This window comes from Nomascus leucogenys, unplaced genomic scaffold (assembly GCF_006542625.1).
Source record: "Nomascus leucogenys isolate Asia unplaced genomic scaffold, Asia_NLE_v1 Super-Scaffold_285, whole genome shotgun sequence".
Lineage (NCBI taxonomy): Eukaryota > Metazoa > Chordata > Mammalia > Primates > Hylobatidae > Nomascus > Nomascus leucogenys.
Genome location: NW_022095770.1, coordinates 2,186,651 through 2,257,500, shown reverse-complemented (window position 1 = coordinate 2,257,500; position 70,850 = coordinate 2,186,651). Strand labels below are relative to the sequence as shown.

At 40.0% G+C, this 70,850-nt stretch overlaps 10 protein-coding genes across 10 annotated transcripts; all 10 read right to left on the bottom strand.

Annotated features, from left to right (window-relative positions):
* Positions 1-2,054: 2,054 nt before the first annotated feature.
* LOC100591383 (keratin-associated protein 3-3) lies at positions 2,055-2,765 on the bottom strand. Its single transcript, XM_003278284.2, has one exon. The coding sequence runs from the start codon at positions 2,724-2,726 to the stop codon at positions 2,418-2,420; it is 309 nt and encodes a 102-aa protein (XP_003278332.1). The 5' UTR covers positions 2,727-2,765; the 3' UTR covers positions 2,055-2,417.
* Positions 2,766-12,014: 9,249 nt separating this feature from the next.
* Positions 12,015-12,619, bottom strand: LOC100591713 (keratin-associated protein 3-1). The gene has a single exon (XM_003278285.2). It carries the CDS (start codon positions 12,566-12,568, stop codon positions 12,272-12,274), a length of 297 nt encoding a protein of 98 aa, XP_003278333.1. The 5' UTR covers positions 12,569-12,619; the 3' UTR covers positions 12,015-12,271.
* Positions 12,620-29,854: 17,235 nt separating this feature from the next.
* LOC100592392 (keratin-associated protein 1-3-like) lies at positions 29,855-30,349 on the bottom strand. The gene has a single exon (XM_003278287.4). It carries the CDS (start codon positions 30,347-30,349, stop codon positions 29,855-29,857), a length of 495 nt encoding a protein of 164 aa, XP_003278335.2.
* Positions 30,350-33,044: 2,695 nt separating this feature from the next.
* Positions 33,045-33,483, bottom strand: LOC100605172 (keratin-associated protein 1-4). Its single transcript, XM_003278316.3, has one exon. It carries the CDS (start codon positions 33,437-33,439, stop codon positions 33,074-33,076), a length of 366 nt encoding a protein of 121 aa, XP_003278364.1. The 5' UTR covers positions 33,440-33,483; the 3' UTR covers positions 33,045-33,073.
* A 3,779-nt stretch (positions 33,484-37,262) lies between these two features.
* On the bottom strand, positions 37,263-38,246 carry LOC100592050 (keratin-associated protein 1-3). The gene has a single exon (XM_003278286.3). The coding sequence runs from the start codon at positions 38,222-38,224 to the stop codon at positions 37,691-37,693; it is 534 nt and encodes a 177-aa protein (XP_003278334.2). The 5' UTR covers positions 38,225-38,246; the 3' UTR covers positions 37,263-37,690.
* Positions 38,247-44,331: 6,085 nt separating this feature from the next.
* Positions 44,332-44,910, bottom strand: LOC115833603 (keratin-associated protein 1-3-like). Its single transcript, XM_030808218.1, has one exon. The coding sequence runs from the start codon at positions 44,908-44,910 to the stop codon at positions 44,332-44,334; it is 579 nt and encodes a 192-aa protein (XP_030664078.1).
* Positions 44,911-50,315: 5,405 nt separating this feature from the next.
* Positions 50,316-50,731, bottom strand: LOC100592727 (keratin-associated protein 2-1-like). The gene has a single exon (XM_003278288.3). It carries the CDS (start codon positions 50,701-50,703, stop codon positions 50,317-50,319), a length of 387 nt encoding a protein of 128 aa, XP_003278336.1. The 5' UTR covers positions 50,704-50,731; the 3' UTR covers position 50,316.
* A 5,883-nt stretch (positions 50,732-56,614) lies between these two features.
* Positions 56,615-57,001, bottom strand: LOC100579472 (keratin-associated protein 2-1-like). The gene has a single exon (XM_003279403.3). The coding sequence runs from the start codon at positions 56,999-57,001 to the stop codon at positions 56,615-56,617; it is 387 nt and encodes a 128-aa protein (XP_003279451.1).
* A 4,043-nt stretch (positions 57,002-61,044) lies between these two features.
* On the bottom strand, positions 61,045-61,901 carry LOC100579809 (keratin-associated protein 2-1-like). Its single transcript, XM_003279404.2, has one exon. The coding sequence runs from the start codon at positions 61,841-61,843 to the stop codon at positions 61,457-61,459; it is 387 nt and encodes a 128-aa protein (XP_003279452.1). The 5' UTR covers positions 61,844-61,901; the 3' UTR covers positions 61,045-61,456.
* A 5,398-nt stretch (positions 61,902-67,299) lies between these two features.
* LOC100593063 (keratin-associated protein 2-1) lies at positions 67,300-67,727 on the bottom strand. The gene has a single exon (XM_004091389.2). The coding sequence runs from the start codon at positions 67,686-67,688 to the stop codon at positions 67,302-67,304; it is 387 nt and encodes a 128-aa protein (XP_004091437.1). The 5' UTR covers positions 67,689-67,727; the 3' UTR covers positions 67,300-67,301.
* Between the last annotated feature and the right edge of the window lie 3,123 nt (positions 67,728-70,850).

Here is a 70,850-nt window from a genome sequence, read left to right as displayed (position 1 = left end):
GCATTTTATTTTTAAAAACAAAGGGTATCTTTTTTCTTTACACGAACGTAGGAAAAACATGGTGGTTCTTGATGAGATGGTAGATTTTCGGGGTGCTAAAAACCTAGACACACACACACACGCACATGCACACGCACACATCCAAGAAGTCCAGTTTTAATTATATCTTTCTATAGTCAATGGAGGGATCTGGGACAGTGAAGACATAAATCAAAGATTAGTAATGAAAAGAGACAGAAGCAAAACACGATTATATTGGTCTCTTGCTTGAAATCTTTCATTGCTTCAAAGTTTCAGTCCAAACCCCTTTGCTTTGGGGAGCCCCTTGTGTCTGGGTCTTTGTATTTCTGTCTTCTCTGCCTCACCCTCTTCAATGCATTGTTCATCCAGTCATTCCCATCTACCTCCTGTGGCTTAAAAACACCAACCTCTCCACTGCCTCCATGATTTATTAAGCTGCTGTTCTGTCTGGAACAGCTGTTCCCTACCTCTCCTGCTGCCTATTCATCTTTTAAAGCTTAGAGTGGATAGCTCAGAGGCTTTCCATAACTATTTCGCACCTTTGACACTAAATCACCAAATCTGGGTTTTAGTCATTCTTTCTGTATGCTTGCATGCCATGCTGCTCACCTCCCAGTCACAGCAGAATCCCTCAGCATTGCAATTATTTTGATTATAACTTGTCTTTCTCCTTCGCCAGATTTGAGAGAGACTTGAGGGCACTTGAGACTTGAGGTAATAGCATTTCTTTTATCTTTCTACTCCTGGCATTAATATGATGGCTGACACAGGGCAAACACTCAGGAAATATGGACAAATGAATGAGTGAATGGACTAAATCTCTTGTTGACAGTATCCTCTGTTGTGTCCCATAGACTCTATGGCTGCTAAGTTCTGTTCATTTAAGGTTGAGCTGTAAAAAGCCTATAGAATCCCGTGAGAAATTTCTCTCTGAAGAGACTAACAGGTACATTGAGGACATTTTAAAACAAGCTTGTTAAAAAGCATTTGCTTCTCCCCTTCGTTGTCCTACTCTTTTTCTTGCATGTATTCTTGTGCTTTTGTTTCAATGCATTTTCAGATTTTGACTTGTATCTTTATATATATATATTGTGTATAGATATACACACACATATATTTATATGTGTTACATAAATGTATTGGATGTATTATATATATAATATATGTACTTGTTCTTTCTAGGCTTGGAAAAGAAAAATCTTCATGAGATAAAATTAAGTTGGTTGATAAAATTAAGTAATGAGTTAAAGCATATTTAATCAGAGTTTTAGCTCTCAACCCGAGACACCTGTAAAGTATTGGCATTCTATTGATTACTGTGGTAGAACATCTGTGCTGAGTATGGTGGCAAATAGAGGTATGTTCCTGGTGCCTTGTTACTAGAGTTGACCACTTTGATTTCTCTCTAAGAGAAAATGAAGTTGAAATAGGTACACCTCCAAAATACCCAGATTTTAGAATTGAATACTTGCCAATTTTAATCTATGAACCAATGTACTCTTTTTCCATTATAATCCAATGTAGATTTTATTAAAGAATCTTACATGTTTTATTTCTCTTGCATATTTTGGGTTTATTTCATAACTGCTCATTAAGCTTCTGGCTTCATTAGTATTGAAGGTTCTATGATGTGCTAGGAAAAATTGGGCTTTAGAGTCAGACATACAAGAGGCTGAATTCTGATTTTCTAAGTAATTAACTTTATGACTTTGAGAATGTTGAATAACTCTTAAAACTTCATTTTTTTCTTATCCGTTAGTGCTGTTTTAAGGACTAAATGAATGATTTACTAGTGAGGAGTAGATAAATAAATGTTGGTTCACGCCAAAATTGCATTTGTCTGAGGAAGAAGAGAGAAGAGAAGGCAAACATAAAAGAGAACCTGTTAAAAGTTAGCAAGGCATGTTAGTAGTAGCAAGAATGTTAGTCATTCTGCCAATAGAGTCCTTTTTAAAAAATTAAAATAATCATCCTATTTTTACCTTTTTAAAATGGAAGAAATATACTCAAAACTAACAAAAAAATGACACATCTTGCCAGAGAAATATAGTTTATTGGAAAACCCACCAAGAAATTTTCTTCTATGAAAATACCCAGTACAAGAAACAAGAGCCAGGAAGCAATATGATCAAGAACATGTAATCTGAGGTCTTAAAGATTGAAACAGTATTTTGCTAATAAAACACATTCACCTGCCCACAGGAACCAAATGGTTATTCAGCTAAATAAGGATAAAAAATACTTTTCTTTTTTCCCCCATTAAAACCAAAGGTAAGTTCTTCATATCTGGGTCAACTGGTCTACCTTAACATCTGGTAAACTACTGAGGCAAGTGAATACTGAAGAGACAGCTTCTGGATTCTTCGTTGTCGGGCACTGAGCAAAGTAGCCATCCATCAGCAGCCTCTTGGGAGGCAGGGCTCACAGCAGGGCTGAGTGAAGGTGGTGAGGTTGAGGGTCTCCAGACCTGGAGTTGGCTGGCAGGAGTTGAGCAGGAAGCAGGTGGGCACGCAGGGCTGAGGAATGTAGCAGGGTGGGGGACAGTTGTCACAGCAGGTGGGCTCCAGTAACCAAACTGTGTGTGGGCAGGTGCTGGGCAGGCAGACTCCACAGCGGCAGGATTTGTCGAAGGAGCAGATGGTGGTGGCGGGCCCGGTGGGGACACTGCAGCCGCGAGAGGCACAGCAATCCATGGCAATGGGCATCTGGTTAGCTTTCAGTTTCTTAGACAGATGAGGATTCTGAGGTACAAATGTCTCCTCTCTTGTTAGGGCTCTTATATACCCTCCCAAGTGGGCATTGGTCCAACCGGGAGGCTTCTTGTTTTGTTTATGGCACCCTTTTTCACTGAGATTCTCTAATTAGTTTGGCATTTACATGTCCACTAAGAGCTCCCGCTCTTATTAAGTTAATCATATTTTTGACTCATTGACTTGTCATTTTTGTCACAAGATCATCACATTTTGTCTTCACAGGTTTCTGGCATGCCAAACCTTACATGACTTTTATGGGTAATCAATCCAAGTGACAATTCAGCTGTAATTTTGGAGGCCAAACTCTTTTGGTTTTTCCCTCTTAATTTAAAACACTATGGATAATGTGATTTCTAATGACTAATTTCAGAATGAGTAACTCAAATGATGAGCTGGACCATTTTCAACTCAATAAAGTCAACAAGAATATGGCTATTTACAGATGAATGTTTCATGTGACTACAGGCATCACGGACATGGTTGCATTATTTAGTGATATTATAATTCAGGTTCTATTGAGCAAGCAAAGTGGTAGAATGGTACAGGATGAAACTCCTTTTTATTATTTTTAAAAAATCAATAGTGAATTTCTCAAGGTTGTATTATTCTATGGATTTTTTTTTCTAAAATAGTCTCTATTCTCAAAGTTATGCCAATCTTGTGGTGAATCAAAGTATAAATCCATTGGAAGGAAGGATCCACACAGTGGCCATTCTTTGTTGAATATACCATTAAAAGAAAACCACCTCAGCCTTGATTCATTTTCATGTAAATGGTGTACGTACTTTAAAATAAGATGAAATAGGAATTAAAAGGAGAAACCACAAGAGTCACAGAACAATCATGGATTTTGGCAGGGAATCTGACCCAATGCAATTTAGAACTATGGCATTCATAAAAATCACTTTTTCACTGACTTACTCCCTACTTTGCATGTTTATTTGTTTTCACACCTTGGATCTTGAACTAGATTGAAATTCCTTTGAGGTATGCCTTGAACAACATTATTTACTTAAGTCAGCCAGAGATTGAACTAGATAATCTCAAATGTGTAATATTCTAGATTCCAACATCTTCCTACACCTGTCCATGATCAGCACAAATCCTTTCAGATAATATTGTATAATTTAAATTACATACTCGTTATTTGGCAATTTGCTGACTAAACAAAAAGCAAAGATTCTGGGTAGGTTGTTTCTGAGGGGACATTACCAAAAACCAGTATGGTCTATTTAAAAGAGAAGAAAGCTGGCTAAAATCAGTGGAAAATATCAAATGTCATTGGTAGGTGAGCCTTATATGTTATATGTTAAAACAACCAGTTTATCTCTTTTTTAACAACAAAAATATGTGGTACATATACGCCATAGAATACTATGCAGCCATAAAAAATAAGGAGATCCTATCCTTTGAAGAAACATGGGTGGAGCTGGAGGCTATCATCTTTAGTAACTAATGCAGAAACAGAAAACCAAATACTGCATGTTCTCACTTATAAGTGGTAGCTAAATAATGAGAACACATGGACACATAGAGGGGAATAACAGACACTGGAAGCTATCAGAGGGTGGAAGGTGGGAGGAGGGACAGGATCAGGAAAAATAACTGGTAGGTACTAGGCTTAATACTTGGGTGATGAGATAATCTGTACAACAAACCCCCATGACACCAGCTTACCTATGTAACAAACCTGCACAGGTACCCCTGAACTTAAAAGTTAAAAACAAAAAACCAGAAAACAGCTTTCAAATCATTTTTATTAGCAGGAATTTACAACAAATGCCAAGGGTGTTGAACATCATACTGTTACTAGATGGTGCCATGCAGTTCCAGGCTTTTGGTGTCCCAAACAAAGAATTGGATGAGACACACACAGCAAAACAAAGAAACAAAAGTGTATTAAGCGCAGTATTACACTCTAAGAGGGGGACAGCGAACCGACCTCTATGAGATGAGATCAGTCTCCAGCTTGGTGCAGTTTGTGTCTTTTTGTGTGTGTGTGTGTGTCCCTTCCCAAGGCTGCCTAATCTCTAGCCAGTGTCTGCCTCTTTGATTGACAGGTGTGTTGCTTAGTTACTTTGGCCCCTGTGTGCTTGCCCACCACCTCCAGCCCATAATTTTAAGTACATACATGATATGCAGTCCATATGCATAAGCCTGAATGAGCTGATTTTCATACAAGGTCATGTTAAGGATACGTTTCCTCTTTAATGCGCATGCTTATCCATGAAGAGTTGCCCCTTACTGGTTTGGTCCTTATCTTGCTGGCCATGGGGGCCTTGCTTTCTTCTCTATCTTACTTTTTGTTTTGGCTGGAGTGCAGTGGCATTCTCTGCTCACTGCAGCCTCCACTTTCTGGGTTCAAGTGATTCTCCTACCTCAGACTCCCAAGTAGCAGTTGGGATTACAGGTGCCCGCCACCACACCCAGCTAAATTTTGTATTTTTTGTAGAGAGGGGTGTTTCTCCATGTTGGCCAGGCTGGTCTTGAGCTCCTGATCTCAAGTGATCCACCTGCTTCGGCCTCCCAAAATGCCAGGATTACAGGATGAGCCACCGCGCCTGGTCTAACTTCTGCTTCTTATCTTGCTTCTTGCTTACCTGCCCCTTCACCTTGCTTCTGGTCTCTGCTTTTATTCACTCCACCCTTTATCCAAGTTTTAATTCCCTTTGCTATTCTCCTGCCTCAATACCTACACTTTACCACTGAAGAACAGAGAAGCAAATTCAAGTGGCCATCCCAGTATATTATGAAATTCAAAGTTAATGAACTAGTATTGAAATCGTCAAGGAAATGTTTAATGTTTACTTACTCTTGACTTACCAGTCTCTCTCATCTAGAAGCCAGTGGCTTGGCAAGTAGAATATATGAAGAAGACCCTCTCCCATTCTCTGTGTTCTCTCTGACTTCTCTTTTAAAATTGATCTTGAAATATTACATAGATTCAGGAGATCTACTGTACAACATGGTGACTATAGTGAATAACCATACACTACATTTTTGAAAAACACTGAGAGAATGGATTAAGTGTTCTCATCACAAAAATGATAACTATGTGAGTCACGCATACATTAATCATATAGCACATTACATAAAGTGAAGGCGGGAGTCTCCTCGGTACTTTACGCTCTGTGACCTCGTTCATACTGTTTCTTTTTTATTTTTTTTATTATACTTTAGGTTTTAGGGTACATGTGCACAATGCGCAGGTTTGTTACATATGTATCCATGTGCCATGTTGATTTCCTGCGCCCATTAACTCGTTCATACTGTTTCTTTAGCTTAAAGTGACCTTTCCCAATTCTCTACTTTCCAAATCCTGTTGATCCCTCAAGATTCAGCCAAACATCCCCTTCATAAAGAAACTCTAGGTGATTCTTCTAGATGTTTGCATCCTTTTCTCTGCTCTCACAAAATGGGCTGCCTATTCTTCCCTTTCAACTTCATTTCTTTCTGCTATATTTTGTAGTTTGTCACTTAAATTTGTTTTCCTCACTCCAATGCAAGGTTCTTGGAAGTGGTAATTGTATGTTAGTTTTATTTGTCTTTTTCAAGCACCTAACAATGCCTGAAATAGGGTAGGCATTTGATAAATATTTGTTGAATTGGATTACATTTCAGATTAGAATTTAAAAGGTATTTATTTTTATAACGGCCTTTTATAACAGTAACACTTTATATAAACAGAGTGATTCATTTTTTTGTGTGAATTGCTTTACAGTTGTCAAAACATTTTTTTTTTTTGAGATGGAGTTTCCCTCTTGTTTCCCAGACTGGAGTGCAATGGCACGATCTTGGCTCACAGCAACCTCCGCCTCCCAGGTTCAAGCCATTCTCCTGCCTCAGCCTCTGGAATAGATGGGATTACATTCATGTGCTACCATGCCCGGCTAATTTTGTATTTTTAGTAGAGACGGGCTTTCACCATGTTGGTCAGGCTGGTCTCGAACTCCGGACCTCAGGTGATTTGCCCGCCTCAGCCTCCCAAAGTGCTGGGATTAGAGGCGTGAGCCACCATGCCTGGCCAACATTTTTAAATTCAAAGATTTACCTAAATGAGACGGTGAAAAAAATAGGGCTTGGCTCAATCTTTGAGGTCCTTTCTGTGAGCATGTTGATCTCAAATTGCTAGCTTCACTGCCTCTTTAAGGACACGTGTGAGTTTATTTAGAGGCAGGGAAAAAATAAAAATCAAAGGTAGATGCTGACCTTGGCATTTAAAACGATTCTAAGCTTAGAGCCTAATGCATTTCACTATCCTCACAGTTTTCTTCAGGTATCTACGTATGCCTATGAGGCCTCTTTTTGGCTATGAAATTTATGTTGATGTCATCAGAAAGTGTAATTCTACTGGATGTATTTAGAGGTTCATGATGCATGTGTCAAGAGTCATTGGGTAATTATAGCATTAAATGTTGAGACAGTATGTGGTTTGGGGAGTAGTGGTGTTTATTTAGTTTTGAAGTAAGGAGATCCATGGTAGCATTTTTTTCCCCATTTCTCATTTGAAATCATTGTTCAAAACAGGAAAAGAAAAATTCTGTAAAACTGAAGGCACAGTGCTATATTTTCTTCCAAATGGCCTAATTAAAGGCCATTTGCTGAGCAGCCCTTAATGACTACTGAAGGTCCTTAGGGTAATGTGGGCAAGCTCTTTGGCTAGCAGCAAGGTGGTTCACACTCTGGATGCAGGTGGTGACAGACAGCCCACTCAGGGTTGGAGCTGGGTGGCATTTGTTCAGCAGCCAACAGGATGGCACATAGCAGTCAGGCACACAGCAGGGCAGGGGGCAGGTTCACAGCAGGTGGGCTGAAGGAGGCTGATCTCATGAGGACAGGTGCTGGGCAGGCAGACTTCACATTGACAGCTTATGTCAGAGGGGCAGATAGTGGTGGCCAGGCTAGTGGGGACGCTGCAGCATCCTTGGAGATAGGAATCACAGCAAGACATGGTGACAGTGGACCAGGAAAATGTTTTGTTGCAAAGGAAGGCTTTCTTCTACAAGATTGTCCTCTATGGGTCTTTTATATCCACCTATCTCAGGGAACACGGCTTCTGTCCATCAGAATGTTGGACGGAACATCCTTGTTGCTGTTTACCTAATTCTGTAAAAATAACTCACTAACTTCTTATGTATCAGACACGGGATGAGATCTCCTTCAGTTTTATTTAGTTGTGTTGCTGCATTCAAACTTGTTTCCTGTTGTAGTTTCAAAATGGCGTCAGTGTAGTTTTCCACTTACTCACATGTGGACACATCCATATTGTATTAGTCTGTTCTCACGCTGCTATAGGGACATACCCGAGATTGGGTAATTTATAAAGGAAAGAAGTTTAATGGACTCACAGTAGACCCACCTCGGCCTCCCAAAGTGCTGGGATTACAGGCATGAGACGCTGTGCCTGGCCTCAATAACAATTTGAAGGAAAAATGAAATACCTTGTTTTTTTATTATATTATCAAGGATAAACAATTATTAATGTTAAGGGCAGTTGTTTTACCTTGATTATTGATGCTGAAATTGAACTGAAAATGTGTTTGAGTTGCCAGACATTCTGCATTTCAATTCAAAGTGAATTAATGATCCAGCCAATATTTCTTCTCTGCTGACTCTGCTAATCAGTAAAGTCTGACTTTTTAAAAAAGGTTTGTTCTTACCTTAGAAACATGGATACCTTTTTTAATACTCATTGTATACACTCATTTTATTTTAGACTATAATCACCACAGAGAAAGCAGAGCTGCTGTGTACAACAAAAGATACAACTGACAGGGATAGTAGAGAATATATTGCCAAGTGTCATATACTTTCTCCTGAATAAAGAGAGCCACCTATAATCCCATTTCTCTTTGACATATTGCTGTCTGTGGGGAAGGTGAGTGCTTTGGTGTCGTGGAAAGAAAAGGGACTTGGGACTTAGTCCAGGGTTTAAGTCCTTCTGTCTCACTTATGATTTATGTAACTTTTGCAAGTAATTTAGTCTTTCTCAGCCTGAGTTTCTGCACCTGTTAGTGGCCTTTCTTCACCTGTTAGTTATGTAGGGCAGGGGAACCCCAAAGTGGGGCTTAGCCTGCAAGGGTTCTTGGCTTTGCCTAGGGAAGAATTCAAGGGCAAGCCAGAGGTAGAAAACAGCTTTACTGAAGCAGCAGTGTTACAGCTCCGTGACTGCTCCTGCAGAACAGGGCTACCTCTGTAGGCAGAGAGTAGCAGCTCAGGGCAGTTTTACATATTTCTACCTACTTTTAATTAGATGTAGATTAAAGAGTGGTTTGTGCAGAAATTTCTAAGGAAGGAGTAGTAAGTTTTAGGTCATTGGGTCATTGCCATGGAAAGGGGTGGTAACTCAGGTGTTGCCATGGCAACGGTAAATTGACATGGCATGCTGGTGGGCATGTCTGATTGGAAAGATGTTTCTGTCTCCATCCTGTTTTAGCTAGCCCTCAATTTGGTCAGTATCTGAGCCCCACCTCTGGAGTAGAGTCCCACCTTCTACCTCATTAGTATGCCCAGTAGATATTCACTTAATGTGAGCTATTCCTAATGAAAGCAGTAAAAGTAATGAGGTAGAATGGGCTTGGTTAGTTGCATGCGGTACTTGTTACTTAGAATGCTTCTGGATGATCTAGAATCATAGAATGTTAAAACGAAAAGCAACCTTAGAGATGGCCTGATCAACCAACCCATTTTACTGCTTTAACACCCGAGACCCCAATAACTTAATTGACTTGCTTAGGGCCACAGAGGCAGCTCAAGGCAGAGCCAGGACTAAAACAGCCAGTTATAAATCCAGCTGGGGATTTATAACTAGGCCAGGGCCCATGAATGCTAAAGACCATGGTAGTAGTAATAGGAACTTCGAGTTATGTTAGGTATTAAAAACGAACTCTAAATTTTTATCCCTTACTAGTATGTATGAAAACATGAAAGTTCTTTGTTTTTGACTAGAAAAAAGGTAACTTGGCATGGTAACAAAGGTTATTCTATAATAATCCTAAACATTTCATTGATATTTATACATGTATTTATGAACACAAATGAAGGAATTAATAAACATTTTTAAGAAAGCCATTTGGGAAAAATACATATTTCAAGAAATAAAAAGATGCCCAACCTAAGTATCCATCATCCAATGAGTGGATAGGGAAACTGTGGTATATATACACCATGGAATACTACTCAGCTGTTAAAGGGAATGAAACAATGTCTTTTGCAGCAACTTGGATGGAGTTGGAGGCCATTATTCTGAGTGAAATGGAGTGGGAAATCACAGGAATGGAAAATAAAAAACCACGTTTTCACTTGTAAGTGGGAGCTAAACTAAGTATGCAGATGCATATGGAGTGATATAATGGACTTTAGAGACTCAAAAGGTGGAGGGTGGGAGGGAGGCCAAGGATAAAACACTACATATTAGCTACCATGTATACTCCTCGGGTACGGGTGCACTAAAATCTCAGAATTCACCACCACTATGTAATTCATCCATGTAACCAAAAACCACTTGTACCCCAAAAGCTACTGAAATAAATAAATAAATAAATAAATATTTTTAAAAGATGCCTTTTGCTGAGAAAGTTGGGAACTGCCATATGGCAGTAATGGTGAGAGTCTCTCATGTGTAACAGGTTGATGCTGTGGACACGGTGGTTTCTACACTTCAGGGCATCTGGTCCTCACAATAATCCTGAGACAAAAGCAAGGCAGAGAGTAATAACAAGCTGACTGAGCCTGTAGGAAACCAAGCTATAGATAGGAAACCACTTTAATAACAGGGAAATTCAGACTGAGAGGGAAGCAATTGGCCCAAAGGCCAAAAGCAAATCCAAAAGTACATATATATATATATATATGTACACACACATATATATGTATACATATATACGCACATATATATGTATATATATACACACACATATATACATATATGCACATATATATACACACATATATAGACATATATATACACACATATATATATCATGATACCTTTATTTTCTGCAAAGACCTAATTTCACTTAGATTTTTCTAAGATAAATAAGGACATGAATTAGTGGTTATCATAGAAGTTTTGTTCTAATAGAAACTGTGTGTTTTTTCTCTCAGAACTGTGTGACTATTTCTGGTGTGTAGAAAATACTACACTGTGGTCTGATATTTTAAGTATGTTTCAATGTCATGATATTATATGTTACTTAGACTAGCAAACTTCTGATCATAGTCATGACTAATGTAAACCAAGTAAGCTCCATTTGAGGGATCAATGAATACTCGATAAATGCTAATATTAATTCAAAATGGATTGTTTTGGAAGACAGCATATATGAAGAAATGGATATATATACTTCTCAAAATTGCTTTGCATTTTGAGCTCAGAATTTCAGATGACTGTGAGGACTAGGATAATCAAATTATTTATACACACCAGCACAGTGATCAGTTCATTTAGTCAATTAAGGAAGAAAGAAAAATCAATGTCAGAATCAATGGAAACTGACATTGATTTTTCTTTCTTCCTTAATTAAGAAAATGTGGCATATATACATCATGGAATACTATGCAGCCATAAAAAATGATGAGTTCATGTCCTTTGTAGGGACATGGATGAAGCTGGAAACCATCATTCGCAGTAAACTATCGCAAGGACAAAAAACAAACACCGCATGTTCTCACTCATAGGTGGGAACTGAACAATGAGAACTCATGGACACAGGAAGGGGAACATCACACTCCGGGGACTGTTGTGGGGTGGGGGGAGGGGGAGGGACAGCATTAGGAGATATACCTAATGCTAAATGATGAGTTAATGGGTGCAGCAAAACAACATGGCACATGGATACATATGTAACAAACCTGCACATTGTGCACATGTACCCTAAAACCTAAAGTATAATAATAATAATAATAAAAAGAATCAATGGAACCTAAAATCAAGTATTTTTAAAACATTCTGTTAATCTCTAGACTCTAGCATAGTGCTTGCACAGTGGATGTCTTCCAATAATATCTATTAAATGAAGATCTGTTAAATAAAAAGATTCTATAAAACGAACTACCACATTTTTTACTTTTTAACCTATCACAAATAACCAGTATTTATTTTTTCGATAAATTCCACTATGAGAGCTCTTATTCTGTTGGGGTAAATCTTGGATAGTGTGATAACCTGCCGTCCAGGTTTAGGTAGGCATTCCACTTTCCCTAATGGGAAACATGAAAATAAATCATCACAAGGTCATATTTGCTAAGCCAGAATAAAGTTTATTAACAAATAGTCAAAACGGTTATTTCTCAAAGAGTGATGAAATAGCCTAAAAGACAGAAAGGAGGTCTCCAACTGTACCCAAAGGAGCAAAGAATTAAGAAGATTCATCAAGACTTGGCCCCGGGGATTGGGATGGCCCTAGCCTTGATGTAGGCAGTAGTGAGTGCTGAAGCCCAGATGGTGTGGAGGACACTGGGCAGCCACCTCACGGAACCTGTGCAGACTCGGCTTGTTAACAGCAGGGCTCACAGGGACTCTCACAGCCAGGCTGAACATAAGTAGTCAGGTTGATCCCACTCAGTCCAGGAATCTGGTAACAGTTGTTGAGCAGCCAGCAAGTTGGCACATAGGTATCAGGCTTGCAGCAGGGTGGGGGGCAGGTGTCACAGCAGATGGGCTGAAGGAGGCTGATCTCATGTGGGCAGGTGCTGGGTAGGCAGACTCCGCAGCGGCAGCTTTTGTCAAAGGAGCAGAAGGTGGTGGCAGGGCCGGTGGGGACGCTGCAGGAGCGGAGAGCACAGCAATCCATGGCAATGGGAGGTGGGTTTCTGTTGAGTTGAGAGAAGAAGTCTGTTGGTGTCTCGATGCTCCTCTCTTCTGCCCTGGCTCTTATATACCCATCTCCCTGGGTGTCAGCCTATTACCGACGGTTTTTTCCCCATGTTTCAGTTTATAGCTATCTCCATAAAAACCGTCTAATTACTTAAGTGTTTATTACCTAAGATACACTGCTCACCTCATAAAAGAGATTTAGGTTGTTTTGTTGTTAAATTAGGACTCTTCACATTGCCAGTGTGTCACTACACAGAAAGCTTCATTCCAGTCTTCAAAGGTACCAGGCCATTATCTTCTAATCATTATACCCTCACTAATAATGGCTTGGTATGCCAGGCATCTGCAAACCTTTCCCACTTCTTTTGTTTACTTTTCAGATGAAGAGGACAAGTAAGCTTTTTGTTTGCTGTTCTACCAGTGACCAAAGGTTCTATGTGATCCTTTAGGCCCTCGGGCTGAAAAAGTGATAGAACATTTTAGATTTATTATTTGTAGCTCCAATAAACTGAATGAAGATTAATGGTTAGAACCTATAGAGAAATAGATTTTGGTTTTGTGTAAAGAGGCATTTTCTAACAGAGCTGTAACAAATCATTTGTTCTGCATTCTTTTCAAATATGCTCTGAACAATAACTTGGTAAGAACATGCAGATGGGAATGAAGACCTGCATGGGTGACAAAGATGGGCATCCTTTAAGCTCCATCCAACTGTGTTATAAATGGAGATTATTTATAACCAAAAAGCTAGTTGTATTGGGCCATTCAGAAGGTAAATGGTGCAGTATTTCCCAGACTGAGTTCCATGAACACTGGTTCCAAGGGACTTGAAACAAAGTAAATTTGGGAAATGCTGAGTTCTTCATTGTTGGGTCTCTCAGAGCCTTTAATGTGCTAAAATGCTCTATGACTTTTCAATACAGAGATATAGCGTATATTTGTCTCCAAACTTACTTGATCATGGACTGCTTTTTGTTTGTTTTCAGAGATTAGCTTTATAGGTCAGTGCTTTATGAAACATACTTGGGGAGATTTAGCAACATCTTACAGCAAGCTTGTTCAACCTGTGGCCCAGAATGGCATTGAATGCAGCACAACATAAATTGATAAACTTTCTTAAAACATTATGAGATATTTTTGTGATTTTTTTTTTCTTTTTTTGCTCATCAGCTGTCATTAGTGTTAGTGTATTTTATGTGTGGCCCAAGACAATTCTTCTTCTTTCAATGTGGCCCAGGGAAGCCAAAACATTGAACAACCCTGTCTTACTTCCAGGCTCTGTGGTCCAGAATAGAGACATTTCCAAGTTTCATCTAAACCACTAAAACTCTAAAAATAAAGTTTTAAAAGTAGATAAAGGTAGAAAATTTGATATGACGATTTAGAATTACTTTAGAATATGAAAAATACTAAACTGGTAAAACCTTTAGAAATAGCTTGCTTAGAAAGGCTTAAAAGCATGTACATATTTTCTTGACCCATTTTTTCAGATAAGATAGCTCAAGTTCTAAAGTAGAAAATTGCACAATGCAGAGGAATCAGAAGACAAAAGAGATGCAAATCAACAAGATGTTGGATTAAAAAATGCTTAGCGTGAAACTGCTTTCATTTTAGCCATTTTCTTGTTGGAATGATTTTGCAGTTTTGGATTCCTATGCTAGAATTTACATCTCTGTTAGATATTTACATATCAAAATTAGAATTTGCATATAAAATGCTCAGTGGTTGAACACCTGTTGTATGTTGGGCATCATGCAAAAAGTCGCAATAGGCTCCTGCCCTTACAGGGGTCATGGAGAAGAAGACAGACACAGAGAAGTAAACCAGCAAACGATAACAAACGATTGTACATTTAGATTTTCCAGGTTATGATATGAGAGTTTAAAGGTAGAAGCCGTAGACTTTTCCTGGAAAACTTAGGAAGCCCTTCACAAAAAGAGAACATTTGTTTGGATCTTGAAGGGTGAAAAGGAGGTTAGCAGATAGAAATAAATAGGAAGGATATTTCAGCCATTGAAATAAAATGCCACAGGGCCCCCATGGTTTGACAAAAAGCGTTGCCTGGTTGAAGCATGGGTTCTGAATCTGTTGGAATGAAGATGGAAAGGTGGGTTAGTGCCACAGTATGAAGAATTTGTACTGTGTTTAGTGTCCTACACTTAGGATTTTGAACTTTATCTTGTAGGCAATGGGCATTATGTAAAGGTTGCTGAACAGGTGTGTGACATGACTAGATTTTGGAAAGATCCTGTAGTTTTTGAGGGGAGGCTCATCATGGTTATCATTGCCACTTACTAAGTATTAGGTAATGTGCTGAGTGCTTTGCATGCATTATCTCATACAGTTCTTACAACAAGCTTATGATGAGAGTTTACCTTTAAACTCTCATATCATAATGATATTATCCTTGCCCTTTGACAGACGAGGAACCTGAGGCATAGAGAGGCTAAGTAGCTAGTGAGTGAGTAGCTGGCATTTGAAGCCAAGCAGTATGGCTTCAGACTCCATGGTCTTAATCACTGTGCCAGATTCCCTCTTGCTTTAGTGGTATTGTCTGACTACACTGCAGAAGACCCTCAAGATTTGTTGAGTGTAAGATTTGTAGGAAGGATGAGGCCAGGTCATTGAAGGTCTTGGGACCACAAGGGGAGTTGAGTTTAGAGCTATTTTCTTAGTCAAAAGACTATGCTGTAGAAAGGAGGTAATTTGAAGACAAGGACAATAATTAGGAAACTATTTGGGTGTTCTAGGGGAGTGAGGAGTGTCTTAGAAGATATCATAGTTTTGTGGGAATAGAGAAGAGGGACTTACCGGAGATTTCTTATCACATCATTCAGTTTTTAGGGACCACCATCTGGGTGGTACGTCAGTTTCCACAATAAAATTAATATTTTTGTTTTTAAGGTAATGGGAACACTAATCCTCTGCTAACACTTTGCATGTATTGGGTGTATACCGTGTGTCAGGCACGGTGCTAAGTATTATGGTGCATCTTCTTCCTTACATCTTACGACCCTTTAAGATCACTATTGGGTGCACTATTACTGTAGCCATTTCCCAGATGATGAAACCAAGAGTAAGGATGTTAAGTAATGATTCTAATGTCACACTGCTAGTGAATGATGGCTTACCTAATAGCAATAGTTTGCACAAAATCAATATTTTTGTGGAATTAAATTGTATATAATTATAGATTATGCTCATGTACTTTTTTAATTTATTAATGCCCTCAACAAAATGTCTAAGACTATGTTAGGTGCTAAGTGTAGAGCAATAAACAGGTCAGATAAGGTCCTTGTTGTCAAGTGGGAGAGACAGACAATAAGAAAACTAACAAATGAATAAATAAGAACTCCAGAGAAGTGCCAGGGAGTGTACTACCTTAGTTAGAGTGGTCAGAGTAGCTGGACTATAGTGAAGAGAAGGAGTGTAATAGGAAATGAGGTTACAGAAGGTGGCAGGTGGCAGGCCATGTAGGATTTTGAAGGAGTATAATAGGAAATAAGGTTATAGAAGGTGGCAGGTGGCAGGCCATGCAGAATTTTTTAGTTGTTCTACACAGTTTAGATTTTACTCTAAGGGTGTTGAAATCCACTGGATGACTTAAAGAAGGGAGTGATAAGTTGCGATTTATGTTCAAAGGAAAATGAGCTGCAGCAGAGCAAAGTGGAAACTGGCACGACTAGAAAGTGTGAGGATAGACAGTTGATGCTAGTTTTTGATGAACTGTTAAGAAGTGGTAGAGTTTGGAAGCCCTTTTGAAAGTGGAGATGATAGGTCATGCTGATTGAGAGGATGTGTGGAGCCAGGGGTCATGTCTAGGTGTCAGATTTACTCGTAGAAATGGCTGCTGTCTGGGGTGATAGGAAAGGGATTGGAGATGAGTTTAGTTTGGTACCTACAGACAAAGCATCGCGAAGCCGTGAGAGGGAGCAGAGCTGGAAGTGCAGATTTGAGAGGCTCCAACATACAGGAAAAATTTTGCTTACAATGATGTCCCTGGACCGAGAATGAGATAGTCACTTTTATGTGCATTAGTCATGTTCTGCTGTGAGCCACTTTGTGCCTGACCAATATCCATCTCCCAACAACTCAGGGAATTTCTGGGTGGCTGTTGGGAAACGCCTTCCACAGTGTCACCTCCTGAGTCAGCAGGGATGTTAGGAAGCTTCACCCTTTAGTGCCACTCAATTTTCCTAAAGCCTGTTGGAATTCCTCATCCCTTCACAAAAGCAGGATATAGAAACCTTTAAAGTTTGTCATCCTAATAAAAATGTCTAGTAAGTAAAAACATTTGGTCTTCATTTCCTGAACTGCATGATCTTTGAAACTGCCAGTGCATTCCTTTATAGTATAGATTGAAAGAAAGAATGGCTGGTATCAGGGCTGCCATTGACATCAATTTATTCTTTGTTTACTTTGCTATATGCTGAGCATTCATGCAAAGGATTCTGGGCTTGGGTTAAATGGTGAACTTTGGAAGTGTTTTCCAGTTGCATCAGATTTTTTTTTTTTTCCAGTTTGTGGTTATAGTCAAGCCTGATATATCTCTTGTCACCTTATTAGCTTGCACTGAAAATTACCCCCAAATTGAATTTCTTTTAAATGGAAGTAGTGGTGTTTTCCACTTGAGGACATCTGATAGTCTCTATAGTTGTCATCTGGCAACATGCAGAGCTGATCTCATAGCTTTCAGTCACGTGGCACATGCAACATTCTTGCAAGTGGTTGCTTAGCCAGCTGGCTGGAAGTGTTACCTAATTTTCCTGGGAACCCTAGGCTTTCAGTTTAATTCTTATGTATTATTGTAGGCTGTGGAGTATACAGATAGTAATAGATAATTCTATATGATTAACTAATATATAAAAATATGTATTAACTAAAATTAATATGTTTGGGAAAATAGACACTCCATAAAATTTGAGTACCTACTATATGCCAGGCACTGGTAAAATAAAATTTTCAGCTGCCTACTATGTGAAATATTGAGATATTTAAACTTACAATATTCCAGTGTAAGCTTTGGAATTTTTGTCTTTGAAATTATTTTCTAACAACAGTTGTACTTTATAATTTTATTTTGAATCAGAGACTTTTTTCTCCATTGATTAGATAAATCTGACTACTGTATTGAATTAAATGACCACTGATTTTCCAAAGAGCTCCTGTAGTACTTGAAATATTTTGAAATTAAGAGACTTAATTGTTATGTATTTAAATATTAGCTGACACTATGGTTTTAAAATATACTTTGAGTTTTTAGCTTATTTTACTAAACATATAGTTGGCTATATGGTAAGGGCAAATTCTCATACAGAATTTTCTGTGTAACAGATTTTTTTTAAAGTGCACTACATGTATCATGTCATTTAATTCTTACCACAGCCCTATGAGGTTAGTATTAAAGCTATCCTCTCTTTCATAGCTGAAGGAAACTGAGGCATAGAGCAGTTAAGTAACTTGCTCAAAGTCAATAGCTAGTAAGTGGCGGAATTAAAATCTGAACCAAGGCCACCTGCCTCCAGAGTCTACGTTCTTAGTCACTATACCTTAGTTTATAATTTCTCTATTATTGATTATTACATTTTTCAAGAGAAAATATATAACTTGGTTTATTTCAACCTGTCTCTGTTGAGCACCTGCTATTTGCTTTGTACTGTGCTAGGAGATTTAAGGCATTCAAGGAGAAGCAGGACATGGCGTACTCTTAAATATCTTAGAATTTACTGGGATTCCCAGGGTACACAGGGCTTGAATGCAAGGCAGAGGACTAGGAAGGCATTCCAGCTGTAGGAAACAGTAGCAGTAAATGCATAGAAGAAGTGGAAAAGAAAAAATGGTTGTTAGGAAGCCATGAATAGTGCACTGCGTCTAGAGAACAATTGTGTGAGATAAAAGCAAGATATAGAATCTTGACCCCAGGATGAGGAGTTTGAACTTGAATTAAGTAGACCCATGGAGAACCACTGGTATATATTTTTCTAAGGCAGGAAAGTTACCTCTTTAACTCCTTCATTTGTAAATATGGCTAATGTTACTATCACATTGATAGGATGTTTAAAGAATAAATTAAAGAAAGCATTAAAATGTGCAATGCAGTGCCTGGAACATAGTAAGTCCTCAATAAATGATTCTGATAGGTATGATTGTTGTTACTAAATAAGAAGACGGAGGCCGGAGCTTATTTTTTCTCTGTCACGTTCAGGTATTCTTTCTCTCCAACAATAGGGAATCTAGGGCTAAGTTTGGGAGTTTAGCTTTTAGGTTTCCCATGCCTGGAAAGCCTGCCTGTTGATAGTCTTCATTATAGTTTTTGTAACCAGTGAAGATCCCGCCTCCACAAAGGAAACTGTGCCCCTCGACCTTGCTTTGCTGGAGCCTGTGAGATCACTGGGAAGCAGCGTGCGCTCCTCATGTTCCCTCTACCACGTTGCCTTTTTCAGGAGGCAGTCATCACAAATGCCTAGCAGGATTTATTACTCAGAGGGGACTGAAGAAATGCTCTATCTGCTTGAGTGTGACTTCTTCCTCATTCTGTCTTTCTCATTACTATCTGTGATTTACATGAAGTGATACAATTTATATTTTGATACAGTTAGAAATTTCCTCTGTAGAATAAGATGTATCGCAACAGCTTGTAACCACAGCCGGTCAGTTTTCCTGAGTGGAAATTTGACATCTGAGTCCATTGGGATGAAACGAGCACAAAGGAGGAAGATAACATGAGAAAAACGTTCCCACTAATATTAAGTGTGTTTTGATTTTTGAGAGTACACCACGCTCAGTGCTGGAGGTGAAGATTTGGAAGGCTCCAACATACAGATGAAAATTGTGCTTACTATGAAGCGCTTGGACTGAGAATGAGATGATCATTTTTATGTGATCCATTTTATTCAAATGGAATACAACATCACCCTGAGCAATGCTCTTCCTATTTTTAAAGCTATTTTCCACACATGACTATCTGGCTCATGCTGTCCTCTCCATAGCCAAAAGGGCTTTCTGCTCCTGAAGACATACACTTGAGTGGAGAAGAGGAATAGAAAATAAAATTTCTTGAGCACCTACTATATGCCAGGCATATTACTATTAATAACCTTATTTGTTATTCACAGCAATACTGTGACATATTAGAACCCCCATTTGATATACAAGACAAAAACTGAGCTTCTGAGATTTGTCTACGGTCATAGTCAGTTAACGAGTAGATTTGGGATTTTAAACTCAGGTCTTCTGATTCCTTTCTCATTCCGCTCTCTGTCCCTTCCTACAGTTAAAAGCATCTTTAGAGTGATCAAATTGTCAACCTATATTCAAATAAAATAGCTGCCCCCAGTCTTTTTGACACCAGGGACCGGTTTCATGGAGGACAATTTTTCCACGGACTGTGGGTGGGATGAGGGTGGGATGGTTTTGGGATGAAACTGTCCCACCTCAGACAGATTCTCACAAGGAACGTGCAACCTGGATCCCTCACACGTGCAGTTCACTATAGGCTTTGCGCTTCTATGAGAATCTAATGCTGCCGCCGATCTGCTGATCTGACAAGAGGCGAAGCTCAGGCGGGAATACTTGCTCCTCGGCTGCTCACCTCCGGCTGTGTGATCCAGTTCCTAACAGGCCAGGGACAGGTATCGCTCTGCAGCCCGGGGCTTGGGGACCCCTGAGAAACAACATAACAAGTTGTTTTGCTTAGTAAATGTTAACACACAAAACAAGTGTTTCGTATGACTTCTGGTCTCAGCTTCTGGTTCCCTCTAACTTCTATCCCTGGCTTTTGTGCAGTTCTCTTTCTGTTTGGTCCCTTCTGATCACTAAACCAACAAGCATTGGAGTAAAGGGCAAAAATGTTAACCTCAGAGTTTCCTGAATTCTATCTCTAGGATTCTATTGTTTTGTCTCCCTCAACCTTTCCTGAATAGAGAACCTTGAATTTCCTTCTGTTTAGAGTTTTTTGTGGCTGTTGCTGTCAACCTCTGTCATCTCTAACTCTTCTCAAACTTTCTCATGCTTCCTGGCTTCAGTTGCTCTGAAAATCCTGAGTTCTTTCCCTTCTTCCTACTGTAAGGTTATCAGCCCACTAGGATCTTTTTTTCCAGGGTCACAGGTGTCATCTTTCGAACAAGTCAGTACTGTCTTAGAGATAACATAATTGTAGTTCTTTACTCTGGCCCCATTTGGACCAAGATTTCTCTGATCCTTTTGGGAAAATATTTGGTTTGTTTCATTCATGCAACTAAAATAAATAAGATATTAAAAAATTGAGAAAGTAAAAGTCTTGAAATTTTGTATGTTAGGTATTAACCCATTAAAAGCCAGGAATTTTGATTTTCATGTTGCGTACTGTACCAGTCCTGTTTCTCTATCCCATATTTGTAATGCAAGAACAAAGAAGAAAAAAGAAAACGTGCTTAGAAATGACTAGGCCCAACATAGGCTCATAATATTTGGTGCTTTGGATTAGTCTCTCTCAATCTCACAAAACAATTTTACTAAACTCTCAAATCTCCAGTCTTACCCAAGGCTTTCATGCTTTAGTTGATGTGATGATTCAACATTTTCTCCCTTCAAGTTTCTCAACATCCCTTTGTGTCTTTGAGCTTTTAAAACTAATTCTGTCTAATGGCATTTAACAGAATAATCATGATGGAGAATAGGTTTCTTAAGTCAGAGTTACGATTTTGGGGATAAGTCAGTCATTAACAAAGGGCCATCTGCAGTCAGGTCTCTGGGCACATCCCACTTTTCATGGAAGGCTTTTGATAGAAAAGGTGGAACTTTCTTAACTACAGAGCTTAATGTCGTCGAGTAATCTTTCTAGTTTCTCAATTGGATTCTATCAGGTCTAAAATGCTGTAATTCTCTGACTGCTGTCTCCAAAGCTCAGATATAATTTTTTTCTCATAATCCACTATGGTGATTAATGAAAGGGAGTAAGTGAACATTCTGTACAAATGGGTCACTAAATAATCTAATTTTTCAAAGGCATTAAGAGTATAACAGTTAGGGTCCCGCAGAAGATGAGAACCAAACCCTTTCTTTTTCTATTGAATAAAATTCATACGAATAATTTTTAAGCTGTTCACTAGATAACTGAAAGGATTAAAAGAGGATCCTAAAATACCACAAATGTGGCAACTGCTGAAAGCCCTAGTTTTCCAGGGAAGCTTTAAAGGCCTAGCTTTAAATGCAAGAGGCAAGGAATTAAACCTTAGAGAGGGAGATGTCCTGTAGAGCTGAAATTGTTGTTTTAAGAGAGGACTGGTTGGTCCTGGTGACCCTGGAAAGGAGACAATGAAGCTGGTTCTACAAGTGTTGAGAAAACTGCAAACTGAATTCGTGTGCTGCCATGGGCAGGATCTGCACCTGCTGGAGTGAGAAGTGTGACTTGGGGCGATTATCCTGGGATCTGCTTAGCATACAGGAAGCCCCAAATGGAGCAGAAGGAAGGAACAAATCCTGCCTTCCTATTCCAGCTTTGCAGTTTTCCTCTGTCACCCCCTAGTGGAAAAGCCTAACAGAACTACCGTCAAAGCCACAGTGTGTTTTGCAGAGTACAGAAGGGAGGCCTTGGAGCCGAGAAATAGGAACGTAATGGGCACAAAGAGGTTCCTCTTTCTCTGACCCCACAGCTGCCCAAAGAGATATCCTTGGATCTACTGAATTTCCCAACACCGACTTTTACTTCCAATTCCTTAACTTCATGGTCTTGTCATGAATTTTGGGGTCAGAGTTGGGTTTGTATTTCTGTCTTTTACTTATGAACAAACTATTGAACTGCCTTTAGGTTTGATTTCCTCATCTACAAAGGTAAGGTAACAGTATCTATTTTACAGGATTGATGTAAGTATTCAATGAAATTAGGTTCATATGAAGTTTACTAACTTGGGGTATAGCATACGGCAGTGGCCCCCAACCTTTTTGGCACGAGGGACCAGCTTCATGGAAGAGAATTTTTCCATGGACCGGGTAGGTGGGTAGGATGGTTCAGAATGATTCAAGTGCATTACATTTATTGTGCATCTTATTTCTATTATTATTATAGTGTAATATATAATGAAATAATTATACAGCTCACCATGATGTAGAATCGATGGGAGCCCTGAGCTTGTTTTCCTGCAACTAGATGATCCCATCTGCGAGTGATAGGAGATAGTGACAGATCATCCGGCATTAGAGTCTCATAAGGAGCCCACAACCTAGATCCCTCACGTGCGTCGTTCACAATAGGGTTTGTGCTTCTGTGAGAATCTAATGCCACCGCTGATCTGACAGGAGACAAAGCTCAAGCAGTAATGCTTCTGGCCGGTGGCTCACCTCCTGCTGTGCTGCCTGGTTCCTAATAGGCCACAACTGGTACTGGTCCACTGCCCATGGGTTGGGGGCCCCTGCCTTAATAGATTGCTCCTGTGCACATCCAGCCTTATAGTTTGGTGGGTAGATAACACCCAGCTAAGCATGAGAAGCTCAGGTTGCACAGTCATTCCATTTTTTCCAGGTGTTGCCCACCAGCAAGCCGGAAGTAGTTTATCAAAAGGACAGTAGTTATTTTCAGAGAAGGTCATGGATTTTCCCCAAAACCTTGTAAGTCTGACCTGTAATTCTTCTATTGATGCTTGCCAGAGGCTACATACAGTGAGCATGTGTTTTCCACAGACACTTCTAATATGGTTGGATGTGCTGGCTTGTAAGGCTCAAATGAAATAGCAGCTTGAATTGTAGTTGGGACTTTTCTTTCTTTCTTCTTCTTCTTCTTTTTTTTTTTAATGGAGTCTTGCTCTGTCACCCAGGCTGGAGTGCAGTGGCATGATCCGGGCTCACTGCAAGTTCTGCCTCCCAGGTTCAAGCAATTCTCCTGCCTCAGTCTCTCAAGTAGCTGGGATTACAGGTGCGCGCCACCACGCCCATAGCTGGGACTTTTCTTTAGAGCCTTCTCTTGCTCTTGTCCCCCCTAAAACCTAGCAGCATTTTGAGTTATTCATTAAGTGGGTTGAAATAACACACTCAAATATGGTATATGTTGACCCCAAAATACAAAAATGCCCACCAAGAGTTGTGCCTTTGTAGCCGAAGTTAGCTTAAAATACAGCAGTTTTTCTTTCACCTTGGAAAGGATATATCAGTGTGTTCCAGACAATTGGACTCCAAGAAACTTCATTGAGGTGACGAGCTTTTTAATTTTTGTAGAGTTTGTTTCTTGCCCTGGAGTTCATTAATGTTTTACCAAGTCCTCTAAGGTACTTGTTACTTCCTGCTCATCAAATGTAACCAGCATGATGTCATTGATGTAGTGGACTGTTATGATGTTGTATGGAAAGTCAAGATGATTAATACCATGAGTATATTAGGACAGAGAGCAGGATAGTTGACATAGCCCTGAGGCAATGCTTGGAAGGTTACTGTTGGCCATGCCAGGTCAAAGAAAAGTACTTCTGGTTGCCCTGATACAGAGAAAAATGCATTTTCATGTCAATAGCTTTATATCAGGTGCCAGGGACTGTCTTAATTTGCTCCATTCAAGATACAGCATTTGAAACATCATCTCCAGTTGAGGTCACCACCTGACTTCATTTAAAATAATAATACATAGTTGTTCTATTATACTCCGGGGTTTATCTGCTTTGTCCAAGAGATAAACAAGCTCAATGGGGAGATGGTAGGTATCACAACTCATCTTTTTCCAAGTCTCTGATAATGGCACCCATCTTCAAAATTTTCCCATCAATATAATATTATTTTTTATTTACTATTCTTGTATCAAGGAAACTTCTGGGGGCTTCAACTTGGCCCTTTTTACCAAATGAGCTTTATTCCTCAGTGCCAGTGTGGGGATTCTGCCAGTTGTCAAGCATGATTATTCCAATTATGCATTCACAAATTGGGGAATTGTTCTGCAGGCCCACTGGGTCCACTGTGATTCAAATGTAGACCAAGATTCTAACTATCATCTGGCCACCAAATGTCACCACTTTTTTTTGGAGGCCCAATGGCATTTGGGTCTCTAGAAATCAGTGTCAACTTAGTATCTAATAGTTCCTGTGATTGGCAGAATTTCAGCCTCCAAGGCCTCTGAGCCCTTGTGTCATGACCATGAATATGTTCTGCTGCATAACAAAAGGGACATTTCAAATGTAATTAAGGTTATTAATCAGTTGACTTCAAGATGGTGAGAATATCCTAAATTATCCAGGTGCGTCCAGTGTAATTATATGTGCCCTTAAAAGCAGAACATTTTTTCCCAGCTGAGAGCAGAAGAGGACATTGGAGAGGGAAGTGGGGGTAGGGTAGGAAATCAGAAAGATTCAAAAGTATAACATGAACTTGACCTACCACTGCTGGTTTGAAGATGGAGAGGACTATATGAAAACATGAGAAGGAAATGAATCCTGCCAATAAAACAATTCCTGGAAGAAGACTGAGCCTCAGATGAGAACCAGCTGATACTTTGGTTTTACTCCCATAAGACCTAGAGCAAAGAATCTCGCCATGCCCTGCTGTACTCCTGACCCACAGAATCTGTGAAATAATACATTTGTGTTGTTTTAGGTTGCCAATTTTGTGGTAATTTGTTAGAGGAGCGATTGGAAACTAATACAATCCCCCTAACATCTGAGTATAGTTATCAACCAACATTTTAATAGGCTTCCCTTAATTTCATTCCAAGGATACCATAATAAACTAACTACTGACAGATCCCGGTGGGTCAAAGCATTCTGGCTACCACTATATCTCTGTTTCTCTTTACAGTGAATGTACAGTTGTCTCTCAGTGTACTGGGTCGGGGGGATTGGTTCCAGGCCTCCTGCATATACAAAATCTGCACATATTCAAGTCTCATACTCAGCCCTGTGGAGTGTTTATGAAAAGTTGGCCCTCCATATATGCAAGTTTTGCATCTTGAGAATACTGTATTTCAATCAGTGTTTGGTTGAAAAAAATCTGCGTGTAAGTGGACCCACGCAATTCAAACAGGCCAACTGCACTTCCTTTTACTTTGGTAGTCAAGTTTTGTGACTTAGCTTCCAGTGCTCTGAGATCCTATTATCTCTACTGAAATCAAAGAGAGGGAGTATCTCCACCATCATATCTAGGCTATTGCAAGAGTCCCCCATGAATATAAAAGCCTTGAGTGAAGGCAGTTTTCTCTGGAACCTTTGGGAAGTTACTTGGTGATGTGTATGTGTGCATTGTCATATGATAAATCTTCTCCAAAATTCCTGTCTCCTTAAGTCTTTGATTCCTTTCCTTTACATTATGTCAAAAATGTCCTGACATCTGAGCATCAGTAAACATAGGCCATTGTTGATTTCAAGTTTAAACCAACAAATCAAATAATTCTTTGTACAAAAATTTTACATCCAGAATCTTTAAGTGTAATCACATCATTTAGGCATTCCTTATAAGCAACTTCCCCAAGTGAGATTATTGGAGTGTCATATTCCATCTTCTTTGGTTTACTACCCTAAAAATACACTTACACATATTCCTCAGGTTTCTGCTAATATATAATAATACAATAATGCTTTTTAAAAATACACTTTATTTCCAGAGTAGTTTTGAGTTCACAGCAAAATCGAGCACACAGGTTTCCTATATACCCCCTGTTTTCACACATGTGTAGCTTCCCCCATTATCAACATCCCCCACTAGAGTGATACATTTTTTACAATTGATAAATCTACATTGACACATAATCACCCAGAGTCCATAGTTTTCATTTGGGTTCACTTTTGTTGTAGTTCATTTTATGGGTTTGGATAAATACATAATTTGTACCCACCTTATAGTATCATACAGAATAATTTCACTGCCCTAAAATCCTTTTTTGTTGTTCCTACTCCACCCCTTTTACCCTTAACCCCGGGCAACCACTCATTTTTTTAGTCTCCATAGTTTTACTTTTTTCAGAATGTCATATACTTGGAGTCATACAGTATATAGCCTTTTCAAATTGGCTTCTTTCATTTAGTCATAAGCATTTAAATTTCATCTATGTCTTTTCATGGCTTGATAACTCATTTCTTTTCAGCACTAAATAGTATTTCATTGTCTGGATGTACCACAGTTTATCCATTCTCCTACTGAAGGGCATCTTGGTTGTTTTCAAGTTTGGGCAATTATGAATAAAGCTACTTTAAACATCCATATGCAGGTTTTTGAGTGGACATATGTTTTCAACTTTTAAAGGTATATACCAAGTTGTATGCTTGCTGGATTGTATGGTAAGAATATGTTTAGTTTTGTAAGAAACCGTCAAACTGTCTTGCAAAGTGGCTGTACCATTTTCCATTCCCACCAGCAATGAATGAGAGTTCCTATTGCTTCATATTCTTGTCAGCATTTTGTGTTGTCAGTATTCTGGATTTTGGTCTATTGCATGCTTTTTCATGTATGAGCTATTTTTCCTGGATCATACATCGTATTTTGCCCTATGGAGCACCTGAAATTTGATCAGAAATACAGGACTAGTAGGAAAAAGGTATAGTTGTGGTGGCTATTCAGGACAATAGGCATTCCATATAAGTACCTTTCCCAAATGAGGTTATTAGAGGGTTTTCCAGCAGTGGACAGCTGTTCTCATCGGACTCAGGAGGGAAATCTATTTTTACTGGTAAAGGAAGCTCAGAATGACTTGGAGATTCAAGATCCTCAGCCCACTTTGAGTTCAGACAGAAATCCTTATGCCAGGTTTCAATTCTAAAACTTCTTCCTTGCCAGTTCGCTAAGTTTCACATGACAGTCTTGCTGAAGCTGTGAATTCAACTTATCTTTCAATTATGCAACTCACACGATTAAATTTAGTTAGTGTTTAATATGGGGCAGTATCAGTCCTGTGGCTATAACAAACAAGTGATTATTTTAGGGCTGCTACTGAATCTTTTCTGGATCTCTGATTATGACCTGACCTGAGATATTAAGGTCTTGAATTTGCCATTTTTCTTTCTGAAAGCACACAGTACACTCAGAAGACATTCTCCACAACAACGCTTATAATCATCATGACTGTCTTAAGAGTCAAGAGCAGCAGCAACTTGGGCCCCCAAGCCACTTATTTCAATTGGTACTTTATTTAAACAACCAAAGTAATAATGATGATGTTATTGCATGCGATGCATTTCATTTTTTATTGGCAAGGAGTTTAACACTGGGCTCAAGCTCAGGGACTTTACCAAAGCAATCCCCAAGTCCCATCTATGAAGGTCTACTTTCCAGGACCACTCCTGGTAACAACTTTTCTATCAGTCAGCATCTAGTGAGGAGACAAAATCCATGCCAATTATTTGAACATGGAAGTAGCAACTACAGGAAGCAGCTACTGACCCTAGGGTTGAAGGAACAAAGGAAGAGTTAGGAGTTATTAAAATGTATATGTTTAGAGGCTGAGTCATGCAGAACTGACAGTCATATTTTTTCTTGACATGTTCTGATGTCTCTGAACTTGGAAGATAGTCCCAGTGGACCTGACTCAGAATTCTGAGGATGGGGTGCTGGCTGGCTGGAGCAAGGCCTAATATGGAGAGCTGCAAAAGCAACAATGTGGCTTGCAGATTTCATCACTAACATCATAAAGCTGAGTATAGTAGGGAGGATGTGGCGTTCTGAGACCACAACTTAACCAGAAGCACAGAGTAACTTATGCTGAAGCCCACAGTCTCCAAAATAGCCGTCTTTAAATCTTATAAACTTTCCCACACGTTCCTTTATATCTATTTTCTTAATTTCATTCTCTCCATAAATTTTGGAGTCAGAGTTGCATTCAGATTTCAGTTTTCGTTCTAAACTTATGAGCTATGTGACTGTAAGCAAGCTATTTAACTTCTTGTAGACTTACTTAGCTACAAGCCAGGATCACAATATCTATTTCACAGGATCGGTATAGATGTTATGTGAAGCAAAGTTCGCATGATGTGTACTTGGCACATGCACAGCATGTGGTACTAACAAGGCCACGCTGGATCACCTCCTTTCCCTTCACGTGTGTCTTCTCCATCACTCTTCCTCCTTTTCTTTCAGCCTCTCGTACCCAGCCTTTTTTACTGTGTCTTCTCGCTGTCTTTTCTCTTATATTTTGTTCTCTTCTCCCCCTTTTCATTCTTGTCTCCATCCTTTAATACCTTAATTCATCTTGCTTCATCCCTTTCATTGTCCACCTACCCTTACATGGCCAATGATCCTCAATAAAAGAAAGGCTCCCACATTTGCTTTGGACTTGGAAATATGTGTCTTTTTACCATTACTTAACTGTTTAGTGCACTTTATGTCTTCTTTGGTGTCATATATAGGAAATTGCCATTTTGAGAGCTTACTGCAGTTTATTGCATAGTGTAATGGAGTGCAGTAGCATGATCTCAGCTCACTGAAACCTCTGCCTCCTGGGTTCAAGCGATTCTCCTGCCTCAGCCTCCCAAGTAGCTGGGACTACAGGTGTGCACCACCACGCCCAGCTAATTTTTTTTTTTGTATTTTTAGTAGAGACAGGGTTCCCCATGTTGCCCAGGCTGGTCTCAAACTCGTGGGCTCAGGTAATCCACCCGCCTCAGCCTCCCAAATTGCTAGGATTACAGGTGTGAACCACTGCTCTTGGCCTCGAGTAGACATTCTTGAATTATAAGCAGTTAAACCAGGTGATGTACAAGTGAAAACAAAGACAATGGTTTCTTTGCCTAATATATAATATTTATTAAGAAATGACAGAAGACATTGTATCACAGATATAACTGAAATATCCAGCAGGCAAGATCATTATGATCCAAAAACCAAGGGATGGATCAGATGTTAAAATGTAGAAAGTCCAGCCTACTTCTTAGAAGCTGAATGTTGGGTGATGAGCTTCCCATTCTCTCTGGTGACACTTGAGGAATGTCACTTGGCTATAATTTGGTGTCTTTCATGTTGCAAAAAATTTTAGGTAAACAAGATAAAATAGATTATAAAGCATGGAAACATTAGACTTGTGGATAGTTCTCACGGATAAATTCCACAACATGTCAGTAATTTTTAATCCTGCAGAAATATCAGAAATAGTATATCCCAAGCAAATTGATGATCAGCAGGTGGCTTTGTAGCATTTCTGTGTCCCCAGTGAAGGGTCAAGGTATTCATTGTAGAATGGAATCAGATAGAATTGTGAGCTCATATACTTAGTAGTCTCCATCACAGGCAATGCAAAGTCTGAGAACTTGTTAGCGGTCCAGGGGTAGTCAAGGGATGAACAGTTTAGAGACACTGTGACCTAGGCAATTGAAAATAAGCAAACTGGCTTTCAGCAAGTGGGCTCATAGCAGCAGACTGGGCGGCAGCAGGACTGTCCACAGTAGGACGGGCGGCAGCAGGAGGCCTGGGCATGGTGCAGTTGACAGCAGGATGGGGGTGTGCAGCTCACCACACAGCAGGGGGGCAGGCAGGTACCCTCCACACGGCAGTCTGGGCGGCACCACCTGATACGGGTGCTCACAGCTCCACTGCTGCCCTCCTGGCCATAGCTGATGCCACCACCAATGCCACAGCCAGTTCCGCAGGAGCTGGTCTGGCAGCAGCTTGGCTGGCAACAGCTGGTCTCACAGCAGCTTGGCTGGCAGCAGCTGGAGCTGCAGGTCCCACTGGTTGAGAACCTGGGAAATCCGCAGAAGCTGGTCTGGCAGCAGCTTGGCTGGCAGCAGCTGGTCTCACAGCAGCTTGGCTGGCAGCAGCTGGAGCCGCATGTCCCACTGGTGGAGAAGCTGGGATATCCACAGAAGCTGGTCTGGCAGCAGGTCATGGTGTCGGGAGCTGGGTTGAGAGTTAGGTTGCTGGAGGAGTTTCTGAGTTTTGGTGGTGACTTCCACATTGGCCCTTTTATATCTGAACCAGCTGCTGTTTACAAAATTGTTAACATACTTTCTTTGTTTTTGTTTAAATTTGTTTCTCAGTGGATCTCTGATTGGCTTACGTTGAAATACTTATGACACATTATGAGCAATAGTTTAGAAATTACTCTGTTTTATAGTTTCTTCTGGAGTCTTCATATCAGTCTTTTGCTCTTTGGAATATGTTTGTGGTTTCCCATGTTCAAAGAGTTCTTCCATTTTAGTCCAAATGAATGCTCTCATTTTATATAATAGTTATTCCACGTGACAATCTATCCAGACCTCGAAGGCTAAGAGTAATAATTGTGCTGTTGTATTTAACTATTATTTTTTCCTCCTAGATATATAGACTAAATTCTATTGAATTTTGGATATCTGGACATCTACTGAACTGAAGGAGTACCTTTGGTCATACATAATTTGCAGATTTCACCTTTTTTTGTTTTTTGTTCCAATGTCCTATTGAATTACCGGTTATAGTTCCTTTGATTTCAACCAATTTGGAATATATGAATATTATTCCTGTTCCAGACCAGAAATCTGTTCTTGGAAACCAAACTGACATAGTATTTAGGAAGGTATCCAGCAGAGTCCTTAGTTTGTAGTAGAACCTTAATAAATGTTTATTGAATCTGATTCAATAAATGTTTATTGATAGGTGGAGTAAAAGGCATGATTCATGGATATCAATACCACTCACACATGATTAAAGAGAACTTTCAAGCTGTAGTACCTCTCATGAAAGAGTCTTGTTATTTGCTGTAAAGAGACTAGGAAATGTGTCTTTGGTTTATTTTATTTTTTGGATTTAGTAGTGGAATCGGGCTTGGGAAAAAATATCTAGGAGTTATGACACTTTGAAGAATGTGCTGCCATCTACTTTATTCCTCTTGGAAATTGCATAATTTTGTGTGTAATCCATCATTGCTACCAATTAAATGATAGAGGTAAGTTCTGGAAGCTTGTCAATAATGTGGAAAATGTGTTTCTTTCTATATTTGCATCCTATTGTATTTTGCGTATTACACTCTAATGCCTAATGAAGAATTTAAAAATTAAATTGTAAAATATATTTTGTTTTGTTCTAGGTTGTGCTTTTTTTTTTGAGACAGAGTCTTGCTCTGTTGCCCAGGCTGGAGTGCAGTGGCATGATCTCAGCTCACTGCAAGCTCCCCCTCCCGGGTTCACACCATTCTCCTGCCTCAGCCTCCTGAGTAGCTGGGACTACAGGTGCCCACCACCATGCCTGGTTAATTTTTTTTTTTTTGTATTTTTAGTAAAGACGGGGTTTCACCATGTTAGCCAACATGGTCTCGATCTCCTGACCTCGTGATCCACCCACCTTGGCCTCCCAAAGTGCTGGGATTACAGGCGTTAGCCACCACGCCCAGCGTGTTAACTTTTTAAGAGAACATCTTTTAAGTTGGGTTGCAAAGTGCAAAATATAATAGAGCTGTTTCAGATTTCTAACGCATCTGTCTGACAAATGGCAATGGTAGAACTCAGCGGGTGCTCTCTATAGCTGTTTTCTTCTACTATCATTTAGACCAGAGATACACCTTATGCATACCTACATCAAATGAAGGTGAATAGTGGGAGTTGAAACTTAGAGAGCAATTCAGGGATCAGTGGGAAGAATGTGAAAGGCTAAGGTGTAGAAATTAAACCTAAATACTCTTGGAAAATAGGTAGTATCTAGTAGATATTTTTAAATCTATTTAGAAGGTAATGCAATTTCTTTAGATTTGGGGGCACAAATGAAGAAGAACATTTAGTATATTAAATGGAAGGAGACAAAAGATGGTAGAATTACATTTAGGTAGAAATGAATAGCTTTGATCAACTTTAAAATTTTAGCTAAAGGTCAACCTTTATTGGTCTAGACCTAATCATAATAGATTAGAGCATGTAAATATTTGAATAACTACTGTTGTGGGGTGGGGGGAGGGACAGCATTAGGAGATACACCTAATGCTAAATGACGAGTTAATGGGTGCAGGAAATAAACATGGCACATGGATACATATGTAACAAACCTGCACATTGTGCACATGTACCCTAAAACCCTAAAGTATAATAAAAAATAAAAAAAAAAAATTATTTAATTCATGGAGCATTTTTAAGCTGATGGATTCAAGCATAATTTAATTTGTATTTAATCTTTCTGGTTTAGACTTTATGGTTATGCCTTGGTATTATTATCAAATTGCAAATCCACTCTTGAATACCAGCTACAGGAAGACATGTTTAAAGGTAGAAGAAGGACATAGCTCAGTTTGCTTTGCACCTTAAAACATTTTATTTGAATTAATCAGAGATATTCAAGGAAAAACCAGGTCTGAAGATGCATGGGCATCAAGAGAGAGTTGAGGGAGCAGAGATGTCACTGAAATGATGAACTATTCCATCCTGGTCCTCAGCTCAAGCAAAGCAAGCTATCCAGAACACTGATTGATACATGTTTCAGTGAGTGAATTCGGCACATCCACAGTGTCCTAACTAGGAGCTTCATTATCTCTGAGCAGCTTAACAACATCATGGTACTTAGCATTCAAATAAAATCGAACAGTTCTTCAGAAATCAGCACAATTTTACTGTGCTTCCCTTTTCATTCTTAAGTGATCAGCAACCTGGCTTTAGCAGGTGGGCTCACAGCAGTGGCAGCAGCAGGCTGGGCGGCAGCAGGACTGTCCACAGTAGGATGGGCGGCAGCAGGAGGCCTCGGCATGGTGCAGCTGGCAGCAGGATGGGGGTGTGCAGCTTACCAGGCAGCAGGGGGGCAGGCAGGTGCCCTCCATGCGGCAATCTGGGCGGCACCACCTGATACGGGTGCTCACAGCTCCACTGCTGCCCTCCTGGCCATAGCCAATGCCACCACCAATGCCACAGCCAGTTCCGCAGGAGCTGGTTTGGCAGCAGCTTGGCTGGCAGCAGCTAGTCTCACAGCAACTTGGCTGGCAGCAGCTGGAGCCACAGGTCCCACTGGTGGAACAGCTGGCCATGGTGTCGAGAGTTGGGTTGAGAGCTGTGTTGTTAAGAGAGGTTTCTGAGTTTGGGCTGCACCTTCTATATCTGTCCTTTTATATGTTCCCTAGAGCTGCATATTTACCTAACATCTTTTCTTGATGTCAATTGCAGCGTGAGTCTCTGGCTAATACCCGAGGTGTTTAGAAAGTTATAAATAGCATTTCGATAGCCTGCTTTTTCCATTGTTCAATTAAGTCTCATTGTGTTTCTTCTTTGCCCTCTGGACTAAGTGAAGGCTCATCATGGAAGCCAAGCACAGAAGTGCCTCTTTATGCAAGTCACATGACAGACTAGCCTTGAGCCAAGTGTTGCCCTGGCATGCTTTGTCATACTTGTCCTTTGATAACCTTTAGGCAGAATTTATCTTAACTGACCATTTTTCCTTAAATGGTCACTTAACCATGATCATGGTTTTATAAACAATTTGTCCAGACTTGGAAAGACTAACATTAGTGTCATCAAAACATGAACTACAACCTGATGTATCAACTTTCAAACCAAGTATGCCTTTCTATGATCAATTTTTGCAAGTTATAGGATCCTTAGAGCTCTATCTAATATTCTTGCCTTCAGTAGTAGTGAATATACATATTGCTAACTAAAATATTTAATGACTTTTGCTTGTAGATTGTTTTCTGACTCTATTAAATCAAACATGTGTGCTAGTAATAAATACACATTGTAACAAGTCAAAGAGTACAGAGGCATATAAAGAAAAATTAATATCCTTTCTCTTCCTGGAAGATGCACACATCTCTTCCAAAACTAGTGCTCTAGAGGTAATCAATATTAAGAATTTGGTGCACATTCTTTGACACATTTATCCCTGCTTCTGCAAGTAAAAACCAGCATATATACATATATATCGTCTATTTCAGAAAAGTTGGATCTCCTACACATTTATACTTACAAATTTTTAATTGTGGTAAAATACACATACCATAATATTTATGAACCATTTACGTTAACCATCTTAACCATTTGTAAATAGTCTTGTCACCCTTGTTGAAAATCGTTTGACCACATTCACATGCAGAAGAATGAAATTAGACCATTATCTCACATCATATACAAGAACCAACTTAGAATGGATTAAAAGGCTGAAATGTAAGAAAGACTCAAAATGATAAAACTATTAGAAGAAAACAGAGGAAACTCCATGACTTTTGCCTGGCCAATATTGCGATATTGTGAACATGAACCCAAAAGCATCAGCAAAAATAGACAAGTGGGATTACACCTAACTGAAAAGCTTCTGCACAGCCAATAAAACACTAAACTGAGTGAAGAGACAAACCACAGAATGGGAGAAAATATTTACAAACCACATATCTGATAAGGGGTTAATACCCAAAATATAGAAGAAACTCAAACAACTCAATACCTGTAGTAAGAAAACAAATAACGTAATTGAAAAGTGGGGAAAGAATCTAAATAGACATTCTCAAAAAAAAAAAGATCTACAAATGGCAAACAGGTATATGAAAAAATTTTCAAAATCACCAATCATCGGATAATGCAAATTGAAACCGCAATGAGATATCATCTCACATACGTCAGATGGTTATTATCAAAAAGACAAAAGATAGCAAGTGTTGGGGAGGAAGTGGAGAAAAGAGAACTCTGGCACACTGTTAGTGGAAATGCAAATTAGTACAGCCATTATGGAAAACAATATGAAGGTTCCTCAAAAAATTAAAAACAGAACTGTCATATAATCAAGCAATCCCACTTCTGTGTATATGCCCGAAGGAAAGTCAGTCAGTATTTTGAAGAGACATCTGCATTCCCATGTTCATTGCAGCATTACTCCCAATAGCCAAGATATGGAAGCAACCTAAGTGTCCATGTCCATCATTAAATGAGTGGGTAAAGAAAATGTGACACACACACACACACACACACACACATACTCACACACTGGAGTATTATTAGTCATAAAAGAAGGAAATCCTGCTATTTGGGTCAACACAGATGAAACTTGAGAACATTATACTAAGTTAAATAAGTCAGACAAAGAAAAAGACTAATATTGCACTTTCTGACTTACAAGTGGAACCTAATATAAATGATGAGTTAATGGGTGCAGCACACCAACATGGCACATGTCCACATATGTATCAAACCTGCACATTGTGCACATGTACCCTAGAACTTAAAGTATAATAAAAACAAAAAAACCTCAAAAAAAAAGTTGAACTCATAGAAGTAGAAAGTAGAATGGTGGTTACCAGGGGATAGGGTGGTGGTGGAGTGTGTTGGGAAGATGTTGGTCAAAGGATTACAAAATTTCAGTTAGACAAGAGGAATAAATTCAAGAGATCTATTGTACAACATAGAGACTATAGTTCATAACAATATGTTACAGTCCTGAAAGTTGCTAAGAGAGTAGATTTTGTGTTTTCACTACAAAAAAAATTATGGGCGGTAATGCATATGTTAATTAGTTTGATTTAGCCATTGTACAAAGTATACATATTCTAAAACAATGTGTTGTACACAATAAGTACATATAATTTTTGTCAATTCAAATAAATAAATAAATGAACTCATTTAATCATATATGTATTTGAGGGTTTATTTCTAGGCTCTCTGTTTTTTTCCATTGCTTTATATATCTGTCTTTATGTCAGTACCACACTGTTATGATTACTGTAGCTTTGCAGTAAATTTTGAAATAGGAAAATGTGAGACCAACTTTGTTCTTTTTTAAGATTGTTTTGGCTATATAGGACCCCTTCTGATTTCATATGTATTTTAGGATGGATTTTTTTTAAATTTCTGCAAAAACGTCATTGGGATTTTTATAGGGATTGCATTAAATCTGTAGATTCTCTGGGTAGTATTGCCATCTTAACAATGTTAAATCCTACAATCCATGATATCAAGATGTCTTTTCATTTATTTGTGTCTTCTTTAATTTCTTTCAGTAACATTTTGTAGTTTCTGATGTACAAGTCTTTCCCCTCCAAGGTTAAGTTTGTTCCTCAGTATTTTATTCTTTATTATTATTATTATTATTTGAAATGGAGTCTCACTCTGTCACCCAGGCTGGAGTGCAGTGGCACAATCTTGGCTCACTGTAACCTCCACCTCCTGGGTTCAAGCAATTCTCTTGCCTCAGCCTCCCCAGTAGCTGGGACCATAGGCATCCACGACCATGTCTGGCTAATTTTTGTATTTTTAGTAGAGACAGGGTTTCACTATATTGGCCAGGCTGGACTTGAACTCCTAACCTCAGGTGATCTGCCCGCCTCAGCTTACCAAAGTGCTGGGACTACAGGCATGAGCCACCATGCCTGGCCATAAGTATTTTATTCTTTTGATGTTATTGTAAATGGAATTGTTTTTAAAATTTTCCTTACAGATTTTTCATGGTTAGTATATAGAAATGCAATTGATTTTTTTAGTAGAGATGGGGTTTCACCATGTTGGCCAAGCTGATCTCAAACTCCTGGCCTCGTGATCTGCCCACCTTGGCCTCCCAAAATGCTGGGATTACAGGTGTGAGCCACCATACCTAGCCAGAGATTTTGATTTCTGTAACTTCCTGGTTGTGAAAGCACTGTGTAAGGTTAAGTTATGGTAACAGAGCCTTTGCCATTTCTGAGGCCCTAAATAACTACATTTACTCTATGTTTTTATGGTCATTAACCTCACTGGGACCTCTGGATAACAAATTTCCTAATGTGGTATTAGAAGAGAAGGGATATCAAAAGCAGATTAAAATTTTTCATATGACATTCTATGAAATATACATCCTGAGTACACTCAATGAAAAAAAAAGATATGTTTGTTGCACCAATAGTTAAAATTTATTAGGTCTTGGTATATTATTCCTCTTTCATAGGAGGTGCAATTTGCAGGACGGTGGAATACAGGAAGTGAGTGTCCTGAGAAGGACAGATGGCTCTTCCATGGTCTCATCGGCGCTGAGACTCAGAGCGTGGGCTTCAATGCTTATAAAGGCTCAATTTCAAGGTAAATCGGCTTTTTCATTTCTTGGGTCAAATTTGTATTTTGGTGTCCTCAGAGAGAAGAGCAAGTTCTTTCTGGAATTGAAAGGAATCAGATAATTCTGAGGCCGAAATATTTGGTAACCCCCATAACAAAGCCAAAGAAAGTTTCAAGAATTTGTTAGTGGTCCATAAGTGCTTGAAGAAATAATTCGTTCATGAATTGAACTGAAGGTGGAAATTTCAAGTTGAAAATCAGCAAACTGGCTTTTAGCAGGTGGGCTCACAGGAGTAGCAGCAGCAGACTGGGCGGCAGCAGGACTGTCCACAGTAGGATGGGCGGCAGCAGGAGGCCTGGGCATGGTGCAGTTGACAGCAGGATGGGGGCGTGCAGCTAACCACACAGCAGGGGGGCAGGCAGGTACCCTCCACACGGCAGTCTGGGCGGCACCACCTGATACGGGTGCTCACAGCTCCACTGCTGCCCTCCTGGCCATAGCCGATGCCACCACCAATGCCACAGCCAGTTCCGCAGGAGCTGGTCTGGCAGCAGCTTGGCTGGCAGCAGCTGGTCTCACAGCAGCTTGGCTGGCAGCAGCTGGAGCTGCAGGTCCCACTGGTTGAGAACCTGGGAAATCCGCAGAAGCTGGTCTGGCAGCAGCTTGGCTGGCAGCAGCTGGTCTCACAGCAGTTTGGCTGGCAGCAGCTGGTCTCACAGCAGCTTGGCTGGCAGCAGCTGGAGCCGCATGTCCCACTGGTGGAGCAGCTGGGATATCCACAGAAGCTGGTCTGGCAGCAGGTCATGGTGTTGGGAGCTGGTCTGAAGTCTGGGTTGCTTGGAGGAGTTTCTGAGTTTTGGTGATGGCTGCCACATTGGGCCTTTTATAAGCCTTGGCCAGCTACTGTTTACATAATTCCTGAAGTCTCTTCCTTATTTGTGTTTGATAATTTGTCTCTGAATGATAATTGGCCTCTCCCTGAATTATTTGTTGAACCTACTGAGAGCCTTTGAAAGTTGATTGCATTTGGTCTGCAATTAGGCTTCTTTACCATGGTCAAGTAGTCATTGGCATTAATTAGGAATATGATCCCTAACACCCCATGTTTCTTAAAATTTTCTCATGGTCAGGGAATAATTGACTGATGCCTCACCTTTAAGGATTGTCAGTATTACTCAGTGTTGACCCTTACAACTGGGTGATTGGGTCTCACATGACAGTTTAATTCCCTCCAATTTTAACTGCAGCTCCTTCTCTACTTTTCTTATCTTCCCTTTGACTGTGAAGCAAGACTATATTCAGCTGGCCAGAAAGGGATGCTTTCTTGGACCTGGGAGATTTGCATTAATTGCTATTGATAACATTTTTCCATCACTGATTATGTGCCTAAATAGTTCTGAGTACTTCGCATGTGTCAATTTGCTGAATTTTCACAGCAATCTATGGGCTAGGTATCATTGCCACTCCCATATCAACCATGTGAGAAAACTGAGCCACAACAGACTGAAGTAACTTACCTAAGTTCACACTAGTATCTAGTGAATCTGAAATTTGAATCCACAACCTCTGATTCCAGACTAAACTCTTCAAACACTATAGTCAATTCTTTCTCTCTTTCTCTTTCTTTCTCCCTTCCTTCCTTCCTCCCTTCCTTCCTTCCTTTTCTTTCTTTCCTTTTCTTTCTTTCTTTCTTTCTTTCTTTCTTTCTTTCTTTCTTTCTTTCTTTCTTTTTCTTTCTTTCTTTCTTTCTTTCTTCTTTCTTTCTTTCTTTCTTTTTCTTTCTTTCTTTCTTTCTTTCTTTCTCTTTCTTTCTTTCTTCTTTCTTTCTTTTTCTTTCTTTCTCTCTTTTTCTTTCTTCCTTCTTTCTTTCTCTCTCTTCTTTCTTTCTCTCCCTCGTTCCTTCTTTCTTTCTTTCTTTCCTTTCTTCTTTTTTTATATAAGCAGTCGTTCTAAGGAAAATCCAAGGGCGAAAGCAAGCTGTAAAAATTTGCTTTCTTTCTTACAGACTTCTTTGAGAGTAAAAGGAAGGAAGGGAGAGCTTAGGGTAAGTAATAACACTGTTTACTAGAGCCATTCCTAGAGATTTTATTTATTTATTAACAGCATAATAAGCACACTTCAAGAAAATCTTAAGTGCTAAAAAAGTTAACCTCCTTAACTTGTGACTTTGTCTCATCTTTCATCTTAGGATATTCTACAGATTTAGATTTTTTAACTGCATAAAATTATACTTTTAACATATTAATACTGGAGTATGTGATTTACTACAGCGCGTTAGATCAGCTGTATGCAGTTTATTATAGATATTAGAGACTAATCCAGTGAACTGGAAAGTTTATATAATTTGAATGAGACAGCTGATTATGGTGAAGATAAAAGTTTTGTTTAGATGCAATAAAAGGTGACCAGGCCTCCATGGAGTATGGGCTCATTACAGAGAAATGCAAGTTACAATGCTACTCTTGGATTTTGAACCAGAACACCAAGTGGTAGTTCTGCTTCTCTAGAAATGACAGCTTTGAGTTTACATCATAACTCTTTCTGAGTCAGAATTAAGACATATTTTCAAATCCCACATCAAATTTGGTTTAAAAGATATGATTCTTTGTGAATTCCTTGCTTCTTCTTAAGCAAAGCTACATCGCAGATTCTTTGATTATCTAATATTTTTTATATTGGATGCTTGAAATATGTGGATGTGTCATGACAACAATCTCAGGAGCTATTTAATTCAGATCTAAATTTAGCAGAATCTTTGATACTAAACAGATGTGTCTCCTTTTGCAAAAAGCTCAGATATCTGAGGACGTGAAATACATTACTGATAAGAGCACTGGAGACAGTGGTGTTGCATATAAGTTCTCCCTTTCTGGGCTTTTCTGCTGTGGCACTGTTTTCAACATCTTCCTCAATGCAAAATTTAAGGTGTGACGCTTACTTGAGAATTCGACTCCTGTGCCACAGAACGAAGACTAATCTGAACATTCCCTTACCTCCTCTAAGTAAATTAAGGAAATGAAATTTATTTTATTTCACTTTACACAATATCTTCCAAGTTTAGGCATGTTGTAATATGTGACTGAATTTCCTTCTTTTTATAGACTCAATAGTATTCCGTTGTGTGTATATACCACATTTCTTGTTACTGTGCTTATTCCCTCTGGCTTTCATTACTTCATTTAAGTGATGGGCTCCAGACCATTCCAGTACCATAAGAAGAAAGAATATGTTTGTCTGTTATTCTTGAACGTTGGACTTTGGTTTAACACAGATACTAATGTTTGAAATTATTTTTCTTTAAGATATCATGGTTCTGGTTTTCTAGTTACAAATTCTGGGGATTCTCCCAATTTCTTCATCTCCATTTTACTAGTTCTCTAATTCAGTTGTGACTGCCTTACTTAGATTCTCTAGAAATAAAACATGATTGATGTACCAATCAAACGAATACAACATTCCTATGAAGGGCTTCTGTGCTTCTGCTCTGGGCTTCCATCCTAGTGATCTAGACCGGATAACACATAAACTTCAAGGACCTTCTCTTACCACCAACTTTTATCCTAAGCCAAGTCATAAGATCTATCTCTTCCCTCCTGAATGCCAACCAGGCTTTTTGGGGGCGCTGCTGAGCCAAAGTCCTGTTAATTAAAAGGTACATCCAACCTAAACCCTCTCAGAGAAACAGAGCACTAAATGAGGGGAATAAAATGTTGACTACATTGTAGGGCCATTGTGTACAGGTCGCTCCTCGATGTGTGGCTTGTGGCTCTGTCCACTCAGAGGAAGGTGCATATTATTTCTTACATAAAGCTGGAGGCTCAACAAACTGTGCACCCCTCTGTCTGTATCTTCTCCAAAGTGGTGCCTTTTCCTAATTCTTTTAAAGTTGTGCTAGCAGAGGTCCTGTTCTTTCGATTTTTTAAAAGGGAGGTGAAATTCACATAACCTACAATTAATCATTTTAAAGTGTATAATTGAGTGACATATTGTGTATTTATAATGTTGTGCAACATCGTCTCTCTCTAGTTTCAAAAACTTTTCCATCATCCCAGAAGAACACCCCCATGACCTTTAAGCAATCACTTCCCATACCCCTCTACCCCCAGGCACTGGCTCACCACTTTGATTTAACGATGAAAGATTTTATCCCTTGGAATGAAAGCCTCACTATGCATCTTTTATTTAATGCTTGCTTCATCTACAACGCTCTCTGAAAATTAGAATAAGAACGGTGATAGTATATAGCCAACATCACATTCATTTAAGTCCATCCTTGCAGTGAACATTTATTTTCTGCTTCACAATACATAAGAAGATTGCACAGGTATTATAAAAACATCAGTTGATACTCCCTTTCATCATTTTTCAAAGTATATTTTGAGGAGTATTTGTATTACAGGGTGTTAACAGGTAACATAAAAATAGAGAGTTTTCTGGCTAAGTTAGTTTGGGAGTGATGGTTATAGAGTTTTTTGTTTTTTGTTTTTTTTTTTTTGAGATGGACTCTCATTCTGTCACCCAGGCTGTAGTGTGGTGGCGCGATCTTGTTTCACTGCAACCTCCACCTCCTGTATTCAAGTGATTCTCCTGCTTCAGCCTGTAAGACCACAGGTGCCCGCCATGACGCCTGGATAATTTTTGTATTTTTAGTAGACACGGGGTTTTGCCATGTTTGTCATGCTGGTCTCGAACTTGTGACCTCAGGTGATCCACCTGCCTCAGCCTCCAAAAGTGCTAGGATGACAGGTGTGAGCCACTGAGCCCGGCCACTGGTTGTAGAGCTTTCTTTATTGCAGGGCATCTCAGTCCCTTTAATATTCCAGTGTGGCTTTATAAACTTGCAAGATGGTGTTAATGCATACAACATAATTTGACTACTGTATATTTTTTTCCTCTTTGGGCATCTGAAGCGATTACTGGTCAGTGTGTCACCTGTTTAGGAAATTATCTACTCTCTTATGCCTGGAAGGGATGTTGTCAGTAATGACTCAATTCTCTCATTTTCCAAATTAGAAATAGGTACCCAGGCAAGTGAAGGGACTTGCTCAAGGATTCATGGATAGCTAGTTACAAAGCTGGGACTAGAACTCTGGAGTCTTGATTTAGCTTTTTGTTCTACCCAATAGCATAAGATGTAAAAAATAGCTGTTTTTACATCTTATGCTATTGGGTAGAAGAAAAAAAAACACACCCAAATGTTCTTTCTGTTCTCTCACTCAACAACAATCAACACAGAAGATTTCTGTGGCCAATAAGCAAGGAAATATATTCTGCAGCAGATACCAGCTGCTTGTTTTCCACTCCAATTCCATTCTAACGCTATTTACCTGGTGATAGCATCAGGTTTTACAGGGTGAGGGCTCAGTTCCGTAAGACTGCCCCCTACTTCCAGTGCCAAGCACAAGCTCCAAGTTGTTTTGCCTGTGTTTCCCACCAACCAGCCATAAATTGGGAATTCCATGACACCCTCCTTAAGTTTGATGAATGTGCTAGAGCAGGTCCCGGACTCAGGGAAACATTTAGTTTATTGGTTTATTATGAAGACAGTTACAAAAGGTACAGAAGAAGAGATGCATAGGGTGAGGTGTGGGGGAAGGGGTATGAGGAGCTTTCATAACTTCTCTGGGAACAACACATTCCAGGAACCTCCACACATTCAGCTATCTGGAAGCTCCTGAAACTCTGCGGTTTTTTTTTTTTTTTTGAACATTTTATGGAGACTTCAGTGGATGGGCATGATGGACAACCATTAGAAACGTGATTGGACAAAAAGAGTATGATCTAATGTTAGTAGAGTGAGTGGTGAAACCCAGCAAGGCCTGTCTGTTCAGATCCTTCTTGGTCTCTCTATGCAGCCTTCCTTCCTCCAGGGCATGGGGCAGAACCTCTTCTGAAATGGGGAACTTATGACCTACAATCAGACAAGGTAGGTAGGAGAATATCTTGATGGCCAGTGCCAAGAACAGTGAGGGAAGATTATTGCCTTGAGGAGTAAAAGGAGCAGGTGAAAAGAGGGGAGGAGAAGGCCAGAGAGAGAGAGAGAGAGAGAGCGAGAGAGAGTGAGAGAGAGAGAGATTCTGCTTTCTGAGGCCTGCTTCTGAAGTCTAAAGTGCCCTAACATCAATAAAAGGGCTATGGGAGTTATGAGCCTAGGACCTTGAATGAAATGTGTATATTTGTTATGTGCTATTACTCTATAATCTTGTATTTGTATTCTTTTACAATTTTTATTATGCTTTTGTATATCTTAGATGATAGAAATAATTGTATACAACCTCATATATGAATGGACGAATGAATAGATTTGGCAAAACCTCAAGAAACTGAATCAATCTGTTGGAATACCTAGCCCACCACTTTGCCCATGTAAGGACCTTAGGAAACAGTTCCTAAATGTTGTCATGTTCCTTTAATCATATGTCTTGGCTGAAAAATATTGGACCATTTAATGGTAAAACAAAGGAAAATTACTTTTAAATATCATCATTAAAAGAGCAAAAATATAGAAAAACCATAGTGCCATGTCATGTTGATATTTTGAAAAATCCCAGTACCCCAATATCCTTAATAAATTCCAAAGCAAAGAAAGTTTGAACAACAACTTCATCATTGAAGAGATGAAAACTTTTATTAAATTTAAGTCCCAATAACTGTTGAAATATTTCGGATGATATTTATAGTAAAATAGTATCTAACTCTTTTCATATTGTAGGACTTTGGCTGACATCCAGGTCTAGGAAAGATTTTTGGGCTTCCATTGTAAATGAATTTACATCCTAGGGAATTTATGTGGCTGTGTGATGAGAGGTTGCAAGCCCAGTTATAGGTACTGGAGTTTAGAAGATTGTTAGGATTCTAATTTGGCTAGTTCTAAAGTGCCATCTTTTCAGGATCCCCAGCAGAAGGAGGTTTTCAACAAGTGGGCTCAGAGCAGTAGCAGCAGCAGACTGGGCGGCAGCAGGACTGTCCACAGTAGGACGGGCGGCAGCAGGAGGCCTGGGCATGGTGCAGTTGACAGCAGGATGGGGGTGTGCAGCTCACCACACAGCAGGGGGGCAGGCAGGTACCCTCCACACGGCAGTCTGGGCGGCACCACCTGATACGGGTGCTCACAGCTCCACTGCTGCCCTCCTGGCCATAGCTGATGCCACCACCAATGCCACAGCCAGTTCCGCAGGAGCTGGTCTGGCAGCAGCTTGGCTGGCAACAGCTGGTCTCACAGCAGCTTGGCTGGCAGCAGCTTGGCTGGCAACAGCTGGTCTCACAGCAGCTTGGCTGGCAGCAGCTGGAGCTGCAGGTCCCACTGGTTGAGAACCTGGGAAATCCGCAGAAGCTGGTCTGGCAGCAGCTTGGCTGGCAGCAGCTGGTCTCACAGCAGCTTGGCTGGCAGCAGCTGGTCTCACAGCAGCTTGGCTGGCAGCAGCTGGAGCCGCAGGTCCCACTGGTGGAGCAGCTGGGAAATCCGCAGAAGCTGGTCTGACAGCAGGCCATAGTGTCAGGAGTTGATCTGAAGGTTGGGTTGCTTGGAGGAGTTTCTGAATTATGGCTGCCTATTCCACTGCCGGCTTTTTATAAGTCTGGGCCAATTCCTCTATCTGTGGTGAACAACATTTTTATCTTGTTACTCTTTAAACCAGCCTTTCTACGGCCCTCTGATGGTTCAAATGCTGAATTGTTTTAAATATATCTCAAAATTGATTTTTCCTTATTGCTCAGCTAATACTCACCAAATGTGTTTGTCCTTGGTAAAAATGTTAACATTTTGTTTTCAAACAATGGTATAATTTCCACTTGAGCTTCAGCTTCAGTTTTGCACTTGTGGGTGTATCACCTGACAAGGTGACTCTCACCCATAAGATGATGTGATTTTGGAGATCATATTTACCAAACCTCAAGTCTCCAGAAAAGAATTATTAATCATGATTGTCCTTATGTAAGACTGCTTTGTATTTTTTAGACTAATAAGATTATACTCGCTCGATATAATCTTATTAGCCAGATAGAAACTCCGATAAACTCTATATTCATAGAAATTCATAGATTTTTCCCTGAAATGGAATCTTTCCAATTTCTGTGATATCTCCTGAACTTCACATTCATATTTTAGGAAACATTGATCACTCAGGAGGATTTATAAAACAAAACCTGTTCAATTTCAATGTCTCTTTAAAAAGAGGCTAAAATTCATATTCAGTAATTAGAAAAAGATTACAAAATATTTTAATGAAATTTACACTTCTCTATGAAAGACAAAAATCACTGGTATATGGATTATCTGGCATATAATTTTTCAAAGGCAGAATTTATTTTTAATTTATGTCATTTCACATTACTAAACCATGTGTCCTGTGAAAAGATATTAGACCAAAGAGCATGACAACTGAATTTAGGAAGAGGAATCAATCAAACAAAAAGCAAGAGTTAGAAAATACTTTTATCTGCTTTATAAGGCAGGTTAGAAAATGGGTGACCAAATATAGTTCAAGAGGTGTAGTATAATAAATGCAAAGAGATTAAGAAAAATTCCAGCAAAATAAGTTAAAACAATTCCTGGTCATTGCCAGAAGAAAGAATGTGATGTTACACTGGGAGTTTAGGGTTACATAAGATAAATGAAAAAAGGCTGGTCAAAAACATATTATTTCTACTTGGGGTAGGTTTATTTCTCCCTTCCAATCGTGAATAGAAACACATAGTTAGCTTTTTATGAGGTGGTGGCATTTGTTTGTACAGGAATGGGGTTGTATTACAAGGTGATTCATGCCAGCTTCAGTAAAGATGTTCACGTCATATGGTAACCATGACTGTAGGTATGAAGTTGAAAATGGTTATATGTAATCACTGAATGTTGGAGATCAAAAATGTAGTAAATTATCTGTTCCACCACTTAATTTTATAGGTGCAGAAACTGACATCATTCTTATTATAAATAGCACATATCTATTAACTTCTACTATGCCCAGAGCACTAAAGGCTTATACAGAAAGCAAGACCCCATCTATTTGTTTCGTATCTTGCTCTAGTATAAAAATCAGTGTAGTAGCAATAGGAGGGATTAATCAAGGAAAAGAGTTGAGTATAGAACCATTTATTCTCAAAGTTCTAAATGGGAACATTGGTGGTGTGGTATGGAGCACTTTTCATTTTCACTTAACACCGGTTGATGTTAGAATACTCTTGAGTCTTGAAGAGGTTAAGCAACTTGTTCCATTCACACAGTACACAATCAGAAGATCTGGGTAAAAACTCCTATCACTCATTCCTAGACCAGTTCTTTTTATTTTATACCATGCTGCTTTTCAGAATCAATTAATGTTAGTAAGGCTCTTTGTCTTTGTCTTTTTTTCTAAAAAAAAGGTATTTTATAATAGCTCAAGAATAGAAATATTAGATGGTAGAGAGATGACACTATGGAGTAGTGATTTTAAATACACAATAAATAAGTATAAATATGTTAAAGTTCTTTTAAGTATCTGGACCAGAGACTTATAACTGGAGTAAGTCACATTTGCTTCCTAGTTGTTTTTTGTTTCCCACATTCAACTGAGTTAATATACTTTCTGGGTTTCTACATCTGCTGTACTCATCGTGTCTTCTTTATTCCATGCGTATTATCTTAGTTGAGCTCTTATTGTACATCACTTGGACCAAGGCAATATCTTCCTGATTAGTTTCTGTATAGTTCTGTATGACTCATTTCTCTGGCCTTTGACCTCTGTCTTTATAAGGAGCTATCATGAGAATTGTCCCAATACCCCGCTCTTGTTATGCCATTTTCCTGCCCCAAAGCTTTCAATAGCTCCTTACTGCTTATTGCATTAAGGGTGTACTCCGTTGGCTAGTATTCAAAGCATACAAATTTTCCAAATCTTTCTTTCACTATCACTCTCTATATATCCAGTGCCCCCAGCCAAACTGTACTCTGAACAACCCTATGGTTCCCCTCCCTCCATACCTTTGCTCGTACTATTTCTATTGCTGAGAATGCCATCCCTGTGATCTGGGCACCACCGTCTGAACCCATATAAAATGTTAGCTTCTCTTTTCAATCTCTCTTATTTTCCCCAACCAATAGTGACTTCTGTGTTGACACCACACAGTGTTGTACTTTTATTTTTTCACATTCTACTTTTTAGATGAATTATAGATGAATATGACTCACGCCCCTAGAAGCTTTTTGAAGAAGGGAACATTTTTAATTCAATTTTAATTTCTATTTTATACCATATAGCCTATGACTGCATATGGTAGGCAAGTAGCACATTTAGACCCTATTTCTAAACTTACTTAAAAACAACCCAAACTGGATTAAGTACTTAAATATAAGACCGCAAATAATAAAACTACTAGAAGAAAACATACAGGAAACATTTTATGGCACTGGTCTGGGCAATTGATTTTTTTGGGGGTGATAAGATCTCAAAGGCACAGGCAACAAAAGTGAAAGTAGACAAAGGGGATTATATAAAACTAAAAACCTTCTGCACAGCAAAGGAAACAATCAAATCAACAGAGTGAAGAGACAACCTAGAGAATGGGAGAAAATATTTTCTTTTTTTTTTTGGTACCCTTTTTTTTATTATACTTTAAGTTCTAGGGTACATGTGCACAACGTGCAGTTTTGTTACACATGTATACATGTGCCATGTTGCTGTGCTGCACCCATTAACTCATCATTTACATTAGGTATATCTCCTAATGCTATCCCTCCCTCCTCCCCCCACCCCACGACAGGCCGTGGAGTGTGATGTTTCCCTTCCTGTGTCCAAGTGTTCTCATTGTTCAATTCCCACTATGAGTGAGAACATGCAGTGTTTGGTTTTCTGTCCTTGTGATAGTTTGCTGAGAATGATGGTTTCCAGCTTCATCCATGTCCCTAAAAAGGACATGAACTCATCATTTTTTATGGCTGCATAGTATTCCATGGTGTATATGTGCCACATTTTCTTAATCGAGTCTATCATTGTTGGACATTTGGCTTGGTTCCAAGTCTTTGCTGTTGTGAATAGTGCCACAATAAACATATGTGTGCATGTGTCTTTATAGCAGCACGATTTATAATCCTTTGGGTATACACCCAGTAATGGGATGGCTGCGTCAAGTGGTGTTTCTGGTTCTAGATCCCTGAGGAATCACCACACTGTCTTCCACAATGGTTGAACTAGCTTATAGTCCCACCAACAGTGTAAAAGTGTTCCTATTTCTCCACATCCTCTCCCGCACCTGTTGTTTCCTGACTTTTTAATGATCACCATTCTAATTGGTGTGAGATGGTATCTCATTGTGGTTTTGATTTGCATTTCTCTGATGGCCAGTGATGATGAGCATTTTTTTTTCATGTGTTTGTTGGCTGCATAAAGATCTTCTTTTGAGAAGTGTCTGTTCGTATCCTTTGCCCACTTTTTGATGGCGTTGTTTGTTTTTTGTTGTAAAGTTGTTTGAGTTCATTGTAGATTCTGGATATTAGCCCTTTGTCAAAAGAGTAGATTGCAAAAATTTGGGAGAAAATATTTTCAAACTATGCATCTGACCAGGGGTTAATATCCAGAATATATAAGGAACTTGAACAACTCAACAGTGAATAATAATAATAAATCCAATTAAAAATAGGTAAAAGACCTGAATAGATATTTCACAAAAGAAAACATACAAATTGCCAACACATATATGAAGAAGTGCTCCGAATCACTAATCATCAGGAAGTGCAAATCAGAACCGCAATGAGATATCATATCACCCCAATTAGAATGGCTATTATCAAAAATACAAAAAAATAACAAATGCTGGTGTGGATGTGGAAAAAAGGGAATTCATACAAGGTTGGAGGGAATGTAAAGTAGTATAGCCTTTATGGAAAACAGTATGGAGGGTCCCCTAAAAATTAAAAATAGAACTACCATATGATCCAGGAATCCCACTATTGAGTATATATCCAAAGGAAATGAAATCAGTATGTTGAGGAGATATCTGCACTTCCATGTTTATTGCAGCACTATTCACAACAGCCAACATATGAAAACAATCTAAGTGTCCATCAATGGATGAATGGATAAAGAAAATGTGACACACACTCACACACACACACACACAATGAAATACTATCAGCCACGAAAAAGAATGAAATACTATCACGTGCAGCAACATGGATGAACCTGGAGGACGTTATGTTAAGTGAAATTAACCAGGCACAGAAAGACAAATAGCACATTCTCTCACTCTATGTGAAATCTAAAGAAGTTGATCTCACAGAAGTAGAGAGGAGAATAGTGGCTAACAGAGGCTGGGGAGGGTGAGAGGAGGGGAGGATAGGCAGAGATTGGTCTACAGGTACAAAGTTACAGGTAGATAGGAGGGATAAGTTTTGGTATTCTAATGTACAGTAGGGTGACTATGGTTAGTAATTTTTTATCGTATATTTCAAAATAGCTATCAGAGAAGATTTTAAATGATCTTACCATGAAGAAATGATAAATGTATGAGGTGACAAATATGCTAAACACCCTGACTTGATTATTACAAAATGTATACGTGTATGGAAACATCACACTGCACCCCATAAATATGTACAATTATGTGTCAGTTTTTTTAATTAAAAAATTAATTTAATACAAAATATTAGAATGAGTAAATAAAACCAAAGCTTTTTGCAAGGCCAAAGAACAGATATTTATTAGAAAATAAACATGCCACGAAATCTTAGATAGGAAGAAGGAAATTGCTTCTTTTACAAAGACTTCAGAATGGCCCAGGTCTTAATAGATGAGCCCGGTTCTCGGTTCCCAGCTTGGTTGATGTGGGGTCTTGTGGGCTCAGGGCAGGAGGTTTGTTAAGGTAGAGAAATCGGAGTGTGACTTTTTCAGAAGGTGAGTTACGCGTTCCGGGCATTCAGTGCACTGCTCAGCAGGAGGAGGTCCTGCAGGTGGTGCTGCAAGGGGTCGGCTGACCGCAGGGGGGCCGGCAGCAGGGGGACTGCACAGACACAGGCTGGCAGCAGGTGGTGGCCCAGCAGCAGGGCCTGCACACCACAGCCGTGCATGACGTGGGGCAGCAGGTGATGGGGCGGCAGCAGCCTTCCTGCAGGCAGCAGGGGTCGCAGCACACCGGGCGGCGGCAGGGCTCGCAGATGGGGCGCGTGCAGCGGGGCACGCAGGTGACGGGGCGGCACACGGTGGTCTGGCAGGTCACGGGGCGGCAGCAGCAGGGGTCGCGGCAGCAGCAGGGCTGGCAGCAGCCTCCCCCATAGCTCAGGCAGGAGAAGGTGGAGCCGCAGCAGGAGCCGGTCATGGTGGTGTCTGAGGCTGGTGTGGGTTGGGCTGTTGAGAGGAGCTGGGTGTTCTCGGGTGTGAATGTCCTCGTTCCATTCTGGGCCCTTTATATACCTTGGCCGGGTGCAGGTGACCCTTTTCGTTTACCTTTTGGCCAATTAAGTAGAATTTTGTTTTGACTAATGGTTGCTTGTGACACACTCATTATCTCATTAAAGAGCTCTTGTTGCATCTCTAAGTATGGATGTACTCACACTGGGTGAAAATCTAAGAACTCATCATCATTTGAGGTGATAGTAGCTCTTGATGCTTATTTTGAGTAGATAGCACTGGATCGAATCTGGACAAAACGGTCTAAAAAAACTTCAGTTTTTTAAAGAAATTAAAAACATAGAGAAGTACATAGAACACTGAGTAGAGCCTATCCTGACCCCAGTAGGGGACTCAAGTCCTTGGAAGCACCTACATGTGAAACGTGAATCACATGAGTGTTAGACAAGCCCTCCTGTGCAGTCTGCTTAGGAATATGTTTGATTATCACTTGATATAGTGGGATACACAGGCCTTGAATAGGATAGCAGCTCATAGAGTTGTACAGGACACACAAAAATTTTTGCAAACCACTAAGTATTGGAATAAAACCTCCAAGACTGCCTTGCATGTTTTCTTTTCTCTAGTTCAGGTTGTGTGCAACTCTGGTCTTTCTGGTCATAAGATGATGATTTTTATCTCTGAAACATGTCATTTTTTAGCCTTGCCTTTCTTGTGCATGTAATGAAGAATTCTGTAATGGGAAATTTTTCTGAATATACCTTGTCGGCCGGGCACAGTGGCTCACACCTGTAATCCCAACACTTGGGGAGGCCAAGGCAGGTGGACCACCTGAGCCTGGGAGTTCAAGACCACCATGGGCAACATGGTGAAGCCTCAACTCTAATAAAATACAAAAAATTAGCCGGGTGTGGTGGCAGGTGCCTGTAGTCCCAGCTATGCGGGAGGCTGGGGAACGAGAATCACTTGAGCCCCAGAGGTGGAGGTTGCAGTGAGCTGAGATCATGCCACTGCACTCCAGCTTGGGCTACAAAGTGAGACTCCATCTCAAAAAAGAAATATGCATATATGCCTTGACATAGGTGCTCTGACTAGCAAGTGACAAGAAAGGGGTTTTCAACCAACATTGCACACATATCCAGAACACTGTTCAGGGGAGACACATTGGGAGGCTGCCCAGTGTTCTGCTGTGTCACTGCTAAAAGTGTGATGGACACGCTTCTTCAGGAAGTGTTGCCAGGGGCAGTTCAGGAACTGCATGGGGGAAACAGTCCCATTACTTTCCAGCTTTACTCCTCCTGTTAGTCACCAGACAGGGTTTTGAATCACTTCAGGATCATTTTCTTTATTTGAAAGAATGTGCCTTGGGCCCGGACATCTAAAGCTCCCCAAATGGAATTTCAAGCATAATTTCAAAACTTTAAAAGGAATGTAAATTGACTGAACCCATAGTCACAATTAGGGAAACAGAAGAGGGAGATATCAGGCACAATCTCATTGCTAGAGACCTTTGAGTCTCCTGTTTTACATTCTTTTCTTTGTTTATGGACATGGGATTTTTGTTTTTCAAAGTGGTAACTAGAGGTAACTAGGTAAAAAGTTGTATATTCTGCTCTTTTCGAGACATATTATCTCATAATTTATTTTCATGCTGCTGTGGGGTCTTCATGATAATCACATTTTATGCAATGGGAGCCTCTTTGGAAGACTTAAATCATCACGTTAACAAGACTCATTTCTCTACTGCAGAAACTTTGAACCCAAGGTCGTTCTAAAGAGATCTGTCTCTCCCCTTTATAAAGATTTGTCTCTCTCCTTTATAAGGATCTGTCTCTCCCCTTTATAAATATCCAAAAAGATAGTCTATGCATCACTCAGTAAACCTTTCTAGTGTTTATTCACTCTAAGGCACTTATCCACACCCCATAGCCAAACTTCATTTTCAGGCAGAGAAAATATGGGTGATGCTTCAGTTATTCATGCCCCAGAGTTGTGAGAGCACAGACAGCTCTGCAGTTTGACACTGGTGGCAAGTCACATCCTATTTTCTGACCCCACTTGTTCTGAAACTGGACAATGCTCATTTAAAGCTCTGCCACTTACTGGCTGTGTGTCCTTGGGCCATAATAATAGTTCATATCAGCATTGTTGTAAGGATTACGTGAGCTAATATTTGTCAAGTGCTAAGAACAAACAGTGTCTGGCACTTAGTGTCTTGTATTTGTTAAATATATATATATACACACACATATATAGTAACATGACCTTTTACTATATATAGTAAAATATATGTATATATGTATATATACATATATTACATATATAGTAAAATATATAGTATATATACTATACATGTATACAGTATATATACTATACATGTATATGGTATATATATTACATATATAGTAAAATACATAGTATATATATACTATACATGTATATAGTATATATATTACTATATATAGTAATATATATAGTATATATGTATATATACATATATATATTTTACTATACATAGCATATATATTTTCTATATGTATGTATATTTTCTATATATATGACATATATATAGGTATATATCTCTCTCTATATATAGATACGTATCTATATATAGAGAGAGATATATACCTATATATATGTCATATATATAGAAAATATATATACTATATATATTTACTGTATGTATACTATATGTGTATATAGTAAAAGGTCATGTTACATTGGTACTTTCTAAATTCTAAACTTTAAGTTTAGAATGAAGACCAACATATTTGTTATGGCAAATGGTCAGTTCTCCACTCAGTCACCAAATAATACACATGAGATAACATTGTTCAGTGGTAAGTTCCATTAATAGCATGAAATAAAAGCACCTGGAAGGAAGAAATAGAGCGCCTTCTCACTGAGCACTTACTTCTGTTAAGGGAGTCAGACTATTGTTGAACTGACAGAAGGCACATCTGTCAGGACTGTGTATAACAACAAGACCCCTACTGAGAACCCCACAGCCCGTGCAATACAGAATGGGGTCTTAGAGAAGCATCCTTAAAAAAAAAAAGCCTTCAATTTGATTTAGACGGATTTCTCGTGGTGATGGACAACAGATTTTGTGTAACAAACTCTGGAGCTTTATTTCTCATTATTGTTTAACAATAACATTATAAACAATTTTTTTTTCATTATTTCAACTTTTCCTTTAGATTCATGTGGTATGTTGTGTGATGTGCCAGTTTGTTATGTGGGTATATTGTGTGATGCTGAGGTTTGGGGTATGATTGATCCTGTCACCCAGGACTGAGTGTAGACCCAGTAGTTTTTCAGCCTGTGTCTCCCTCCCTCTCTCCCCGCTCTAGTAGTCCCCAGTGTCTACTGTTGCCATCATTATGTCAATGAGTACCTGATGTTTAACTCCCATTTGTCAGTGAGAACATGCGGCATTTGGTTTTCTGTTCCTGGGTTAATTTGCTTAGTATAATGGCTCCCAGCTGCATCCACATTACTGTGAAGGACATGATTTCATTGTTTTTTTATGGCTGAGTAGTATTCCATGGTGTATGTGTACGATATTTTCTCTATCCAGTCCACCACTGATGGGAACCTAGGTCGATTCCATGTCTTTGCTATTGTGAATTGTACTGTGACAAACATGCAAGTGCATGTGTCTTTTCGGTAGAATGAGTTGTTTTCTTTTGGCTACAGACCAAGTAAAGGGATTGCTGGGTCAAATTATAGTTCTACTTTAAGTTCTTGAAAAATCTCCACACTGCTTTCCATGGTGGCTGAACTAATTTACATTCCCATCAACAGCATATAAGCATTCTCTCCTCTCGACAGCCTTGTCAGCATCTGTTGTTTTTTTACTATTTTTTTCTTTATTCTGAAAGTATGGGGCTTCAATTACTGAGCTTTTTAATAATAGCCATTCTGACTGGTGTAAGATGGTATCTCATTGTGGTTTTGATTTTGCATTTCTTTGATGAATAATGATGTGGAGCATTTTTTCACATGTTTGTTGGCTGCTTGTATGTCTTGTTTTGAGAAGTGATTGTTCAAGTCCTTTGCCCACTTTTTAATGGGGTTATTTGTTTTTGCTTTTTCAATTGTTTAAGTTCCTTATAGATTCTGGATTTTAGGCCTTTGTTGGATGCACAGTTTGTGAATATTTTCTCTCATTCTGTAGGTTGTCTGTTTACTGTGTTCATAGTTTCATTTACTGTGCAGAAGCTCTTTAGTTTAATTAGGTCCCACTTGTCAATTTTTGTGTTTGTTGCAATTGCTTTTGAGGACTTAGTCATAAATTCTTTCCCAAGGTTGATGTTCAGAATGTTGTTTTCCAGATTTTCTCCTAGGGTTTTTATAGTTTGAGGTCTTACATTTAAATCTTTAATCCATCTTGAGTTAATTTTTCTATGAAAGGTCAGGGTCTAGTTTCAATCATCTACATAGAGCTAGCCAGCTATCCCAGCACCACTTATTGAATAGGGAATCCTATCCTCATTGCTTATTTTTGTTAATGTTATCAAAGATTAGATTGTTGTATGAGCATGGCTTTATTTCTGGGTTCTCTATTCTGTTCCTTTTGTCTATGCCACTTTATATTTTACAACTTTCTGTTTTTGTACCAGTACCATGCTGTTTTGTTTACTGTAGTCTTATAGCATAGTTTGAAGTCAGGTAATGTGATGCCTTCAGTTTTATTTTTATTTAGGATTGCTTTGACTATTTGGGCTCTTTTTGGTTCCATATGAATTTCAGAATAGTTTTTTTCTAGTTCTGTGAAAAATGACATTGGTAGCTTGATAGAAATAGCATTGAATCTGTAGATTGCTTTGGGCAGTGTGGTCATTTTAATGATACTGATTCTTCCAGTCCATTGGCATGGGATGTTTTTCCATTCATTTGTGTCACCTATCATTTCTTTAAGTCATGTTCTATAGTTTTCTCTGTAGAGATTTTTCACTTCCTTGGTTAGATGTATTCCTAGGGAGTGTGTGTATGTGTGTGTGTGGCTATTGAAGTGTAAAATAAAGTTGTAAAATGTACAACCGTTTTGTGATTAACATGTCTCTCACCATACTAAGAAGTGTTTGACTTGAGGTCTAAATGCAGGAAACTTGTATTCTCCAGGGTCTTTTCTGAACTTTTGGGATTATAATTAGATTAGTGAGTAACTTATTTACTCTTACATTACTCATGTTTCTTTAACTTCAAAAACAGAGGTAATTGGCCAGAGTTTGCCTAAGGCTTCTTCCACCTCTAACACCCTGGGCGTTCTATGATGTTCCAACAGGTGTTGGATCAGTAAACACGCCATTAGGCTGGGAATATAAGTTTCAACTCAGATGCAGCCTCCTAGCCTGTTTCTTGTTGCAGAACATTTCTCAGGTGTTCAATGCATGCCTGGAATTCTGGGCACAAGTGACTCTGTACATATGATAAAGACATAGTTGTACCCATCTTCCTGACTCAGCTGTGCTCCATAAATGTCATTTACAATGATTATAAGAAAACTACTCAGACTTGAGTTATGAGAACGATATAAGAGGATTATTCTGCATCTTGCTTTGAGTATCTCTAGACAAAATAGAGAGACAATCTCCCAGAAGGAAATATCACAAAGACCATGATTTCTATGCTAGGAGTATTGAGTTTATTAGAAAGCAGACAACATGATATAGGAGTCAGACTGGAGTCCTAGGAAAAGTATTTTTCATCTGTGGTTGGTCTGAAAAAGTGTCTTCAATGCATAGTGTGAGCTAGTATGAAGAGATGAGAAATGGGCTTCTCAAGGAAACGTGTATTGCTCTGTGGCGAAGCCCTGAGGGGCAGCGGGATGGACCTGGCCATCTTCTGAGGGGCCTTTCGTGATAACGGGCTGCTCAGCAGGAGGAGGTCCTGCAAGTGGTGCTGCAAGGGGTCGGTTGGCCGCAGGGGGGCCGGCAGCAGGGGGACTGCACAGACACAGGCTGGCAGCAGGTGGTGGCCCAGCAGCAGGGCCTGCACACCACAGCCGTGCATGACGTGGGGCAGCAGGTGATGGGGCGGCAGCAGCCTTCCTGCAGGCAGCAGGGGTCGCAGCACACCGGGCGGCGGCAGGGCTCGCAGATGGGGCGCGTGCAGCGGGGCACGCAGGTGACAGGGCGGCACACGGTGGTCTGGCAGGTCACGGGGCGGCAGCAACAGGGGTCGCAGCAGCAGCAGGGCTGGCAGCAGCTTCCCCCGTAGCTCAGGCAGGAGAAGGTGGAGCCGCAGCAGGAGCCGGTCATGGTGGTGTCTGAGGCTGGTGTGGGTTGGGCTGTTGAGAGGAGCTGGGTGTTCTCAGGTGTGAATGTCCTCCTCCCCCTCTGGGCACTTTATATACGCTGGCTGGGAGCTGATGACCCCCAGGACACGAGGTCATTTCCTTGTTTTCACTTATTCTTCCTGAAATAACACAAGCAGATCAGTAAGTTTTCTAGGCATTGTTTAGATGCTCAGGTACACATAAAAGTCTATTTTCCTTATTTAGTGTAGACCCATTATATTTTGCTATTTATGGTTCAAATATGAATTTAATGACCCTAACTTCAAAGTCTCCAATTATCGTTATAATTCAATGATGCTTTTGCTAGTTGCTGTTTTGATAGCACAAAGTAGCTGTTGTGCTCTGCATGCTCTGAGGGTTATTACTTGCTAGCAGTTGAAGTGAAGTGATCACCTCAAGTTATTAGCATTCTTTGCCTCTGCTAAGCTTCCTGGGCAAAACAAGTCGAGGATAATACTACAGGGATAGTTTAAAAGTCAGGATTTCTCAGTAAAAGAAGAATTTTCCCGTCCCCTTTTTGGAGGTACAAGAATGCGTTTTAGTAGGTTTCCATCATCCAGTGGTTTTTGTCTTAGAGATATGTTCATTGATTTCTATGGTTGTATCTTTCCAGACCAGAGTAAATTTCACTGTAATCTTCATGATAGCCAGTATCATTAAGTGCTAAGTATGTTCCAAGCATCATATTAAAAAATACATGCATTAATCTAATCTTCATAACATTCTTAGGATGTGGATACTGTTTATTTCTCATTTCACTCATAAGGAACCAGATAAGTGATTTACCCAAGGTCATGTACCTAGTAAGTGTTGGAGCCAATACTCATTCCAGAAATATCTGTGGGAGCATTATTTATCAGCCCCAAAAGCTGAAAAACTCACTGTAGCTAAAGAATGGATTGTAGGTACCACATTCCCAGGTATTAAGGAATGTCTATTTTGTTTAGAAGCTTTTACAGTGTATTTACTTTGAAAACAGTTGTTATTTGTGATATGTCTAATTTTTAGAGTCGGTTGAAAGGACTCTATGTCTTACCAATAGCCTCAGGAATGGGAAGAATTACCTTGTATTCAGGCTTCTGAAAATGTCGAAACATACCCTAAGGAGATAATGTCATAGTTGGGCATAACTGAATGATCATGGGGTATTGTGAACAAAGCCACCAATATGGTGAGGAAGTCAAACAAGTCTATGTAGATGAAGGTTGCAGTCTTGCGGTATAACAAAACCCTTCAGTAGTGATCCCAGTTGAACGTGTTCTCGGGCATCATCTGGCCCATACCTCAGTGTCTTCAACATCTCCCCGTGTGCTATGCTGGGGCTCATTTCTGCTTATGGAACCAACTGTCATTTTTAATTGTTTCAAACTGTCATGACTTGTAGGCAAATTATGTCACTCAATCAATTTTGAGTCTTTGCCTCTTAATTTACTTGGTCTTGACCTTTTCCTTTACAACTAAGTCTGCTCTATTAGGTTGGTGCAAAAAGTAATTGCGGTTTTTGGCATTACTTTCAATGGCAAAAGCTGCAATTATTTTTGCACCAACCTAATAGATCTGAAGTTGAAGGTTCAAGTGTAAGTCTTCTTATTGATCACACCACTTGCATGGTTTCTTACAGGCTTACCCAGATCTGCACCAGCCACGTCAGCCAACCAGAGAATGGGGTGACTGTGGGAATAAATGAGATCCAATAATAATGATAGGTTTGGGGGCAAACAAGGCATTGTCCATTTGAGAAAACACTTTTAAATAAGGAAGTCTCTAGAAGGCTAACAAGAAAAACTCTGAGAGGAGAAAAACAGATGTACTTAACGAATTTTGAAAACAGTGATCAAGAATATATAGAAAGAAATTAGGCTTGTGAGCCTATCCATTGGTTAATTACCAAACCGTTAACAAAGATAAGACTCCATTGTGCGTGTACCAAAAATGTAAAAGTTTTGAATATAACAGTCTTCTTATTGAGAAACTTTTACCATATTTCCAGAAAAAAGATCTTTCTTCATGATTGGTTTATTGTTTTATTTTAAGAATATGCATATCCAGCATGAGTTGAGAGTTGGGATGGAATGATGATGTCTTTCTCTCTTCTAACCAATGTCCTTAGAACTTATTCATTTATCATTCAACACATCATTTCTGATTATACTCAATGTGCCAAATATTGTGCAGGTCAGTGGGAATCTAGTAGTGAACAAAGTTAGTCAAGTTCCTGGCCCTCAATGTAAATTAGCTCAGCCATTGTGGAAAGCAGTCTGGCAATTTCTGAAAGTATTTAAAATAGAATTACCATTTGACCCAGCAATCCTATTATTGGGTATGGACCCAGAGGGACAGAAATCATTCTACCATAAAGACATATACATGCATATGTTTATTGCAGCACTGTTCAAGGTAGCAAAGATATGGAATCAACCTAAATACCCATCAAGGGTGGACTGGATAAAGAAAATGTGGTACACATACACCATGGAATACTATACAGCCATAAAAAAGGAAATTATGTCCTTTGTAGCAATTGGATGAATCTGGAGGCCATTATCCTAAGTAAACTAACACAGATACAGAAAACCAAATACGGCATGTTCTCACTTATAAGTGGTAGCTAAACATTGAGTACATATAGACACAAATAAGGGAACAACAGATACTGAAGCCTACTTGAGGGCAGATGGTGGGAAGAGGGTGAGGATAAAAAAACCACCTATCTGTTACTATGCTTTTGTTTAATTAAATTAATTAATTAATTTTTTGAGACGGAGTCTCACTCTGTCACCCAGGCAGGAGTGCAGTGGCGCAATCTTGTCTCACCAAAGCTCTGTCTCCCAGGCTCAAGCGATTCTCCTGATTCAGCCTCCTGAGTAGCTTGGATTACAGGCGCATGCCACCATGCCCAGCTAATTTTTGTATTTTTAGTAGAGACAGGGTTTCGCCACGTTGGCCAGGCTGGTCTTGAATTCCTGGCCTCAAGTGACCTACCCATCTCAGCCTCCTAAAGTGCTGGGATTACAGGCATGAGCCACTGCACCTGGCCATCTGTTACTATGCTTATTACCTGGGTGATGAAATAATCTGTATACCAAAACCCTGTGACACACAATTTACCTATATAACAAACCTGCACATGTACCCCTGAACTTGAAATAAATTTAAATTAAAAAGAATAAAGACCCCTGCCCTCACAAAGTTTCCCTTGCCTCACTTCTCTCAATGGGCAGGTAGATATTCCCAGGAATACATGCTGAACAATCAAATAAACCTCTTTTCTATCACATGCTAGGAACTAAAAAGATATTTCTCAGGGAAACGATAGTGGTTAGCCTTCCTTACCAACCTACAAGTATTTAACAATATCAAAAATATATGCAGTATGGATTAATGTTATCGGCATTCCAACCGCATTGGAGTTGTTTAAATGGTAAGATGTATGCGGAGCTCAAAACTAGGATGATTACAACCAAGGCTTCATTTCTCCCTGTCTTCTCAGCAGCAGCCACTCCACTGGAAGTAGAACTGGCCGTGGTGGTGCTGACGGGAACCATGGAGAAGATGGGATAGGATGGGATAGTGGTTCGTCCAGCATAGGATGTTCAGTGGCTAGGGATTCCCGGGTCCTGTTTGACATCAATTACCTCACAGTTTTCTACACTGGTGAACAAATAGGGCTATAACTTAACTTGGACTTCCTCCCCCTTATCATGTGTGTGAGTTATTCATAAGTCAAGTTTATGTTTACAGAGACCTACTGTAGTCTCACCATTTCCTCAGCATCACCATAAAACCTGCGACTCGAAATATGAAGGTGAATCACATGAGATGATCAGATTTATTTGAAATGCTGTTAAAATTATAGACCTTCCACCTGAGTTGTTCCTATTCTAAAGCTCAAAAATGGACCTTAGAAAATCCCTCCTTTCGTTCTTCTGATTCTGCATGCTGTAATGTAAGCTAAATATGAGCTTTTGAAGAGTGATAAACAATAAATAAAAAGAAATGTTTGCTTCCCCAGAAATATAATTTTATTTTTTTACAGTGCAAAAATACAGCATACAAATATTATCCTGGAAGAAAAAATCTCATCTGAGAACCTTGAAATCGTAGAAAAAAGGGTGATGAGTCAGTGGGACAGAGTTCTATTCAAGAGGAGCTTTGATTTTTATTTACTCGTTTTTTTTTTCAAGCCGGGAATTCAAATGATGAAAGCTGGAATTTTTCTCAAGATTGTCAGAGAGGGCCAGGATTAGCTGCATAATTATGTGGGGAAATAGATAGGATGTTATTGTTGAATTCGTGCTTGAGGATCAGCTAGGCTGCAAAGGTGGAGTCTCTCATCTGATCCAGAAGGGGTAGAAGAGTCTGCACAAGCTTCTGTGCACCTGGGAATATTTCGTGCCTTGAGGGGGGAGGTGAGGTCTCAGCAGGAGGAGGTCCTGCAGGTGGTGCTGCAAGGGGTCGGCTGGCCGCAGGGGGGCCGGCAGCAGGGGGACTGCACAGACACAGGCTGGCAGCAGGTGGTGGCCCAGCAGCAGGGCCTGCACACCACAGCCGTGCATGACGTGGGGCAGCAGGTGATGGGGCGGCAGCAGCCTTCCTGCAGGCAGCAGGGGTCGCAGCACACCGGGCGGCGGCAGGGCTCGCAGATGGGGCGCGTGCAGCGGGGCACGCAGGTGACAGGGCGGCACACGGTGGTCTGGCAGGTCACAGGGCGGCAGCAGCAGGGGTCGCGGCAGCAGCAGGGCTGGCAGCAGCCTCCCCCATAGCTCAGGCAGGAGAAGGTGGAGCCGCAGCAGGAGCCGGTCATGATGGTGTCTGAGGCTGATGTGGGTTGGGCTGTTGAGAAAAGCTGGGTGTTCTCAGGTGTGAATGTCCTCGTTCCATTCTGGGCCCTTTATATACCCTGGCTGGGTGCTGATGACCCCCAGGACATGAGGTCATTTCCTGGAGTTGTAGCTGCCCGTTGAAATGAGAATTCTGGATTTAACTGCTGAGGCACCGATCCCTAAATAACTAAAGGATGCTTTGTTTTCTATCTGTCTGCCTTTTCCCTAGAACTGAATACCTGGTCATGTATATCATCAGAACAATTGCTCATGTATCAGCTAGTCCTTCCAGGCCATGCCATGTGAGAGTGTGCAAGTTTGAAGAATCCAGCCACCATCACACTATCCTGTTGTTCGCTGCCATCCGTGACTTAAGCATGAGACTGGAATGTTCATGAGTCACAGGCCGGGTTTCTGATTGGCATTGAGATCAAGCAAGAATTTCTAAAAAACCAAAATGGCTCATAAGAGCAGATGTGTATTGATTCTGCTATGGAAAGAATGGCCCAGTGTTTAATGACACAGTGCCTAACCTTGTTTATAAGAAAATCATCACCAAAGCTGCTAGACTGATTTTATTTTAGTAATCTGGGTTGGTTTATAACTCATTAACACTTATGAGATGCTTATTATGTAGACGATACTGTACTGTTTGGGGGTGGAGAGGGAAAGGAAAGGAAAATAACTTTCAAATAGTTTCCTATCACATAGCAATCACAAATTTTAGTAAGGCAAGACAAAGATAAGTCAAGCAATTAAAGGGAAAGAACTTTTCTGGGAACAATAAGGTCAAACTAAATGGGGATTTCATTCATTCTGTGCCTTTCTGAATGCCCTTCCTTGATTATTGTCCCAGAAATAAAATTGAAATTGGGCTATTTCTTACTTTCTTGCTTTGACATGTGCACTTTGTATTACATACTTCAAAATCTATGGACAATATCTACAAAGGAATCAATTATCTTTCTGTCACAGCTGCTTTAGTTTGTTGGCTGAGGGTTTTGTTTGCTTATGAGGTGGGAAGGTGGCATTATGAAAAAGACAAGGGGAATTAGTTCAGCTGGTGACCAATAAAATAGCTTTGTCTTTTCCAGCCATAGCGAAGACGAATAGGAATACAGAAAATAAATTTAGAGTTGGAAGGTAGATTAAAGATAACATTGTCCAAGGAATGCTGATGGTCTTCAGTGCGAATTTACCTCTGAGATGTGTTTTGTTTTGTTTTCTCTTTTTAAAAATACACGCTTTGGTCTATCATATCCCTGATCTTTGAAGGCCTTTGAGCCTATGATCCATCATAGTCCATCACAGTTTTTGGAAGACCAGATTTACACAATGAGTTCCTCCAAAGTCGTACGGATCGAAGAGTGGCAAATATTTGACAACACCACTGGTCTTCTGTGGAGTAGAAACACTGGTGATGTCTCCTAGTCTTTTTCCAACTCAAGTCACTCAAAATAGATAACATGTAGCAGTAGTTATTAAAAAGTTTTATTCCTTTTAGTGAAATAAAATAAGTACTCACTTGATACATGATTTAGCATACCGTTCTTTGTTTTGGAATGTATACAGAGATGCCAAACTAAAAAGAGAATATGTCTTTAAACCCACTGCTTTTGTTAACAAAAGAACACAGTACTAAGAAATACTGTTTTCTAAAATTATAGGCTGTCAGAACAGAAACCTTGCTCTTCCAAGCCGCATCAGTAAGAAGGAAACATTCCACTCTTGCCTAGACAGGACCTAAGTCATTTGGACAGAGAAGCAACCTTAGTACACAACCCAGGTACAGAATTTCAGACAAGTGACTTTCAGACACAACATTCCCCATTTGTCTTAACTATACAGTTTCCAGTGAAAGAGGACCATAAGTCTGTTTCACAGCTCAGGTCTGGTGTTAATTATTTTTTATACACAGCCCTATTTTTCCTTGAGCCTATGAAAACACTATGTCATGTAATTTTACCCCACCATTCCTCAACATTTTATAATAACATTTCTCCTCCTTTGTTTGGGAGGATGCCCCATGGTCCTCAGCCATGTGGTCTCCCTTGCTGTAGCACATTAATAGTCCTAAGCTATTAGACAAGAGGTGTATCCCTGGTCTTTACCACATGGACTTTTTTAGTCATATTATTCAAGTTCCACACATTCTTCAAGTGCATAATCACCAGGGTGGAAATAAGTAAATCTGAAGCACAGTGAAAATAACTTGTGAGATTTTTGTAGTTGGATAGATAAAGAATGTAGTGTTGGTGACCCTTTGTGATGGTGGGCCATGCCCTCTTCTTAATAGTTTTATGAATTATATTTTGTTAGGAACTACTCTGGAAGCCACTAGATGTTAGGAAATTTATTAAAATTCTGAAATTAGAATATACATTCCTTAAGGACTTCGTTCTCAGAAACGATCTTAAAAATATCCTCCAATCATAAGAGTCAGGGATGGGATGGGAAAGATTGACAGGCACAGGGCAGGAGGAAAATGGAGAAGATAAAGAAGGATTCCAATCCTTTCTCCACCTCTTTGCAGTTGTCTAACTTAGAGTAAATGACTTACACTTAGCCAGGTTTCCTCATCTGTAAAATGGGTGGAGTCTTCGGTGCCTGGTGTTCTTCAGAGGCTGGCTTATCATAAAATCCATACAAACATGTAAGACAGAGAAAAGGATATAATTAATTAGATATAATTAGAAAAGAGAAAATAGTTTAGTTGGGAGAGACAGAAAAACTAAATGATCAGGGGACTGGTGGAATTTGTTGCTAGAATTTTTTTTTAAATTTCATCAGAGTTTTTTAGATATTCATTTGCCTAAAGTCAGGGACGGCAAAGAAATCTTTTGAGGTCTATTACAGCTTTGAGTTGTTTAATTCCCTTGGATGGTTCAATGTGAAAGAGCCTAACCATCAGATACTTACATTTTGCTCAATCCTTTTTTTACCTGATGCTGCACTCCTATTCATAAATTCTGTAATCTAGGACTCATTCCTGTGGACTTGTAGAATGAATTTTTAAAGATCATTTTCATTCTGAGACAGCCTTAATCTGATGCCAAGTTGTTGTGGGTTTGTTTTTTTTTTTTTTTTGCCTTCTTCATTATATTTATTAGAAAATCTATTCCTGCCAGTAGATGTGGACTATCCTGAAAAAATAAAATTACAATTTTTTTTGGTTAATTTGGTTAGTAAAGCCCTCCCCTGAATTTGTTCCCATTCCCAATGAGTTAATATGTAGTAGATAGCACATCTTTGAGCCTGTTCGATAGAGTGATGTTCAAATGCACCACAAGGAATATAAATGAATGGTACTGGGCGTTTAACTATGTGCCAGGCATCTTGCATACATAAAAAGTTATAAAAGTTATTTAACTTCCCCAGCAATCTACATTGGTAAATGTTGCTTTTCCCATTTTGCAGATGAGAAAACTCAAGAGTCAGAGAGGTTAAGTTACACTAATGCCAAAATTTTTGCTTTAAATAATACCTTCTAAAATTCTTGTGGTAAAGACAATTTCCTTGTATTTTGACAACTAAACAAACAGAAATTAAGTACCAGCTACCTATTAAACGTTGGGCTCAGTATTGGAAGCCAAAAATAAACTGTGGTCCCTTCCTTGGAGGCAAAAAAACCCATATAATCTCAATACAATGCCTTATGCGGAGGGAGGTAAGCTGCTGGAACTTGTTGAGAGCTCCTAACCTCTGTGTGTGTGTGTGTGTGTGTATGTGTGTGTGTGTGCGTGCGCGCACATGCGCACACAGGTGTGTATGCATTTGCACATGTATTTGTGTGATACAGGGGTTGGGACAGGACTACTGGAGAAGACTGAATTGAATCTTGGAAATGAATCAGAGTTAAGTAGGTGATGAAGGTGAAGAGAAAGAGTGTGCGAAAGAACAGATAAGTGAAAGAACATGAGGAAAGGCAAAACATTTGGAACTGCAAATGTTTAACAACTACAAGGTCAGTGTTGCTTGAAGTGAATCTTAGTGGGGAGCGGTGAGACATGGATCTGTAGAGATGGGCAAAGGACAGGCAGCAGACCACCTGATGTGCACACACTTCCTAGCCAAGTGGGTAATCCGAGGACTAGTCTAGCTCTCCTGTAACATCTTCAAATACTTGTACCAGGAATCCTAGTGCCTGTCTCTTTTCCTCTTCTGTCTTCCTTATCATTTCCATCATCTTCCTCTTCACTCTTCTTCCTATTCATTGCCTTGCCTCTCCTCTTCACTTTTTATTCAGCCCTTATCTCTTATTTTTTGTCTCTCTTTTTTGTTGTTGTTGTCATTTTATTCCACCTATGACAAACTCAAGATACTGTTTTTTTGCATGTTCATTTACATTCATTTCTCTGCCAAATTGATTCTTCTGATTACAGTTTAGCAGGTGCTGTTTCATACTTATTATTATATTACCCTTTTTTCTTAACTTTGGGTGTCTTCATTGTGGCTTGTCCTGGTGACTATTCTTGGAAGGCTTCCAGGCCATGCTTGTTAAGCCCTCAAGGAGCTCAAATCCTGGTCTTCCTCTGAAATAATGGTCCTGAAATTCTAATGAATTACATGGAAGTGATAGAAAATAAACAGTCTTAGGCCCCACTCCCAGAGATTTTGATTCATTAGGTTTGGTTTGGGGCCTAAGAATGTGCATTTTAATAGGTAATTGCAAGAGATTCTATTATGTATGATGCATGGGCCACACTTTGAAAAACGCTACTCTAGGAACTGTGGTAAGAAGATGAGATGTGCTGTGCTGGTCAGTGTACTGCCAGTGGTCATTCTGGGCTTAGCATATGCTATTCCCACTTCTACCCCTCTTCATGAACATTGTGGTTCCTTTTGACTATTCCATTAGCCCATAAGCTCCTTGGATACAAGGCATGTAGCTTGTTCATCACTAATCAGGCAGCACCTGTCAACTGGAGGTCCCTTGATAAACAATTCCTGAATGACTGAATGGATGAGATTTCTATGGATAAGGTTTTGCTTAGGTCGAGCTTTGGTTCCCTTGTGCAGTTTGCAAAATCTTGCTTATCTGTGTACACTAATAAACATGCACTAACAAACAAATCAGGGAGCAGGGCAGGTTGCTATGCCAGGAAAAATTAGTTTATTGTCAACAGTGAGCAACACATCGCAAAAGATGATGGTGACAGTTTGAGCAGTAAAAACCATCAGATTGTAGAATGTGTTTTCAAAGTCCATCCCAGGAATTCTTAAGGGTCAATTTACTATCCATAATGACTAAGGCTGATGTAGACACCTGAAAATGTGGGTGAGGTTGGTAATGGGCATCTGCTTACACCAGGCTGTATCCAGATGGTAAAAATCACTATTGTCACCTTATGAAAAAATATCTATTCTTCTTTTAATTTTTTAAAAACACCAGATAGATGTTTAGGCTTCAGTGTATTGCTCTGTGGGGGCAGTGGGGTCTCAGCAGGAGGAGGTCCTGCAGGTGGTGCTGCAAGGGGTCGGTTGGCCGCAGGGTGGCCGGCAGCAGGGGGACTGCACAGACACAGGCTGGCAGCAGGTGGTGGCCCAGCAGCAGGGCCTGCACACCACAGCCGTGCATGACGTGGGGCAGCAGGTGATGGGGCGGCAGCAGCCTTCCTGCAGGCAGCAGGGGTCGCAGCACACCGGGCGGCGGCAGGGCTCGCAGATGGGGCGCGTGCAGCGGGGCACGCAGGTGACAGGGCGGCACACCGTGGTCTGGCAGGTCACGGGGCGGCAGCAGCAGGGGTCGCGGCAGCAGCAGGGCTGGCAGCAGCCTCCACCGTAGCTCAGGGAGGAGAAGGTGGAGCCGCAGCAGGAGCCGGTCATGGTGGTGTCTGAGGCTGGTGTGGGTTGGGCTGTTGAGAGGAGCTGAGTGTTCTCAGGTGTGAATGTCCTTCTCCTGCTCTGGGCCCTTTATATACCCTGGCTGGTTGCTGGTGACCCCTCGGCACATAATTATTTTCTTGTACATCTTCTGGCCAATTAAGTGAAGATTTAGCATTGACTAATGGTATTTTGGTCACTCTTCACCTCATACATATTCATGTACATACACCACAAATATTCGCTCATTTTCTTGTATTGTTTATCCTTACCAAATTTAGACATTGGATTCACTTCTGATTAATTTTCCTTTGAAATATTCTTAACCCATAAGAGAGAAAAGAATGTGTTTTCTAAACTAGTTAGTGTCTAATCGCTCTGCCCTTTGGCGCTAAAATTAGCATGTTATTCCTTGTCTTCAAAGGCTCCCATCACCAGCACCCAAGCAGTGACTTGCCTTATTAATGCACATGGGCATGATGGTAGCAGGTTAATTGCATCATCCTAGTGCAGACCAGTAGTCGTCTGCTTCACAGATAGCTCCTTCCACGACTCACTTAAAGACAGGCTTGTGGTTTTTCATGTGAGCGGGGACCACACGCAATGCGGATCCCTGCCCACTGGTGTGGTCACTCTCCCCTGACTAGGACCTGGGCTTTCCTGCCTTGGTTTTGATGTGTCATCATTCACCTGGAATGCCCTCCTCATCCTTCCAATCCAAACTCAACTTCTACCTTGATTGTAAGACCCTCTTCAATGATCCATTGCAATTATTATATTTGTAATTTGTTTGGAATTAGTCATTGCATCTGTAGAGTCTGGGAAGGGATTGTGGAGAATATGCAGGCCTATGCCCTCACTCTACAGCTGAGGTCCTGAGAGAGTGTACCAAGGTCACACAATGAGGTCACCATATGAGGTCTGAGGTCCAGGTCTCCTCAATCTTCAGTAAGTAGCCTCTACTATGGGTTTTATGCTCATTGGAGTCAGTAAACCATGGTCTTTAGACAGGAAAGAAAACATATATTAAAGGAGAAGCCTAGACTTCATGCCACTATGCAATATATCCGTGTAACAATGCTGCATTTGAAACTCTTACATTTATACATATTAAACACAGATTTAAAAAAATAAGTAATGAACTTTCCTTTCAGCAGCAAGGTTAGAAGTGGTATTTGAAGAGAATTAGGGAAATGTTTTGCCCAGATGACACATTGTCATCCTGGACCCCCATTGACTCCAGTAAGGATGACAATGTGTCCGAGAGGCTAGAGAAGGGACCTGGAGAAAGCTAACATGACACAGGGTTTATTAGGGAACTTACATACAAGGGTGGTCCAGTGGCGGTATCTGGACAGGAGAACCGCTATTATTTGTAAAAAGCATGCAGTTCACATAGTATTTTCATTAGAACCCTCCACCTAACCACCTCCATTTAATCCAAAACAAAGGACCTCAATCCCCAGTATGACCTGTGTTCTAATGGATGAGGTGGGGATTCAAACGTCCTTCATAGATAAGGAGTGGATCTCCAGGTTGGCCACTCCCAGATCCTTAGCTCAGAACTCCATGTGTACATTCTTCTTTGATTGTAGGATCATTCTCAGGGTATGCTTAAGTTAAGTTATTGCTGCCAGGTGTGTCTGCCATACCCTCCACCTCAGCATACCCTTGAATAGCCCTTACATTCTAATCACACCATTCTTCTGAGATTTCCCTGGGGCCAGGGTATGCAGAGGAGCATTGCAACCAGATGTTTCAGCAACAATGCAAACTACTACAACAAAAAAGAATAATGAATGTAACAAAAATCGTACTGTATAGAAAGTTTTTCCAAGTGCTCAAGAGTTGATTAAACCATGTGGCTATAGGCTCATAAGATAGAGATTCTATAGCAGAAATATGGGTATCAAGGGCCCGCATGGCCTTTGTTACATTGTGAGAGTAATCAGGGATATATACACAAAATTCAGTTTTAATTAATACACAGATTCTGCCCTGATAAGCAGTTAAGATGTCCTGGGCCATGCAATTTTGCAAAGTAACACATCTAATTTGGGCAGTTTCTTCAGTGAGAAGAGTAATATCATGGCAGGTGTCATTAAAGACTGCAGCCCTATGTTAAGCCAGGGCCTCAACTTGCAGCTGTATGTCTATTGTCACCACTTGGGTGGTGAGTGGCGGCGGTGGGGGGAGGGGAGGCGTGTGGCAAAAGTGGCCAACGGGTAAAACCACCGGGATGCATGCCTCCAGCAGAGCCTGGCTTTTACAATTTCCCAGTTAGTAAGAATGGCGTCTAAACTGGGCACGATGTATCCCAGCAAATGAGGATGTCCCCAGGTGCATCTACCAGTACAATTATAGGGTAAGTAAGGCCAACTGTGGATGCCACATGCCCACAGCCATCCTAAGGGGTGTGGTAGGCCCCCACGTGGAGAGTCACTCTGTCATTGCAGTCACGTATCACTGGTTACCTGAAGAGATTGGTTTCATTGCTGTCACATTCCATGTCTATTACCTGAAGAAATAGATTACATTACACTGTGGGGGTAGCCATCCCATATTACCGGTTTTAGCTTGTGGCATGCTATTATCATGTCTTTTAATACATGTGGGTGCACAGCCCACAAGCTGTATCTATACTGCTGTTGTCCACCCCGGCCCATCATCTACAGAATACCCCAAAGTGACTTTAACCTGCTCCTATACTAGGTGGAAAATATGTTGTCTCATCTCTGATGGTGTAAAACTTATCACATGGAGTGTGGTTATTGCTAAAGGGAAATGGGTGAGGGTCATTATGCTAAGTATAGAAATGGCTCCAGATACTGAGGTTAGCTGCTTGGATGCACCACGGCAGGCTGATGCTGGAGGAGAAGGGCAGCTCCCTGCAGATGCAACAGTCTGTTTTGTTTTGGGGAAAAGTCACCATTTGCAACCAGTTGGTGAAGAGGTACACCACCTATGGGCGACAGGTAAGATACCTAGTGGTAGAAGAAAGGGCAACTTGGCCGGGCACGGTGGCTCACGCCTATAATCCCAACACTTTTGGAGGCCAAGGCAGGTGGAATACCTGAGGTCTGGAGTTCAAGACCAGCTGACCAACATGGTGAAACCCCATCTCTACTAAAAATACAAAAAATCAGCCGGGTGTGGTGGTGCATG

Coding starts and splice junctions, on each gene's coding strand:
- LOC100579809 (XM_003279404.2), bottom strand. CDS start 61,843: ATGACCGGCTCCTGCTGCGGCTCCACCTTCTCCTGCCTGAGCTATGGG.
- LOC100591383 (XM_003278284.2), bottom strand. CDS start 2,726: ATGCCCATTGCCATGGATTGCTGTGCCTCTCGCGGCTGCAGTGTCCCC.
- LOC100591713 (XM_003278285.2), bottom strand. CDS start 12,568: ATGGATTGCTGTGCTCTCCGCTCCTGCAGCGTCCCCACCGGCCCTGCC.
- LOC100592050 (XM_003278286.3), bottom strand. CDS start 38,224: ATGACCTGCTGCCAGACCAGCTTCTGTGGATATCCCAGCTGCTCCACC.
- LOC100605172 (XM_003278316.3), bottom strand. CDS start 33,439: ATGGCCAGCTGTTCCACCAGTGGGACCTGTGGCTCCAGCTGCTGCCAG.
- LOC100579472 (XM_003279403.3), bottom strand. CDS start 57,001: ATGACCGGCTCCTGCTGCGGCTCCACCTTCTCCTGCCTGAGCTACGGG.
- LOC115833603 (XM_030808218.1), bottom strand. CDS start 44,910: ATGGCCTGCTGTCAGACCAGCTTCTGCGGATTTCCCAGCTGCTCCACC.
- LOC100592727 (XM_003278288.3), bottom strand. CDS start 50,703: ATGACCGGCTCCTGCTGCGGCTCCACCTTCTCCTGCCTGAGCTATGGG.
- LOC100593063 (XM_004091389.2), bottom strand. CDS start 67,688: ATGACCGGCTCCTGCTGCGGCTCCACCTTCTCCTCCCTGAGCTACGGT.
- LOC100592392 (XM_003278287.4), bottom strand. CDS start 30,349: ATGACCTGCTGCCAGACCAGCTTCTGTGGATATCCCAGCTTCTCCACC.